This window comes from Lipophrys pholis, assembly GCF_963383615.2.
Source record: "Lipophrys pholis genome assembly, chromosome: 8".
In the NCBI taxonomy this organism is placed as follows: Eukaryota; Metazoa; Chordata; class Actinopteri; order Blenniiformes; family Blenniidae; genus Lipophrys; species Lipophrys pholis.
The window spans coordinates 32,510,178-32,571,125 of record NC_137630.1 but is presented as its reverse complement, the minus strand read 5'-3'; the positions used below and the strand labels follow the sequence as shown (position 1 = coordinate 32,571,125).

The 60,948-nt window shown below is 45.1% G+C and overlaps 2 protein-coding genes across 4 annotated transcripts; both read right to left on the bottom strand.

The window, feature by feature from the left end:
* Positions 1–351: 351 nt before the first annotated feature.
* Positions 352–31,588, bottom strand: LOC308113904 (cryptochrome-1-like). 3 transcript variants are annotated; one of them, XR_013935580.1, is made up of 17 exons: positions 31,435–31,588; positions 28,569–28,732; positions 20,478–20,586; positions 19,647–19,789; positions 18,720–18,904; positions 16,521–16,609; positions 15,409–15,549; positions 14,862–15,173; positions 13,577–13,728; positions 8,711–8,913; positions 8,299–8,403; positions 7,905–8,069; positions 6,102–6,242; positions 4,803–4,927; positions 2,923–3,692; positions 2,663–2,767; positions 352–2,608 (listed from the first exon to the last, which is right to left on the bottom strand). XR_013935580.1 is itself a non-coding variant. In XM_080470452.1 (15 exons), exons 2-15 carry the CDS (start codon positions 28,724–28,726, stop codon positions 3,684–3,686), a joined length of 2,037 nt encoding a protein of 678 aa, XP_080326578.1. In that variant the 5' UTR covers positions 28,727–28,732; positions 31,435–31,588; the 3' UTR covers positions 352–3,683. The 3 variants fall into 3 exon arrangements, 1 of the variants encoding a protein (XP_080326578.1); XR_013935579.1 differs by lacking the exon at positions 2,663–2,767 and having other exon boundaries at positions 352–2,472; positions 2,842–3,692; XM_080470452.1 differs by having other exon boundaries at positions 352–3,692.
* Positions 31,589–39,317: 7,729 nt separating this feature from the next.
* On the bottom strand, positions 39,318–44,360 carry LOC308113959 (ras-related protein Rab-7L1-like). Its single transcript, XM_080470547.1, has 5 exons — positions 43,978–44,360; positions 42,689–42,760; positions 42,429–42,610; positions 42,069–42,190; positions 39,318–40,733 (listed from the first exon to the last, which is right to left on the bottom strand). The coding sequence occupies exons 1-5, from the start codon at positions 44,093–44,095 to the stop codon at positions 40,619–40,621; spliced, it is 609 nt and encodes a 202-aa protein (XP_080326673.1). The 5' UTR covers positions 44,096–44,360; the 3' UTR covers positions 39,318–40,618.
* Between the last annotated feature and the right edge of the window lie 16,588 nt (positions 44,361–60,948).

Sequence of the window (60,948 nt, the reverse complement as noted above, 5' to 3'; positions counted from 1 at the left end):
AGATTTTAAAAATTCTAAAATAGTCTGAATTCTGAAAGTTAACTTTCCGGGGTACAAACACCTAACCTGAGGAAAAACATGACATATCCTGACCAGAAGATTATTTATAAAAAATAGTTTCAAGATATATATATATATATATATATATATATATATATATATATATATAAAAGCACTGGCAGTGCACTAGGATCCCATTGAAACTATTTTCATATAAATATACTATAAATATACTATTTATATATATATATCTTATTCACCATATTTCCCTCTTCATGATGGATTATTTGGACTGATAATCTGGATTAGAAGTTGCATTTTTAACAGAGAACCATTCAAACAGTCAAAGGCATCGGTCTGTGACAATTTTAATTTCCTGTCATGAACTTGATCATCAAGAACAAGAAAAGCTTTTCACAACGCAGGGAGAGACGCAGAAAAAGCGGAAAATTACAGAAGGCCTTCCAACAAAAACCCAAAAATAAACCAGAATACAAACTTCAACTGGATTTTTCCATTTTGAGAAAAGAAGGAAAAGAAAGCTGTCAAGGTTGAGAACATACAGAATCTTTATACAGATACACTACAACACGTTATACCTCCCTCCCCTTCACGGCCCTCGTCCTTCCCTGCCGCTGCCTTGCTCCTGGGGTCGAGGGCGGCGGGGGGGGGAATGATCACAGATCAACAAATATCAAGTACTGTACAGAGACACGAGTCGCCGCGGCTCCACTCCAACCAGAACGCTGTGAGGCCGGCGTGCAGCCCCGATCAACACCCCAATGTCGCAATGCTTTTAAAATGTATTTTTAACCATTGGAAAACTCAAAATGTACCCAAGCTCTCTGTGTCTGTATCCTACGTTTCATAATCTTTTTTCTTGTATATCTTAATGGCCTGAAAAGGGTCACCTGAGGATTTTCCTCATGTGGAGTTTCTCCTCTCGCCATTCTGTGTTTTGTCGGAGGTTTAAAATTCTGCTTTTTTGTGGATTTGTGCCGTTTTCAAAACTAATGAGCAAAGACGGAAGGTGGGACACACCAGTTCATCATTGCTGCCTTCTTTCTTTTCTACATTACAATTTTACCCTCTGAATAAAGAGTCGGACGGAGATGAAGTGTGTCTTGGGAAGAACGAAAATAATATCAATGAACTATTAGTGGATTTCCTCTGAAAAGGTAAAAATCAACCAACTGTTTTTTTTTTTAAAACTTTGTTTTCACGTGAGTGTAGTTACATGACTTCAACAACAGGGGGCGCTGCAGATCGGGGCTGGAAGCGAGCTCAGTAAACATAAGCGTTCTCTCCTGTCTGATGTTACAAAGGCTGTGTGTGTGTGTGTGATTGTTTAATGTAGAGCTTTAATGTCAGATTTTTTCTATGATTGGATAATTAAATATTCAGCCTCTGTCATGTGATTGAATCCCGTCTCTTCTCATTCGCTACTGACCGATTGTTCATCGACAGCAGCTTGGAAAAAAGAATCCATGAAAATGGAACGAATTGGAATGATCTTTTCTGTTATGTTTGATATCTTGGTTTGCTCCACGTCTCTCTCTCTTTATATCTATATCTATATCTATATCTATATATCTATATATCCATCAGAGTGTATTTTACAGGGGATCATACATTCTCTGCTTTGATTGGCTGCTTTCCTCTCAACAGGAGTCCAGGTGAAAGTGGAGGGAACCTCAGAGAGACGCCGGCTTCAGCGCCGCGACACAAACTCGTCATGTTTGGGAGTTTCATCGGATCGCCGCTGCAACAAAGTCTTTGTACAGTCGCTTCCTCCTCCACGGGGACCGGAGACTCGTTTCTGAGGAATGTTTGAAACAGTTCAGCTCGTTTCCATCAGACGCCGTCGCCCGCCCACTCAGTCTTCTTTTTTCTTTTCTGGTAATATCCTTTTTCTTTTTTTTCTTTTTTGGTAACAAATCTTAGAAAAACATGAAAGCTCCAACACACTGCCGTCGGCTCCAGGTTCCTCCGGCCACCTCCTCCCGTGGTTCTCTTTTGGTTTGTTGAATGTCTTTTATGCACAGCAAAATACATTTCCAACACCACAGGATGCCCCACAGAGTTCTGCCACTTGGACAGGCGGCGAAACAGAGAGGTGAAAAAGTGAGCGACTTCTGAAGTCTTCAGCCGGAAGCGGATTGCAAACAGAACTTCTACAACCGGTGGATGTGTCTGGCGGCCAAAACCGCCAGGAATCACAACGGCGGGGGAAAAAAAATAAAATAAAAAATCGGTGACACAAAAACCGCCGTACAAAACCTCTTTTACCCACAATGCCACACTCTGGAAAGGCAGTTGTTGACTAAAGGTCAGCGAGCTATGAAAAAATAAATAAATCTGTAAACACGTTTCATAGACCGAGACTGGAAACTGGTCTGAGAATTGGGAGATGACAAATATTTGAATGCGTCTTTTAGCTGCCGATGCGAATCGAGTGACGAGCGGGCAGCGCTGCCGGGTGTTACGGTCGATATCACATGTTTGATTACTTGGTGGACCGGACAACATTTCGCCTCGTTTTTGCCGTACTTGTATTTATTCGTAGACAGCGCTGCAGACGGGGCTGCAGACGGGGCTGCAGACGGGGCTGCAGACGGGGCAGCAGACGGGGCAGCGCTGCGGACGGGGCAGCAGACGGGGCAGCAGACGGGGCAGCGCTGCAGACGGGGCTGCAGACGGGGCAGCAGACGGGGCAGCAGACGGGGCAGCGCTGCAGACGGGGCTGCAGACGGGGCTGCAGACGGGGCTGCAGACGGGGCAGCAGACGGGGCAGCGCTGCGGACGGGGCAGCAGACGGGGCAGCAGACGGGGCAGCGCTGCAGACGGGGCTGCAGACGGGGCTGCAGACGGGGCTGCAGACGGGGCTGCAGACGGGGCTGCAGACGGGGCAGCAGACGGGGCAGCAGACGGGGCTGCAGACGGGGCAGCGCTGCATGTTCCCATGAAATCAACAGCAAAACATGTAAAGCAGGACGGACGCTTTTGGACCATTTCATCTCCATAAAATTCAGTATGAAATGCAAGTATTTCAAAAAAGTACGAGGATGAACTATTTTCCCTGAAACGATGAAAATCTGTTTTTGGGTTTTTTTCCAGAATTTTTTTTTAATAAAAATAAAAACCTGTGCTGAGCGTATCTACATGGGAGGGTTTGGAACAGAGGGAGCGTTTCCACAACAGGCAGCGCCGTCAAGACAAGATCCGTAAAAAGATATTTAAATAATTTTTTGTTTGATTTGAACGCGGCGACAAACAGTGTGACTCCGAGTGCAGCTTTAAAAATACACAAAACCTCCTGTTATTTACAGTCGTAGCTGCTTCGGTCGTCAGATTCTGGCGGCGGCGGCAGTTTTAAGACATTGTAGTTTGATGATTGTTTTTTTTTAATAAATAGGCATTCGTTGTGCTGTAAAAATTGAGGCGTTTTGTTTCGCGGACTGATTCGAGGCAAAAAACAAACAAAAAACAAAAGTTTTTTTAAAATCCCAGTTTCACCTCTGTGTTTGCCGCCCCGGGAGGATTTCTGGCTAAAATCCGACAGAGAGTTTGTGGTGTGGAGGTGTGGAGGTGTGGAGGTGTGTCTAGACAACAGGTGGAGTCCCACTCTCTGCTGGCCGGACGGCGACTCCAACATGGATTCCGACGGTCTCATATCCGCAGGTCTAGGTCGTCTGGAAGAGCAAAAGAAAAAGACGGTGTTGTTGTTAAAACCAGAAGATGACACGCTGAGCGCAGAAGACTTGCTGCATCAGCATCCACACCTCTAAAGGTGCAGTGAAGCGACTGTTTTCAAAATGACGTGTGTTTCTCCGGGAGACGGCACAAACACAGAAAACAAAGTAGTTTTCATGTTGGTCAAGAAGGTTTGGTTTTCGTCTGCGTGTTTTTGTTTATTTATTGGTTTGTTCATGTACTTTGCCAACTTTTCACAAAAACTACTCAGCTGAACAGCACGAGATCTTTAGGACCAACAGATTTGATTTTGGGACGTTAACGGGAAACCCTTTCAGAATAAATCCCCCAAAACTGTCAAAATAAAACCAAGTTGGATTGTTATTACCGTGACTGTCACAATAAAACTACCAAGTTGCATTGTTATTACAGTGACTGTCAAAACAAAAGCACCAAGCCCAGGAGAATATGGACTGGGCTTGGCTACATGACACCATGGAGTAAACTTTGTTCTGATTGTCTCTACTGAGCATGTGCAGAACTACTAGTTACTACGGCCATTGTGCACATGTGCAGTAGCAGCCATCGTGCACATGTGCAGTAGCAGCCATTGTGCACATGTGCAGTCGCAGCCATCGTGCACATGTGCAGTAGCAGCCATCGTGCACATGTGCAGTCGCAGCCATTGTGCACATGTGCAGTAGCAGCCATTGTGCACATGTGCAGTCGCAGCCATTGTGCACATGTGCAGTAGCAGCCATTGTGCACATGTGCAGTAGCAGCCATTGTGCACATGTGCAGTCGCAGCCATTGTGCACATGTGCAGTAGCAGCCATTGTGCACATGTGCAGTCGCAGCCATTGTGCACATGTGCAGTAGCAGCCATTGTGCACATGTGCAGTAGCAGCCATTGTGCACATGTGCAGTCGCAGCCATTGTGCACATGTGCAGTCGCAGCCTTTTCCCCAAAATTGTTTTCCCCGTTTCCGTGAAGACAGAGTCGGCGCGTTGTCAAAAAAGAAATGTCCATTTCTGCAGAAGCATTTAAATATGTTGACGGAATGTCTGCGTTGTCCCTGGCGTGGACGCCTCTCTGTGGGGAGACTGACCTCTGCACTCTGCCGCTGCATCTTGTGCATCGTGCACGACGCCGGGTCCTCCTCGCCCGGACCATCACGTTCCGACTCGCGCTCCCTCTTCCCTGTGATGCCGCCTCTGCTGTGCAGGAACAGTCCTGCAGGAGGAGAACCACGTGAGCCTCGGCGGAATGTTGCTTCATCGCATTTTTTAAGGTGCCTCGAGCCATGCACTAAATATTGCTATTGTCGCCGTGGCAACAGAAGACTAATCATTAGTAATAGCACGGGATTCATTCAGGATTGTTGGGGTAGCTCAGAAACTAAATTATGATCCAAATTAGAAAGAACAGATTCCACCCTGCCTGGACGTTTCTGGCTCTTTAAAAATGTCTTTATTTCATATGTGAAGAAATACATTTTTTTTAAATTTTGATTTGAACTGCAAACTCCTGTATCCCGGCAACAAAGAGCTAAATGAATTAAAAGGTAAAATAGCTAAAAGCACATTTTTAAACTAGGGATGCACCGATACCGATACCAGTATTGGGTCTGATACTGCATGGAGTACTTGTTAACAACCTGGTGAGTAACACACCGGCAATCCGTCATGACTTCGTGTGTCAGCAGCAGGAGAGGACGAGCGACGGCCACCGTCTGGAGATTCTTTAATATTAGTGAGCCGGTGCAGCGCACCACCAAGCCTGTTGGAGGCGACGTTGTGTCGCCGCGGTTCGCAGCAACACATGGCCTTTGCATATTGTTTGCATTTGAAGTATGAATTAGTCTTAATATAATTTAATAAATACTCATATTGGTACTCAGTATCAGCATGTAGCTAAAGGTTGGTACTCTTTTTTTTTTTTTTAAATGGTCTCGGTGCATCGTTATTAAAAACTGTAACAATCCAAACTGTATAAAAAATTTAAAATTGTAAAATATTTTAACCAACAGAAAAGTAAATTTGTCCATATCGCTGAAACATCTTGACAACTACAGTAGTGAAAATGACAAAAATTGCAAAAAAAAAAAAAAGAAGCTTAAACTGGTGAAAAAGGTAAAATAACGAAGCAAATAATTAAAAAAAAGGTAAATGTTTAAAACATTTTAAAATATATTTTTTGGGGGGAAAATTTGGAAAAGCCTGAGATGCAGTTTTCAGGAGTTTTATTTGGTTGAAAAAAAGCTTAAAAAACTAAAAACGTCTCTTTTGGTCCCGAGTGGTGCATCAGTGTCGCCCTCTAGTGGTTCCAATCAGATGTCATTTTAAAATAATTGTAAAATTCCGAAGTCAGCAGCACGTGGCAGGTGTGTGTGGGGGCGTGTTCCTACCCGGGTGCTGAGGCACAGCGAACTGGTGGAAGAGCGGGCTGCTGGTGAGGGTCTGGCTGGTGAGGGTCTGGCTGGTGAGGGTCTGGCTGGTGAGGGTCTGGCTGGTGAGGGTCTGGCTGGTGTCTGGCACTGGCTGGTATCCTGCAGCACACAAGGCGGACGCTCATCAGCGTCACACACACAAACCACCAAGGGCCCCGTTTCCACCGCAGCGTTTCAAGAGAAAAACGAGTGCTGGCCAAATTAACATCTTCATTTTGGAGAGGAATTTTTAGAAGTTTGACCCATTAAAAAACGTTTTAATACCAATTACCGCAGTTTTGTTTTATTCCGTTTATTACATTTATTTCTTTTATCCAAACCTGTGCAGCCGAGCAGTGTTCACAACCACAGCTGGAAGGCAGGTAGAAAAACAGGCTTGGAATTCAAATATAGTTTCTGTGGCGACATTAATTCCATAATTCGCAGTAACTATATATCATTACGAGCCGTGGAAAAAAAAAAATTACAGAAATTTGTTGGATTAATCAAAATGTTTTTTTTTAATCGAATGACAACGGATCGTTTTAGTTTCAGAAATGTTTTGCATTTACACAGAAACACTGAAAACAATGTCGTGTTGGGCCACTAGTGGGCGCTGTTGGTTGTTTTTGTAATGAAAACACACACACACACACACACACACACACACACACACACACACACACACACACACACACACACACACACACACAGCAGAGAACAATGAGCTCTAAACACCAAGTTGGATTGTTATTACGGTGACTGTCAAAATAAAACTACCGAGTTGGATTGTTATTACGGTGACTGTCAAAATAAAACCACCAAGTTGGATTGTTATTACGGTGACTGTCAAAATAAAACTACCGAGTTGGATTGTTATTACGGTGACTGTCAAAATAAAACCACCAAGTTGGATTGTTATTACGGTGACTGTCAAAATAAAAGTACCGAGTTGGATTGCTATTACAGTGACTGTCAAAATAAAAGTACCAAGTTGGATTGTTATTACGGTGACTGTCAAAATAAAAGTACCGAGTTGGATTGTTATTACGGTGACTGTCAAAATAAAAGTACCAAGTTGGATTGTTATTACGGTGACTGTCAAAATAAAACTACCGAGTTGGATCGTTATTATGGTGACTGTCAAAATAAAAGTACGAAGTTGGATTGTTATTACGGTGACTGTCAAAATAAAAGTACGAAGTTGGATTGTTATTACGGTGACTGTCAAAATAAAAGTACCACGTTGGATTGTTATTACGGTGACTGTCAAAATAAAAGTACCGAGTTGGATTGTTATTACGGTGACTGTCAAAATAAAAGTACCGAGTTGGATTGTTATTATGGTGACTGTCAAAATAAAAGTACCAAGTTGGATTGTTATTACGGTGACTGTCAAAATAAAAGTACCGAGTTGGATTGTTATTACGGTGACTGTCAAAATAAAAGTATTACGGGGACTGTTTTCGTCAGTGTGGATAACGGCTCTCACTTTTCCAGACTCATAGATTTCAATTACTTTTTTTCTCACTTGTTCCTGAATTTCTGGGCATGATGTCTGTAGCTCTTGAGGATCTTGTGGTGGACTTTACTTTGACAGGTAGGTCCTTTCTAAGTGATTTCTAGACTGAGAACAGGTGTGCAGTAATCAGGCCTGCTGTGGCTACAGAAATGGAACTCAGTGATCAACCACAGTTCTGTTTCAACAGGAGCTGGGGGGCAAACGCTTGTTCACACCACTGTAAGTGGGCTCTGAGCAACATGAAGATGGTGATCACGTACCATTTCTCTGCTGCTGCTGCTGCTGCTGCTGCTGCTGCTGCTGCGGCGGCAGTCGTTGCTGTTGACTGACGCGACTTGGCCGGGTCTGTTCTTCACTGTCAATGTTGAGGAGGATGCTGCCGCTGCCGTTACTGGTCGCGACAGAATTCCCGGACACTGCAGGTACTGGAAAAAATAAAAAGAGAAAATGATCACGGCTCTAAAGCTGATGGAGGTTCATACAATCTGCTACTTCTACAAAACAAGCATCTGTCGTCGTTCTACTCTATTTATTCTTCTCGTGAAGTTATGATCTTAATAATATTCTTTACGTAGATCTGATATTAAGTAAGTCTCGCTCAGCTGATGGGTTCACGTCATGAACTCTTGTCCCGATCACATTCTTGGAACTTACAATGTGAATTGTTGTTGTTGGTCCCTGGCTGCTGCTCTCCAGGAGAGTACGCCATCATTCCTCCGGTCCCGTTGCCATTGGTGGACGGCACCGAGGCCAGAAGGCCTGAAAGGAACAAACGGGAATTCATGAGAAGACTGAAAGTTCAGACTGGAAAAAGACTGCAGGTAGAAGCAGTAAGACCATGTTATTACGGTGACTGTCAAAATAAAACCACCAAGTTGGATTGCTATTAACGTGACTGTCAAAATAAAAGTACCAAGTTGGATTGTTATTACGGTGACTGTCAAAATAAAAGTACCAAAGTGGATTTAGATATATTTCTCTGTGTGTGTGTGTGTGTGTGTGTGTGTGTGTGTGTGTGTGTGTGTGTGTGTGTGTGTGTGTGTGTGTGTGTGTGTGTGTGTCTCACCCAGCCCCCTGTAGCGGCTCAGCTGCTGGTAGATCTGCTTCATCCTCTCGATGTTGAGCCGGCTGGCCTCGGCGTGGTGCACCATGGGCTTCGGGTAGTGCACGCCGATGATGCACTTGGCGGCCGCCTGCACCGACTCGGGCGCGTTCCACGGGTCGTAGATATACTTTGCAGGAAAACCTCGGAGGACAGGTAAGTATCGTCTGGAAGCACAAGGAAACATTAGACATGCTGGCTTGTGTCAACAGGACGCAGTCGGTGGGGGGGGGGGGGGGGGGGTGTACAGGGATTCAAAAAACTGTTTAGGGTAAGAAAAAACTTTGACATTAGCAGAAACAGATGTGGAAAAATATATTTGCACAATTCCAAATATATATATATATACTGTACATTCCTTTGCCTGAAATTCATCTTTTAGTTAATCTATGCAAACGTCAAACAGGCAATCAACCCAAGGGGATATGGCATATCATCATATACATTTTAACCAAACATTTCAGTGATATTTGTGAAGCCCATGTGTGTTTTGAACTGATAATAAAAAATAAAATAAAAAAGCATGCTGATCTTCAGCACTTCATGCTTACAGGATATTAGGAGAAAATAGCAGCTACAAAATGAAAACTACAAACAACCACAACATTGCACAGTATGGCTACGGTACAGGAGAGTTTGAGTGCAAGATCTCTCTTCAGGTTCTCTTTAAAAAAATATAAACAATTGCCAAGAAAACCCAGGAAATAAAAAACGTGTGATGTGAAGTTGATTCAGGCACTGAGGTGAGTTACCATCATGACAGTGCGCTCTGAGGACTATACGTCCAGACATGGTGGAGAGAGAGAGGGAAAGGAAAAGAAAAACGCAGGGCTGTGGTCCCGAACAACATCTTGTGACGCTCTGATCCTCCAAGAGGCGAATCAATGAAACTGCAGGCAGGTCCAACCTCCCACAGAACCATCGTTCCAAAAAGTGCTGAGCTTTGCTCTTTTTGTTTCTATCTTGTGTTCTTCCTCCCCCGGGCTGTCGTGGGTTTGCTCCGTGTGACAAAGAGAGGTCACCTACCTACTGCGCTTGGTCCGACCTTACCGAGTCCGAGGAGGGGGGAGACAGAGGGGGGGATGTGGGAAGCGGCTCAGTGAGAGAGAGAGAGAGAGAGAGAGAGAGAGAGAGAGAGAGAGAGAGAGAGAGAGAGAGAGAGAGAGAGAGAGAGAGAGAGAGAGAGAGGGAGAGAGAGAGAGCGCTGCCGACCGGGTGGATGATGCTCGGAGACGTCTACTGTAACACGCGGTTAGAGAACAAGAGTGTGTTGAGCCCCACCCACCCCGTCAACCCCACCCCACCCCTCCCCTCCCCTCCCAGAGCAGGGGTACGATGGAGGAGTTCCGCCATCGGAAAAAAAAGAGAAAAAGAAGTAACTTTGAACTTTGTCTTTACTTTCATCAGATTTTGATTGAAAGCAACAAAAAGCTGAACAAAGTCGTTAAATCTTCACTTTCAAGTATTTGCAATCAATCTGAAGGAGAAAAAAATAAAGTACAAATTGAAAGGTGCAACGATAGAAGCCCTCCCTCATACCTCACAGCTCTGGGACCCCCCCCCCCCCCCCCCCAGCCCCAATGATCAGACAATGGTGGACTGAGAAAAGAGCTCAAGCCTGCTCCCCCTGCCCCTCAGGCTGTGCTGCTTGTCTTTTACGTGGTCAGACCCCCCAACCCCACCCCCAGCCCCACCCTCCACCCCCCGCTGCCGCCGACTGTCCCCTCCCACAGCCACAACGTCACACTCTGGGCCAGCCCACTAGGGGGCACCCTCATTTCACCAAAAGGGACCACAACCATTTTGCCAGGAAGATCCGCGACCTGCCGGTTGGCAGGAGGCTCGACAGAGGACAGCGGGTGGTGTGTGTGTGTGTGTGTGTGTGTGTGTGTGTGTGTGTGTGTGTGTGTGTGTGTGTGTGTGTGTGTGTGAGTGTGTGATGTGGTGTGGGGTGGTGTGCTGGTGTGTGAGGTGGTGTGGTGTGGTGTGGGGTGGTGTGGTGTGGTGTGGTGTGGGGTGGTGTGGGGTGGGGTGGGGTGGTGTGGTGTGGTGTGGTGTGGGGTGGTGTGGTGTGGTGTGGGGTGGTGGTGTGTGGTGTGGTGTGGTGTGGGGTGGTGTGGTGTGGTGTGGTGTGGTGTGGTGTGGGGTGGTGTGGGGTGGTGTGGTGTGGTGTGGTGTGGTGTGGGGTGGTGTGGTGTGGTGTGGTGTGGTGGTGTGTGGTGTGGTGTGGTGGTGTGTGGTGTGGGGTGGTGGTGTGTGGTGTGGTGGTGTGTGGTGTGGTGTGGTGGTGTGTGGTGTGGGGTGGTGGTGTGTGGTGTGGGGTGGTGTGGTGTGGTGTGGTGTGGGGTGGTGTGGTGGTGTGGTGGTGTGTGGTGTGGTGTGGTGTGGGGTGGTGTGGGGTGGTGTGGTGGTGTGGTGGTGTGTGGTGTGGTGTGGTGTGGTGTGGTGTGGTGTGGGGTGGTGTGGGGTGGTGTGGTGGTGTGGTGTGGGGTGGTGTGGGGTGGGGTGGTGTGGTGGTGTGTGGTGTGGTGTGGTGTGGTGTGGTGTGGTGTGGGGTGGTGTGGGGTGGGGTGGTGTGGTGGTGTGTGGTGTGGTGTGGTGTGGTGTGAGGTCAGTCCAGCCACTGCTGCAGGTCCACCTGAACCAACAGGGCTGCATTCACCAAAGCAGAGCACCACTGAACATTTCACAAAGGGCGGGATGAAGGGGGCTTCGCCCAGCGTCTGGTCAATGGACCGGCTCGTGTTGCACGGCGCTGGTAACGAGAACCGGCGCCAGCCGTGCAACGGCGCGATGGAAGAGCTGCGGCCGGTCCGAAGGCCTCTCCTCACCACCCTCCGGGGGATGCTTCAGAGTCCTCTACCAAACGAAGGCAGGCCAGGCGGTCAGAATCCCTTTTGACGAAATGAGACGCCACCAAGACACAAACTTGCCCAGAGAGTGCTGCTGGGGGGGGGGGGGGGGCAAAGTGCTGTCCATCCTTGGTTGCACAGGTGAATCCAAAAGAAGAAGAAGAAGAAAGAAAAAAAAAAAAAGAAAGAAAAGTTCCATTCAAGGAAGCCGGGCGGCGGCGAGAACGGCCGATCGGCTTAAAAGCAATCAGCTCCAATCTACCGAGGGGGGAGGGGCAGCTGAAGCTTTACCCCCAATAACCACAGGAGCCAGAACACAGAGAGAAGAGCAGGAATAAAACTATGCCTCTGCAGTAAACACACACACACACACACACACACACACACACACACACACACACACACACACACACACACACACACACACACACACACACACACACACACACACACACACACACACACACACACACACACACACACACACACAGATATATCTAAATATGTACACTTGTACACAGTCACCAAACATTCACAGACAATTAACAGAAGTACACCGTGGACACTGATAGTATTACAAAAGTCATGCCCCATTTAGAGAAAAGTGCTGAAGTTTTAACAGAAGAGAAAAAAAAGTACTGATGGGCAAAAGAATAAAAATAAAAAAGAGGAGGGATGATGTTTAATGTCTTTCAGTCACTTACCCAGACATCTGGACGTCCCCCTTTATCCCTCCAGCTCTCTCTCTCTCTCTCTCTCTCTCTCTCTGTCTTTAGGTTTGTTAAATGAACATCTTCTGAGATGTTGTACTCCATGTAACTGTGTATGAGGTTTTATCTGACACAGGCCTCGTTTACACGACAACGTTTCTACTAAAAACGATTCAGTTTCTGTTTCAGAAAAGTTTTACGTTCTGAAAACAATGTACGTTCATACTGAACACGACGCGTGTTAGGCCACGAGATGGCGCTGTTGGTTGTTTGAGCAATGAAACCACAGGCACACAGAGTATATATATATATATATATATATACACACACACACCTACAAACACAAACAAAAGGTCCTGAGTTGTTTAACACATCCAGATGAAATAAAAGCTGGAATTCTGAACTTTTGTCTCATATTCATGTTTTAATCTGAAATCAAAATGTTCAAATACTTTTGGAGGGGACAGTATGCATGTGTGTGTGTGTGTGTGTGTGTGTGTTGATAAGTATGTGTGGGTCTACTGAAACATCGATTATATATTTTGTATAACTATATTTTCATAATTTATTTATCTATTTATTGCAATCAAATGGTGTATATATTGTTGAACATGTATGCGATTGCACAACATGTATCACATGCCTGAAATGAATCAATAAAAAAGAAAAGTACAGACATTCGTATGGATAGACGCTGAATCGGATGCTAGTGGGGGGGACCCAACAAGTCACAATATGGACAATAAAACGAGACTATGGACGAGGAGTCATGCCGCTGTGTGCCGCCATGTTTGTCATTGTACATCTACTCAGCCATGCGAGTAGCCACAGCAGTGGTGAGCATGTGCAGTGGCGGCACTTCTGCTGGGACGGAGCCCGAGTGCTTCCAGATATTCTCGCTATCGCCTGTTTCCACGACGACGGAGCAAAAGCGTTTTCAAAAAGTTCCACCTTGAGGAAAAAGTTGCGTTTTCAGTGGTTCCAAGCACGTTGTCGTGAAAACGAACTTCCAAAATGCGACGAAAGTTATTAAACGATTTGTGTGAACGAGGTCTAACTGACGCAAGGCTTTTTTTTATTTTTTAATAACATCTGATGACAAATACCTAAAATAAATGTCTGTAAAATGAGCTCAAAACAAAACAGGTGGACTGGTGGTGTTTCCCTGCATGTGTGGTCTGGAGAGGCAGAGGGAAGAAGGGTGCCGTCCAGGGAGAGGCAGTTTCAGCTGTGGACAACCAATGGGCAATGCCAGGAAAGGTACCCACCTGATGAAGTCTCCGTTGGGGTCGGTGCGCCGGCCGAAGCCCACGGGGCAGTAGCAGTGGAAAAACTGCTGGAAGAATGAACTGCAGGACAGCCACATCCAGCTGCCTGCGTTCACGCTCCAGTCTGCGTCCAGCAGCAGCTCCTCGAAGACCTGCAGCGACACACACACGTCACGGAATGGAAGGTTTTCTGGAGATATCAGGAGCATTGGTGGTAATCGTAGTAGAGAGCAGGGGTGTCAGACATCAGGCCCAAATATTGCTGATGCAGCCATTAAAGATTCTGGAAAATTGGCCTCAAAGATTTTCTCCAACAGAATTTTACTCTTATTTTTTTACCAAGCAGAAGTTCAAACAGGAGCCTTGTGGTTTCCGTGGGACAGGACAGTGTGACTTAGTTTATGTTCCACATCAGAGGTAAAGCAACAGGAAATGAGAAAAGTGTTTTAAATATCAAAAACATTGCATCTGGATTTAGTGAATTTTACTGAATTGTTTATCTCAATACGTTATATTTGCATTATTGTAAAAGAAAACAACAACTTAGGAATCAGGAATGTTCTTTGCAGATTTAACTCCACCTGCTCCTAATATGCTTATAAAACTATGTAAAAAAGAAAATACAATGAAATAAAACATTAAAAAAATTCTAAATTGGCTGTTTTTGAGGTGAGGAGGCAGTAATGGTGGAGTTCCAGATGGGAAATGGGTCAAAAAAGCCTCCTAACATCTGGCTTTGTGCACTTCCTGTCACCGTAAAGTTGGAGTCTGCAACCTGCAGCTCTTTTGCCCTTTAACCCCCCCCCCCCCCCCCCCTTCAGCTCACTGAACCTTTCACAGATTATACCCAAATGAACATTTTCTGTTCTCATCCATGCACACAAAGTCACTAAAACCAAGGCCACATTGAAATGGCTAAAACGGTAAAACCATGCGAGACGGAGAAAAAGCTGCTAAAACAGCAGAAAAAAGAAGAAAAAGAAAAAGAAGCTCAAAAATGTGAAATTGTTAAAAAAGAAATGCTGAAATAGAAGGTTGAAACTAAAACAGGCACAAAAATCAGCTGGAAATGTAATGAAATGTTTAACATCCTAGATTGTCACTGGAACAACAAAAGACAGTTTATATATCAAAACTATTTATGAAACTTGAAGAGCCGCTCGTTTTAAAAGGTTGAACGTGTTTTGTGGCTCCAGTTCCAGCTGATCTTCTGGAACGTGACATAAGGGTGAGGCGGGTTGGTTTCACCCTGCAGGCGATGTGTTGCGGCTGCGTGGAGGCTCACCTTCATGCCTTCCTCCCAGCTGATCCACAGGTCGCCCCTGGTGAGGAAACAGGCCACGGCGTGCCTGGCGAGGTGGTGGATCCAGCCCTCCTGCCTCAGCTGAGTCATGATGGCGTCGATCCAGGGGAAACCCGTCTTCGCCTCCGCCCACTTGGCGAACGCCTCCGGGTTTTTGTCCCACGGGATGCGGACGCAGATGGGATTGCCCTCCATCTTGTCGAAGCGTGGGTTGTTGGTGGCGGCCGTGTAGAAGAACTCTCGCCACAGCAGCTGGCCGTACAGGGAGAGCGGAGGAGAGCTGTTCTTCTTCACCTGCGGAGGGAAACCAGATACACCACCGTCAAAAACACTTTCATTTCAAAACACTTTTAGCACGTTTAACGTTTTCTTTGTCGTGGCGCAGAGTTTCTGGGATTGAAAATGTCGATATTTTCACAAAAGCCAAACAACTACGACCAAAAATGACCACAATCTCAACATGAAGCCAATTTCAAAGAAAACTCCTTCTTAAGAGAATTATCTGAAGAAATACGAGGCGAGGACGGACCTTGTGGTAGAGGTCAGTGAGCTTGAAGTAGAAGAGGCGGCAGGAGAGGCAGCCGAAGCGCAGGTAGGGGCTGAGGCCCGTCGGGCTCGCCAGCAGCGAGTTGGCGTTCATCCTGGGACGCTCGAAATTAGCCACCCACGCCTGGAAGGACGGAGGAGAGCGGAGGGATGAGTCACAGAAAGGTACCTTCAGTCAGCTGATGCTTCACATCTCAGCACATTGACCACCATCAAATCTGCAATTGGTTTCTGAAGGAACTTCATCGGCACTTAATATCTTCTTTTTTTTTTTTTTAACTATGTTGCACATAATCCAGGAACTGTGCTTTACTTTGTAAAACGTCTGTTATACGTTATTTATAACCTGAACTTTACTCCATTACACTCTCCCACCCAGGCTCCGTTCACACAACAACTTTCCCAGTGAAAACGCCTCTTGGTTTTTTTGTTTGTGGGTGTGTTTCCACGGAAACGGAGAAAATGCTGAAAAGGTTCGCAGTTCGCATGCCGAGCCACGAGTCGGCGCCGTCGTTTAAACGAGCCCCCAACATAATGGAATGACCGGACCTCAAACTACAAAACAACATGAAAACAGGCTGCAAAATCATTTTGATGCGTTTCAGGGTTGAATTTTGACGACTAGTAAAAGTTTAAAATCAAGAATCGTCAAAGCGACGGAGGAGAAACTCTTTGACCTGCACGTACTTTGAGTAGTTTATGTTCTTCTTCTGTTAAACGTTAAAGAGTTCCTGATGCTTTTTCACGTCGTGATTCATTATAATATTCAATATAAAGCAGAAGTCTCCTCCTGCAGGTTGGACGCTGTTAATATGTGGAAATTCTTACGTGTTGCACTAAAGCTTATTTCATCGTTTTAATTAACCTCCATTTCACTCAAAATAAATCCAGTTCTAATATGTGTTTTAAGAAACAAAAAAAACATTCCTTTTCAATCTAATTTCTTAGGAGAAAGGTAAAAGCTTTCAGATGCCACAACACGAGTATACATGCTGGAACTCCAGCAGGTTCTAAATATGATCAATTATTGCTGTTAATACAACTAATGGTTGTGAGGTTGTGAAGCGCCGACACCTTCGGCCCTGCAGTACTGACCTTTCTCTCCAGATGGCGCTCTATCCTGGTCAGCGCCTCGGTTTCTCCTCCGGGCCACACGGCCGTGGGCAGGCCCTCCGTGTCGAAGCCTGGGGGAAGAAAGAAAAAGGTTTTGGTTCCACTGGGCTTCTTTCCCGTTCGGTTTCTTCGGTCAACGTTTCCAATCTTATAAAACCTTCGCCGCCAGCAGACGGGACGCCACACCGGCCCCTGAAGCAAACAAAGCTCGACCAGCGGGTGACTTTTCTTCTCCGGAGGTTTACGCACACAAACACGCCAAACAACTACTGAGGCTTTTTTCTTTTTTTTTTGGGTCGTGGTTGCATAACAGCGTTGGTTTGTCAGAAAAGTGAGTAATCATCACAGCGCCAGTCCCGACAGTCTCTGTCGAGGGAGCCACGAGGAAACACAAAAGGCTTCCAGCCGTCCTGCGAGACTCCAGAGCTGAGCCACATGAGCTTTATCATGTTCAGACGATTCACCTGAGGCGCCTCGCTCCTCTTAAACACGCACCTTTTAAAATCTCTGAAGAGCGATTAAAATATGATAATTCATGGCCTGTTTACATGGCAGCGACTTCAAGGGAAAATGTGGAATTTCCATTGTGTTTTGTGTGTCAATTTACACGACAATGGCGCCTCGGAGCCACTGAGAACGGCTTCCAAAGTGGAACTTTTCAAAACAAGACAGAGTTTAAGTATTTTTGAAGACGGCAGAAACGCTGCTCCTGCTCCTGCTCACCACGGCCACAGTAACTAGTAGTTCTGCACATGCTCAGTAGAGCCAATCAGAACAATGTTTCCTCCAGAGTGTCACGACTCCCAGTCCATATGCTCCTGGACTTGGTACCTTTATTTTGACAGTCATAACAATCCAACTTGGTGGTCTGTCCACTAGAATGTTCGTGTTCTCCTGTTGGTAATGTTTAGAGCTCATTGTTCTCTGCTTTGTGTGTGTGTGTGTGTGTGTGTGTGTGTGTGTGTGTGTGTGTGTGTGTGTGTGTGTGTGTGTGTGTGTGTGTGTGTGTGTGTGCTTTCACTACTATAACAAACAACAGCACCAACAAGTGGCCCAACATGAAAACTTCAACCTGCTGTGTAAACCTGTTTATGAAGGGGGCGTGACACATGCAGGAGCAGGATTGAACCCGGCTGATCTTCTGGTGCAGAAACACTGCGTGTGCATTAATCTGCATTTCAGCAAACTTGATTATTTCCCTGTTTTTACACAGAGAAGGAGACCGATGCTTTTCAAAATGCTCCCCTTTATCTCGTGGGATAATCCCATTTTATATGCAGTTCAAAGGTAAAATGAACTTTCCACCCGCGTCGCCTGAAAGCCATTCTTAATTGGTGAACAGACTGCAGAGGGTGTGGCCGGCCGCACGCCACCGCCAAGGTCTGACCTGTAAAGACCATAAGGAGCTGCAGATGGAGGCAGTGACTGAACCGGAGGACTTCTGTGAATGGAAAGAAGACATCTGGACTGTGTGAGGATTAGAAGGCTTTCTGGTTAATTTAGGGGATGGATCACGGCCTGAAGGAGCTTGGACATCTGCACCGGCACGTTAAGACGAGCGACGCCTAACATTCCTCCAGCGCGGGTGCGAGTGGCAGACGGCGGCAGATAAATGAGCCTTTCTGTGAATGGAAACCGGGAACGTGGACATCGGACACCGGCATATTATGACGCCTTAACTATCTCCCGCACAGTCGGCTCCAGGCGAACGGGAGCGTGATCGTCCATCGCTGATTTGCTTTGTATTGCTTTTGTCTTTTCCAGACGGTTTGACTCATAAAGGAAATACAATGACAAAAAGCAAATGGAAAGACAAAGACAAAACAGGAGACAAGATAGAAAAAGAATATGACTACCTTCGTATATTTTTGTATTATTGATTCTCTTTATAATTTCACATTTATTTCCTTTTAATTTTGGCACTCCTGTGATTCCATACTATAGGACAGCTGCCTCCCTGCATTCGTATTTCTCGTGGAAGACTTTGAATATGAATCAAGCCTTGCAGTACCACCAGTAGCCATGAGGAGCAGTGTTGGGATAGGATCAAAACAAGAGAAGTGGCTGTGTGAGAAACAATAACATGCAACACTGTCGAAGTGACTGGCCAGGATGTCCAACACCCAGCTTCTCTACTGAAAAGCTTAATAGACTGAATAGAGGTGCGCTTGTTTTGCTCACCTAGCTCTTCCAGGGACGGCACTCCATACTTGTCTCCGTGGTCTTCAGAGACGGGAGTGACACAGCGACCCATCAGCGTGTCCGACAGCGTCTCGACGGGCATCTCCGGAGGATCCAGCCGACTGATGAGCGTCTGGAAACGCTTGTAGGTGAGAGGAGGCTGTCCACCGTTCAGCTCGATGATCCTGCAGGGAGACGGCCGTTAAAACTCCGTGACGCGTCTTCCCCTTTAAGACCACGTCTACCACAAGTGAAAACGCATCGATTTCGCGGTTCAGGAAATGTGTGGCATTTAGCCGGTAGTGGTCTGAAAACGATGTCGTCAGCACGCCAGGCCACGAGTTGGCGCTGTTGGTTGTTACCTTCGCCAAAGAAAGTTGGTTATGTTTTTATCTGCGTGTATTGATTTATTTATAGGTTTGTATGTATGTACGTTACCAACAATTCACAAAACCTCCTCACCTGAATTGCATGAAGTCTTCAGAGAAGATTTCTCATCATCCAGGAACCAAACTGGGAGGTTCTGGAACGTTAACAACTGTTTTGGAATAAATCTAAAAAATCTCATAAAAAGTGGATGAGAGGCTCCTCATGGAGTAGATCAGTGGAGATCAGCGTCTGTTGCCATGGAGACGCTGTCATGCGAGTGATGCTAACTCTGTTCCTCAAGCAAATGTGGCGTTGGCGAAGGTCTGCGCTCTACTGAGTGTAGCTCTAGTTATGTAACCAAACCACTTGATGAGTTTTCAGAAAGTTTAGTTTCCGGCCGTTTACCGAACGACTGCGTTTTCAAAAAGGTTCCACTCCGGGAGCCATTTTCAAAAATCTGCGTTTTCAGTGACTCGGAGCGCCCGCCGCTGTCGTGTTAAATGGCGCCCGGGACTCTATGATCGCGTCTGAATCTGGGGAAGAGCGCTCGGGCCTCACTTGTCCAGGTCGTAGAGAGTGTGCGATGTCTTAACGATGACCTCGACCCCGGCCTCCGTCGCCAGCTTCTTGATGGCAGCGTCTCGCTCCTTCCCGAAAGGCTCCGAATCGTATTCGAAGGTCAGCCGAGAGATCTTCCACTCCTGAAACCAGGCAGAGAAAAAAAGCTGAGGCGTCGTCTTACATTGAAGCTCAAACGGAGCATTTTTAAACCAACTTGAGAAATGTGTTTGATGCGTCTCCACTGTGGTGGTTTCTCATGCGTCGCCTGACTGGACAGCTTACAGGAGCTCATGCTGACCACCAGAGGGCGCTGTGTCACTCTTTTGAACCTTTCAGGTTGCTAATACACCCCCTTGCTATCAGGGGGGGTGGAACATCAGGCCGGGAGGCCAAGAAAATGGTGAAGATTTCATTCAGAAAACATTGATTCTTTTCTAAACAAATTGTCGTGGACACGACACCGAGTCCCCGGCTGAGATATCAGGTGAGTTTGTAAAAACACCCAGAATGCAACCTTTTGTTTTTGACAGTACACAGTATTTTGCACCAGAAGTTTTCATTAAAATTGTCTTTATGTTGAGATTGTTGTCATTTTTCCTTGTCAGGGTTTGGTTTTTGTGAAATGATATAAACTTCCATCTCCTATAGTCTCCTTCAGAACAAAGGAAAACTTTAACATTTGGAGGTTGTTATGGTTCTATATACTAGTGTTTAGTCTTCTCATGGACATTTGCAGTGTTGTTCCTCCTCCCACACTTTTGTCATTTAAACAAACCACGATAATAACTCAGTGCTCTGATCAGCTGAGCCGTTCCGTTCGGTGCTGACCTTAAAAAGGCGAGGGAACACGTTGGCTGGTTGGCCTCTGATGACAAAAAGGCGGGAGTTGAGTTTCCGAAGGCTGGCGTCCAGATCCTCCAAACACTGGAGGAGGAACCTGAAGAGGAGCGGGAGGTGGAGAGGAAGAGAGGCGTTAGAAGGTCTGACTCAAAGGGCATTTATTTCTCTTTTCTTACATCCAGGAACATGCAACTGATCTCCGGGTTAAAGTTCACACTCAGACCTTTCACTTGTCATCCTCGCTTTAACTTTGGCTCTTTTTAAGTTCGCATGTTTTCCCTGAGTTTGGTTTCCTCCCAGAGCTCAGTGACCTTTTGCTGTTGTGTTGTTGTGTTGTGACCTTTTGTTGTTGTGTTGTGACATTTTGCTGTTGTGTTGTTGTGACCTTTTGTTGTTGTGTTGTTGTGACATTTTGCTGTTGTGTTGTTGTGTTGTGACCTTTTGTTGTTGTGTTGTGACATTTTGCTGTTGTGTTGTTGTGACATTTTGCTGTTGTGTTGTTGTGTTGTGACCTTTTGTTGTTGTGTTGTGACATTTTGCTGTTGTGTTGTTGTGTTGTGACATTTTGCTGTTGTGTTGTGACATTTTGCTGTTGTGTTGTTGTGACATTTTGCTGTTGTGTTGTTGTGTTGTGACATTTTGCTGTTGTGTTGTTGTGTTGTGACATTTTGCTGTTGTGTTGTGACATTTTGCTGTTGTGTTGTTGTGACATTTTGCTGTTGTGTTGTTGTGTTGTGACATTTTGCTGTTGTGACATTTTGCTGTTGTGTTGTTGTGTTGTGACCTTTTGTTGTTGTGTTGTGACATTTTGCTGTTGTGTTGTTGTGACATTTTGCTGTTGTGTTGTTGTGTTGTGACATTTTGCTGTTGTGTTGTTGTGTTGTGACATTTTGCTGTTGTGACATTTTGCTGTTGTGTTGTTGTGACATTTTGTTGTTGTGTTGTGACATTTTGCTGTTGTGTTGTTGTGTTGTGACATTTTGCTGTTGTGACATTTTGCTGTTGTGTTGTTGTGTTGTGACATTTTGTTGTTGTGTTGTTGTGTTGTGACGATCCAACAAAAGCAGAAGCAAACTGAATGCTTTTGAGCGTCGGAGGAGCGGCAGAAGAAGAAGAAGAAGAAGAAGAAGAAGAAGAAGAAGAAGAAGAAGAAGAAGCCCAGCTGGTCTTGTTCGTTCACTATTCCGGAGGAGTTTAGGCTAAAAATAGGCTTTGACTCCGTGACGCATTGAGGCACCCAGAGGGAGACAAGTTCTCCCAAACACACCAAACCTTCAACGAGTCGTCAGAAGAACAAAGAAAACAAACCCTAAGACCTTCTGGATGAGTTTCCACTCCATGACTCTGATGTGAATGCATCGTATACCGACCGGGAGGACGACGTGTTCCGAATACAGAAAACTAATTACCATCGTAAATATGGAAGAAGCCGAGTCACCGGAGCTCGACCCAAACGACCCCACTACAAATGAAAACGTCAGGGAGAGTTTAGTTTTTCCCGTCTCTGGAGCCTCGCTGACTGAAGGTCGTTGGTGACACACGACACACGCCTCCGTCTGCTCGGCGCCGCGACCAATCAGGGCTTCCGCTCAGGACCTGGAGCTCCTGCCGCTGTAACGATGCTGACTTGTATTTTTTTTTAGAAAGAATTGAAGTCACGTCATTTATTGATCGCTGAATTTAGAGAGATTATTTTTATTACATTTGAATCCTGTAGTTTACACAAGATTTAAACTTTAGCGCCGCGTGAAGACGTTCCTCGTTCTGATGAAGCGATTCACAGCTTCACATGATCCCAATGTAGAGATTTGAAGTTGTTCAAATCAGCATTTGAACACTGAACATATTTTAGATTTAAAATATCAATCTAAATATTACAATATGACATTTTCCTTTTTAACCGAAGGAAATAATTATTATCGCATTTATAATTGAAAGAGTTCCTGAAACATTTTTGTAAATATTTCATGAGGCCCCGTTTCCATGACAACGTTCCAAGTGAAAAGACGTGTTTTATTTGTTTCAGAAAAGTTTCGCGTTTGCACGGCAACATTTTGAAAAACGATTTTCGTTTCCACGGAAACGGCAGAAAATTATGGAGTTTTCATGTTGAGCAACTAGTGGGTGAGAGAACAACGAGTTCTAAACATTCACACTGGCAGAACACAGACGTTCTAGTGGGATTGTTATTATGGTGACTGTCAAAATAAAAGTACCCAGTTGGATTGTTATTATGGTGACTGTCAAAATAAAAGTACCCAGTTGGATTGTTATTACGATGACTGTCAAAATAAAACGACCAAGTTGGATTGTTATTATGGTGACTGTAAAAATAAAAGCACCGAGTCCCAGGAGAATTTGGACTGGGAGTCATGATTGTCTCTACTGAGCATGTGCAGAAGCAGTAGTTGCTACCGACATGCCCGTGCTTTGGGAGTTTAAGGAGGCATAACTTCATTAGCAGAGGTCAGACTGCTGAGCAGCAGAGCAGCAGCAGAGCAGCAGCAGAGCAGCAGCAGAGCAGCAGCAGAGCAGCAGCAGAGCAGCAGAGTAGCAGCAACAGTCTAAACTGTCCTGCAGCCCCGGCGGCTCACGGGATCAGAGGCGGAGCAGACGGCCGGAGAGGCGGTGACAGGACGTCCTGTTCCCTGCTGTCTGAGCTGCTGGCCTGATCATTAAACCGGGGGGGGGGGGGGGGGGGGGTTGCTTACAGGGCAAAGCTGCGGTTGCTCCCAATCCCCCGACACAGACGTGCCGAGCGGCACACGGCCGTCGCGTGCACGCTGCACGCTAAATGCACGCTGCACGCTAAATGCACGCTGCACGCTACATGCACGACCTACACACAGCTGAGAAGGTTGATAAGTGCAGATAATGGTCTTACCCCACAGTCAGCTGGGAAACCCAAGCAGGATTAGAACATAGAGCAACAGGAGCTTTTGACTTTATTTAAAGCAAAAGAAATAAATAAATTTGTGTTTAAATCTCAAGACCGTCTCACATTTAAAGAAAGACCCGAGAGAAGAGATTCAAGAGTTCAGGGTTCACCTGCGGCCCAATTTCATCTTGAGAGGTAAATTAGTGCCGTGATAACCTTCAAAATTAAACTTTATAGTTTTTCTTTAATATACGGGATGACAATGTCGATATTTTCACACAAAAAAACAAACAATTACCACGGAGGAACAGAATCACCTCAACATGAAGCCAATTTTAGCCCTCTGGTCAACGGAGGCCCTCCTTCTGTCTGACTGGACACGATGCATTCAGAGTCACTGCTGAGAGGCTCCAGTCATTCGTGTGTGTGTGTGTGTGTGTGTGTGTGTGTGTGTGTGTGTGTGTGTGTGTGTGTGTGTGTGTGTGTGTGTGTGTGTGTGTGTGTGTGTGTGTGTGTGTGTGTGTGTGTGTGCATGTGTGTGTGTGTGTGTGTGTGTGTGTGTGTGTGTGTGTGTGTTTGTGTGTACTCACTTAGTTTTAGTCCTTATATAACTGCACTGGCCTACATCACACACACACACACACACCAGTAACCTCATTTCCGTCTGTGCCCCCAAACCCACACAAAAAGAGAGAGGGAGACATTTGTCCCTCTCTCTTATTTTCTCTCTCGCTCTCTCTCTCCCTCTCTCCCTCCCTCTCTCCCTCCCTCTCCCTCCCTCTCTCTCTCTCTCTCTCTCTCTCTCCCTCCCTCCCTCCCTCCCTCTCTCCCTCCCTCTCTCCCTCCCTCCCTCTCGCTCTCTCTCTCTCTCTCTCTCTCTCCCTCCCTCCCTCTCCCTCCCTCTCTCCCTCTCCCTCTCCCTCTCTCTCCCTCCCTCCCTCCCTCTAGAAATGACTGAGTTGATTGTGGTGGCTCCTTTGTTTTTACTTCTTAATGAAAAGGTTTCTGTTGTTCAACTCTTTTGAGCTGCGCAAATGTTCAAATCCAGCTTTTTGTCACCTGCTCGCCTGTCAGCTTTGTTTGACTTCCCGTCTCCCCACCACACTGCCACCTAGTGGCAAAAGAGACAGTTTGCGTCTGAGCCGCCATGTTGGTCTGGTTTTAACTGCAGGAGCTCAGCGATGCGTTCAGGTGCATCATGTAACTCCGCCCTTCGACGTGCTAACGAGCTGCGGGGCTCGTGCAGTAGTGAGGCTACAAGCTAAACATGATTAAAATATGACAGATTGTCATCAGCGAGCTGGAACACCACGCCGCATCGACGTACTTTGGCCCGGACGGTCGGCACAGCCAAACCAAATTTCTTCGGCCAGAAAATGATGTAATTTTGTTCGGCGGGACCCCGGAGTCCTGCAGCTGTTGCATTGTGGGAGAAGTTTTCTGGACATTTCACTGTATTTTACACTGGAAGTTTCTTTATGTTAAGATTTGTTTTCTCTTTGAAGTAGTACTTGTTTGGTTTTGTGAACATATCAACCCTTTCATCAGGTGCACTGTGCACCATGGTTTAAGTTTCAATCTAAAGGCTTCGGCACTATTTCACCGGTCCGGCCGGCTCAAGATGAAGCTGGGCTCTAAATCCAAACCCTAAATGTGTTCTGATGCCTCTGGTCCGGTTTGTTTAAATTCAAACGCTGGCGTCCCTCTGGACACTCGAGAGATGTCGACTCGTCGCCCGAACAGAGCTCCCGCCGCAGGTCCCTCAGAATCTGCCGTACTTTCCCAGGTAATGACCGGCGGCGTCTGTTTCCACGAGCCGGCGTCTCCCTGCGGCGAGCGTCCCGACGTGCGGGGAAAAGCCACAAGTAGGCCACCATCACGTAACCGCTTGCATGTTTTATGAAAGTGGCACACTAACCTACATCTCTCACAGCAACCATTTCTTACATTCTTCTCTCCAAATGGGGAAAACAAGTGATGGTTTTAGTGATGGCGGTTGCCACGACAACGGGTCTCTGGCGCCTGGCTCTCCTGTGTGATGCTTTTCCTCTCATGTATCTGCACTTTGTTTTTCTAAAGCCGCCACCCTTGATCAGTTATTGAACTATTTATTGCAGGAAATGTTTTTACACACGACGTTCAGTCTTCCTCCGGTCAACTGAAAGGATTCAGACGTTTCAAATTGAGCTTGAAAACCTTCATTTTGGCATTTAATTCTCCCCTTTTTGTTTTCACTTCGATTCTGATCGAACGAAATCACTGTCAGGCTCTGTTTACACTGCGTGTGTGTGCTTCCATTACTAAAACTAACAACAGCGCCATCCCGTGGCCTGACTTGCTCACTACATTGGTTTCAGTGCTTTAACATGGAAACACAAAAACGATGCGTTTTCACTCGAACACGTTGTGAAACGGGGTCACATACCACACAGTGTCATCCTGAGTGGGTCGTATCGGTAAAATAGTGATATAATAACCTTTAAATTGTTGTGGCGCAAAGTATACATGAAGAAAATGTCTATATTTTCACAATTAGCCGTCCCTGAGGAGGGTGGTCCGCTCGGCTGCTGAACCAAGAAAAATAGACCCGGCAAATTGCCTTGTATATACTGTTTATTTACACTATTTGACACGGGTCTACCTTTATTTATCTAATTATCTTTTATGTTCCTTAAGTTTCTATATGATGAATATTATTATTATTGATGTTGTCATATAGCATGTTTTTCCCAGATCATTCTGTGTTCTAGATTGAAATCTTTATCCTTCCATCCTATTAAACACTGTTGCTTCGGTGCAGAACAGGCACTCAAAGCGTTTCACTGCACATCGTACTATGTATAGTTGTAGTTTGTGATGAATAAAGCACTTGAAAAACACAACAATCTCAATCTGTATATGCTTCACACCCCTGGCCTTCATATAAAAAAGGTTTGGCTCTAATGAATGTTGCCGTGCATCTCTTTTGTACAAGAACGCTTGTTTTTTTTCTGAAAGGAAGGAACAGTGTGTTTTCTACGTGGAGCGAAAACCCGAGCAGAGACCAGACGTACTGCCTTACGAGTGTGCAGCCATTCACTGTGTTCACCATTCGTGAGAAGGGAACAGGTCATTGAGGATTTTAATCCCGCTGCAGCAGACCTACAGGACATCTCGAGTCCTGGTTTCAGGTAAAAATACCGCCGCTAATTGGATGAGGTTCCCGTGGCAGCCCGCCCCGCAGGCGTCCTGGCAGCTGTGCAGGTTTTACAGCTTGTTAATGGAAACGAGCTGGAAGGAGAGAAGAGGTGTGGAGGCCGGTGGCCTCGGCCCCCGTTTCTCCTCCTGCAGATCAAACGAGGGGCCGGCTGACCCGGGGTCACCGTGAAGTGTGTCGGCATGCGCGTCAAACGAGCCGAACATCAGCTGAACCATCTCTCTTTTTTTTAAATAAAAACATCAGTAAATTAAAGGATTGGAGCCAAAACAGCTTCAACGTAAGACTCTCCACCCCCACTGAGCGGAACCATAAGAACAACCTAGACCAGGAGGGTCAAACAGTCCGGAGCCACGATAACCTTTACATTTCTAAACTTGTGTATTTGTGATAAAAATGTCTAGATTTACGACGACACTGCATTTCCTGAACGAATCATCCAGGAAGGGATTATGAAGCCAAGTAACGCTTCATTCTTGTGTTTTTGTTTGGGAAAAGTTTGGTGTTTACACAGCGACAGTGGACACACACACACACACACACACACACACACACACACACACACACACACACACACACACACACACACACACACACACACACACACACACACACACACACACACACACACACACACACACACGACCTCGCAGGTTTGACAGACCGATACGATCTCAACAAAAGCGATGACCTAAATTTCTTTTTTTTCTCTTTAAATTCAAGTTTTGTAATCTGAGAGAGAGAGAGAGCGCAGCGTGTGCGACACCGATGTGCGACACCGATGTGCGACACCGATGTGCACTTCCTGCCCCAGCGTGGCGCCCGCCGCCATTTCTAGCATCACTATCTGCAGATCGCCACCGGGTCACTGACTCCTGTATCGATTGTTCTCTGGTCTGTGGCTACAAATAGAACGTAAGAGCAGAAACGGGCCAGCAGGCAATAAACAAATGGCGAGACCCCCCCCACGGACCCCCCCCCCCACAGACCCATCACACACACACACACACACACACACACTTGCGAGGCTCTTAAGAAAGCGCCGCTGATTTAAAGATAGAAGCGACCTGCTGATTGAACTCGACACGCCATCAAAAATCCACACAAGTAATCTGATTACTTTTTACCAACACATTTTATTCATTAATTTGTGATTTATGTTTGCTTATCAACTTGGCCGTACCTTCTTATTAATTTCACCAGCTGCAATATTTATTCCTTTTTTTCTTACAATTTGAGCGACTGAAATAGGAATTTACTTGAATACTGATTAAACTATTGACACGCTTAAATATTTATGTCTCTATTCAGTTGCGTATTTACTGAAGCATGTCCTTCTTGTCATGTGTATTGACTTTTTACGTATTCACTTGACTCAAGACTGCTCAAAAAAACCAAACCAAACAAAGCTTATTATAACGTCCAAATTCAAAACCTTCTGGACTAAAGTGCATCTTGAAAAGTAGAGAAATGCTGACATCATGTTGTGTGTTGAAGCACTGCAGCTCTGTAGCTCTGCCCCCCCCCCCCCCCCCCCCCCCCCCACCTCCTCTCGGCTCTTTATTATTTCATTTTGCGTGACTCACCACTTCCTGCCGCTCTGCAGCGTACAAATCCTACAGTGCAAATGAAATCTGCTGTGTGGAAGCTTCAGCGCAGGTTAGTGACATTCGATATGATGAACTGGGATCATGTTTCATGTTTGGGTCTCGTTTGCAGACACGTTCACTCGTCGGGTCTCTGCACTTAATGCATATATTTGCAGTGAAATGACACAAAACTCTCATTCATGCAAACAGGATGAAGAATCTGAAAATACTTCATTTAAAATGTTTCACTTGTGATTTAATGTGCAACATTATTTTCTTTCTTTTTTATGTTAGTAAATAATAAAAAACAAACAAAAAACAAATAAATAATATTAAATTAAATATGTTTTTTGTTTTTTTTTAAAGAATTGATCTTAAAGGTTTGCTGAGAGTAAAACATCCAGAAATCCTCCTACCTCCACCTGTTGACCCCCACATTGGAGGAGCCGGCGAACCAGGGGTCCAGGAAGTAAACGCAGCGCACCGTGCCTGCTCCCCGGATGGCTTCGCGTAATGCTGGGTTGTCATGGAGACGGAGGCCTTTCCGGAACCAGTGAATGGAATTTGGGGCCATTTTATTCTGGGGGGGGGGGGGGGGGGGGGGGGGGGAGAGACAAAGGTCCTTATAAAAACATGATAAAAAACGAAACATACAAAAACAGTGAAAACAGCAAACAGACAACAACCAACCAGAATATTAAGACCCAGAGAAACACCGTCTCCAGTGCCTCTAAAGTGCAGATGAGTACCTGACAGTACTCTAAAACTTTTATAATTTCATTGTTGGACAATTACTGAATATTTAGAAAGTATAAAGGACAGCAAGGCTGGAAGGATTTCTGAATCTGATGGCAAATATCACAGAACTGACAAACCCCAATCAGCTCCTTGGCTTGTTGATTCATTTGCAGTACAACTACAGTACGACTACAGTACGACTACAGTACGACTGCAGTACGACTACAGTACGACTGCAGTACGACTGCAGTACGACTACAGTACGACTGCAGTACGACTACAGTACGACTACAGTACGACTACAGTACGACTGCAGTACGACTACAGTACGACTACAGTACGACTACAGTACGACTGCAGTACGACTACAGTACGACTACAGTACGACTACAGTACGACTGCAGTACGACTACAGTACGACTACAGTACGACTACAGTACGACTACAGTACGACTGCAGTACGACTACAGTACGACTACAGTACGACTACAGTACGACTACAGTACGACTGCAGTACGACTGCAGTACCAAAGCGTACGCCGCCCAGCAGGAGGCATCGCTGATGCAAACTGAAGCGGCTGCCAGCAGCGTGGGACTCGGAGCGAATAGAACCAGAGTTCTTGTGCTTTCTATTGCTGGCAGGAACCTTTTTAGACGCTTGGCAGTGGAGAGACTTCCAACAGCGTAACGCATCTGAACCCTCACTGCCAAATGTTCTGTCGGTACGGAAAACCTCCTCAGAGCACCTTGTTTGGTCCTTTCCCTCTGGCTTCCTGTTGCCTCCATGATCAGATAGCTGTGATGAGCATTGATTGACAGTATTTATACCAAGACCACATCCTGGGGGCTTCAACTTATTCTGGATCTCCACTGGTTTTCTATAGTTCTATAGTTCTGTAGTTCTATAGTTCTATAGTTCTATAGTTCTATAGTTCTATAGTTTTCTTCTGCTCATTTCTCTGCCGTGATCATGTTCAGAACGACGACAGAGCTCCGGCGCCGCGGCTCGGAGGCGTCTCTGACGAAACCCGCTGCCTTTTTGAAAACGTTTACGTTTTCCGCCACACCTCTGGTGTTGAGAATCTAAATAATAAATAAATAATAAAACAACAATGCCTGAAGTGGAAGGACAAACAATCCACTGCAGAGCAACAGGATTCAACATCCAATCACATTTTGGTCTTACTCTGTAGTTACTTAGGGATTTAAAGTAGCTGGACCGTCTCACGGTCTGGACTTTACCTCAGTCGGAGTCATTTTACCAGATTAAAAAGTAAAAATAGCCACGAGACCCACGAGGAACCAACTCATTCAAAATGGTAATAAACAGGAACGGTAACGATTTTCAAGATAATTTGAGTGAACGAACACTGACGTCAAGTAGTTCCCAACAAAACTACCTGATTACAGTCATGTGAGTATTTGTAATCTGTTACTTTGGTCCCTGAATATTAAATAAAAATAATGAATGTATTTAGAACCTGAAGTGTATTAGGAAGGACAACAGGTGATCAATTATGAAGTTTGAATTGCTTAAAGCTTTTCTTTAACATTATTGAATGACAATATTGTGAGTACTTGTAATCTATTACTTTGATTCCTGATAGAAGATTTAAAAAAATAAAAATAAAAAAAACATTTGGGGGAAATTTACTTAAAAAAATGTCAATTCACTTCAGACATGATGAAAACATACAGAATACAGATAAAATAAATCTATTTATACACACACACACACACATATATATATATATATATATATATATATATATATATATATATATATATATATATATATATATATATATGTATACCTGTGTGTGTATACCTATTTACTACACGTGCATCACACATGTATAGTTGTGACATGCAAATAATCTATATATGAATAATTAAATCTGTATTTTTTTAGGAAAATAATCTATATCCAAGTATACACACACCTAAACATAAACACAAAGAACATATCTAATTCAACATGTCTGAACAAAAATAAAAACAGCAGCACTTTGTTGACCTTTTCACGGATTACCGGAGTGAGATCAATTAACTGTTTACTAATTATTTACCATCACGGGTGAATAAAATCTGAGATTTGACAAGAATTGACAATTCTTTGATCTATTTATAAATATTGTTGAGATAAATGTGAATGTGGTTCGGAATGCCACTCAGCAGCGTGTGTCCCGGTGTCCCGGTGTCCCGGTGTCCCGGGGTTCCTGATAACGTTCCTCGCACTTCTCCGAATGGAAATTAGGTCACAATGTCTCTTCTGACTGCGGCGCCGCGTCGCACGTTCCTCACTGGAACTTCTCTCAGATGAGCCACGGACTACCGGAGACGGTAAAACGTGTCTCGGGAGGCACAACGTGAATAAAACAACCATCGATTTGTGAGTTTAGACGCGAGAATAAGGCGCAGAAACCCCCTGTGAGCGGAGCGAAACCGGGTCACCGGAGCGCAACTTATGCAACCGGCGGCGCGGTTTATTAAAGTTCGGAGCTTCCCTGAGAATGAACCGCGTCCGGACGGGCTCGTGCTCACCTCGCGCTGGCGCCCCGGAGGTGATGTCTATGTCAGGCCCAGAGAAAGGAGCATTTCTTCCCGGGGTCCGGCGCGGTGGGTCTCGGTGCGGTGAGTCTCGCTTCCCTCTGATCTGACCGACTCTGCGCTACTTTGTTTCATAAGAGTTTGGCTCACTGCGCATGCGCGAGTCCCCCAGCCTTGATGCGTTCACGTCACAGCGGTGAAAACAATCTCCGCCCAACCCCGGATCCTCATGGTTCCGAATTAGGGCTCTACAGGTTCTCCTCTTACGATTAAAGATGCGGTCAAATCGTGTGGAAAAGGGAGTTGTTTTTTTCTGTTTTTGGTTGTGTGTCTCTACTGTGTGTCTCTATTGTGTGTCTCTATTGTGTGTCTCTATTGTGTGTCTCTATTGTGTGTCTGTATTGTGTGTCTCTACTGTGTGTCTCTATTGTGTGTCTCTATTGTGTGTCTGTATTGTGTGTCTCTACTGTGTGTCTCTATTGTGTGTCTCTATTGTGTGTCTCTATTGTGTGTCTCTATTGTGTGTCTGTATTGTGTGTCTCTACTGTGTGTCTCTATTGTGTGTCTCTATTGTGTGTCTGTATTGTGTGTCTCTACTGTGTGTCTCTATTGTGTGTCTCTATTGTGTGTCTCTATTGTGTGTCTGTATTGTGTGTCTGTATTGTGTGTCTCTATTGTGTGTCTGTATTGTGTGTCTCTACTGTGTGTCTCTACTGTGTGTCTCTACTGTGTGTCTCTATTGCTTTTATTTCTGTTAATCTGTTCAACAGCAGAAACCGAATATGGGTAAATCACTGCTGAATGATGTAAATATTGTAAATACTACTGCTACTACATGTATTTCCCCCCATCTGGGTCTCCTGTACTCCCACGTATATATTCACATATATTTATCTGTTAATCTACTTTCATAGTCTGTTCTTTTGATCTAATCTAATTCAATCTAATATTTCTGAATCTTATGACTGATCAATCAGTGTCATGTAATGTTGTGATTCCTAACCTTTCCCAACACATTGATGTCCTCACAATACTTACAGTAATTTCTTGAGATTTTTTTTTAAAGATAAATAATAGAATTTTGATGTACATGCTTACATTGAGTACTTTAGTGACAAATGCGGACTCATGTATTTTTAAGACATTGAAAGAAAATGTTACACTGCGTTATGGTGCTTTCAGCTCCTCCACGTTCTCCTACATTTTTGGCATTGATGATTGGTGCATTCATTAGAAAAAAAGTCATGTGACCCTGAGCCTGATTCAAATCCATCTGTGGCTGCTGTTATTGCAGCGCACAAGGCTGCAACCAGTCCATTCCCAGTGCCTCCTGTCAGCTGCACAGAGAGGCAGAAATCCATTAATTCATCCCAACAAAACAAAAGCTGCTCTGGTTCTGGTTGCGAATGTCTCTGTATTGGTAAATTTAATGTGTATTTGGACGTGTTTCTGGATCTTATGCGTATCACATAATGGATGTTTTGACTTTCTGGACCCCAGGAAGAATAAATAATAATAATGATGAGGATCCTGAAACAATAAACAATAACCAATAAACATGAAAGTCCTGAAATCCCCCACCTCCTTACTTCTCAAATCAATATCCAACCCAAAAAAAGGAACCTACAGACACACTTCCACCCAACCCTCTTAAGCTCTTACCCATTGTATGAATAACTGTTATGCTATTCATTATTTTCCAAATATATTAGGCCTATAAAGGCAAAGAAAGACCACCAATCACAGTGATTCACAAGGAAATACAGGACACGCATTAAAACAAGGCGATTAAGGAAGGATATAAGGTCAAATGTTTATTAAGACAAACGTAAAATCTATTGTTTAGCCTGACCAGTAATAATCAGAATTATAGACGAACTTAATCTTTTTCCATTTCAAGGATAGTATTAAAAACCAGCTGTTTCCACCTCTGTCTCCCGGGACGGAGCAAAACCAGGGTAAAGTCAGATTGTCTAGTTTCCTACGACACGTAAATGCAACGCGAGGCTTGTTGAACGTGAGCAGTGACGTGGTCCGCCTGTGAGCGCTCCTATTGGTGCAGCGGGTCACGTTTAACGAGGCATGGAAACAGCATGGAGATCCACGGAGATCGATAATAACAACTCTAAAAATATCACCGCGCTGTCTAAATAAATACTCACAGGTACAGGAAGATAAAGAGGAGATTATCAACAACTTAGCATTTCATCACAATTTCATTCCTAAAAATTAATAAAAAACGACACCAAACTACCAACAAATATGAACAGGTACAGAGAGAGGGAGGCACGGATTTGCTTAGTTACAATAGAATTATATAATCAAACTGTCTAAATGCGCAGGAAGAGGGGGGAGGGAATAGTTTTAGTATTCATCAAAATTGAGTTATTAAAAAGCAATAAAAAATAAATAAAAACAAGCTAGATGCAGTTCTGAAAACAAAAGGAAATGACAGCATAAATACGACACAGCAGATGCACCACGTGTGTTTCTCTCGCAGCATTCAGACACAATTCACAGTATCACAGGACGTAAAGTTAAGACTTTACGTCCAAAAAGAAAAATTCCAAAATAAAGAATCTATAAAACCAAACCAAACAATTCCCGGACATGGAACCCAGAGGACGGATCAGACGGTCTGGGATTCCCCACAGAGACGGCAGGTCTCCCACGCTCTCACGCTGTACAGCGTATGAATCATTGTTATGCAGCAAGTGTGAAGCAGAATGACCCAACTTCTCACTTTTTGGCTTCAAATGAACACCGAACAGATGTAATGATACATCTAAGATTAGATAAGACTTGATTTGTCATTATTTAGGTAATATAATGACATTCCAGGGTCACTGTCAGATGAATAGTCATTATATGGATGAATCTAATCAGCAATGAAACCTCTCAGATCTGAACTCATCCAAACACAACAACAACAGCAACACTTGTTATTCTGGTTGCTTCCAGCATGCTGGCGTACAGAATGAGAATATCTTACTATTTATTTATTTATATTTATTCACAACACATTTGAGACATATTGTCGGTGACATAAGTGTAATATCCATACGCCAAAGTAACGTGTGATAATAACAAAACCTTCCTTCATTCTTGGCATTAAGTTGTTTTATTTCATTTGTTTTTCCCATTACACAGGCACTCCTTTCTTTTGTCTCTGTCCTGGTCATTTCATCCACTTTGTCTCCACGGCCTCGTCATTGCCACTAAACATCGTCGTCTGTGGTTTGACGCCTTCTTCTTCTTCTTCTTCTTCTTCTTCTTCTTCTTCTTCTTCTTCTTCTTCTTCTTCTTCTTCTTCTTCTTCTTCTTCTTCTTCTTCTTCTTCTTCTTCTTCTTCTTCTTCTTCTTCTTCTTCTTCACAGGCAGGACAGATTTACCTTGACCACCTTTCAGATGTGGGTCAGCCTGACCGGCCTGTGCAGCTCGGTCATCGGTTATTCCCGTCTAGTTTGTCTCCCTGCAGAGGGCTGGATCCCCCAGAGTGTCCCTCCTCCTGCTGTGTGTGTCATCAGTCGTGTTGCCGTTCAGCCTGCTCGTCCACGTCAACCCTGGTGAATCACAATCACACTTCCTCTCGGGACAATCAGGACCATTTTAGACGATGAGGCTCAAACATCCAACCGACACAGAAAGGTAATCTGACACACACCAACTCAGCTCAAACTCAGAAACCAGCAAACCTGTGCTGTTCAAGGCTACAATTACTACATTGGAAATTCAACTGAAGTACTTTTTCCGTTACTGAAAACAAAGTAAAGTACTTTAGACTCACTATGTGGAACCATCTGCTATGTCACAAAAAAACCAAAACTAGAGCTACGCTCGGTAGAGCGCAGACCTCCGCTAACGCCACATTTGTTTACAGAACCAACTTAGCATTGTTAGCATGTTAGCTCATATCGATGCTAACTAGCCTGTCAGGTAGCTCTGAGCAGGGAGCGTCTCCACGGCAACAGATGCTGATCTTTGATCGCCTCCATGAGATGCCTCTCTCATCCACTTTGTATGGGATATTTTTTCACAGTTTTTGGGGATTTATTCAGAAACGTTTAGTCGTTAACGTCCCAGAATCTAATGGATTAGTCCTCGGATGATGACAAATCATCCCTGAAGATTTCATGTAATTCGGATGAGTAGTTTTCGCGAGAAGTTTGTAAACTACATACATATAGACCGATAAATAAATGAATACACACAGATGAAAACATAAGCTTCCCTGCCACGGTAACAACTAGTGCTATAATGTTTTATTGAAGCATTTACATTTAAAAAAATTTATTTTTCTGCTACAGTGTCGCCTGGAGTTATGTGGAAGTTCAAACCTCCAAGCACTGGAAGCAAAAGGAAAGCAGCATGAAATCTATTCAATTTATTCTTTTTATATCGCCAAATACAACTCAGTCATTTCAGGACACTTTAACAAAGGAAAACCAACAATTCCACCTGAGTAAGCAGAGGAGACGCTGGAAAAGCAAAAAGTCCCTTTGAACTTACTGCTAAAGCGACGCTACCGTCCAGGGTTACAATACTGGATTACATTAGGCGGAGCTGGTGTGACTCAGCAAAGGAGAATAAATGGAAGGTCAAACTGTAAGTAGACACAGCAGCATACGTAGAGCACCGCGGGATTTCACCTCCACCAGGAGTCTGACGCGGCTATCGGCGTGGCCTGTGTTGCCTCATGACGGCGGTCAGAGGGCAGCACGCCGGCGTGCTGACGTCCCGTCTCAAGGCCTCGCTGACTTCTGACGTTACCACAGTGAAATCAGCAGCTTCGGTCGCGCAGCGCTGCGCTGCGCTTCACGTCGGTGGTTTGACGTCTTCCTGCACTTGCAGCGGCTGCTCTGTAGGTCACAGCCTGGCGACGTCCCGGGAAACTATTTATCAGGCTGTCCTTGAATCCAGCGCCAGACGTGCTCTCTGGGGACGTTTCTGCCCGTCAGCTGTAGTGAAGCGTTGGTTTGGGAGCTTTTGTTCAAGTGTCACTCCAGTCTCAGCAGCGTGGCTCTTCACTGTAGTGGCTCTGCGGCCCTCTTTACACAATGACGCCTGTGCTCGGAGACACTGGAAGAGCAGCCTGGAGAAAACGCTCCGTCTCTCTGTAGACGGTGGAAAATGCTGCGGCTGTAGTAACTAGTAGTTCTGCACATGCTCAGTAGAGACAATCAGAACAATGTTTCCTCTCTGGTGTCATGACTCCCAGTCCATGTTCTCCTGGTACTTTGGGCTTTTATTTTGACAGTCACCGTAAAAACAATCCAACTTCTGTCTGTCAACTAGAATGTCGTTGTTCTCCCAGTGTTCAAGTTTAGAACTCATTGTTCTGTGCTGCATGTGTGTGTGTGTGGTTTCAATACAAAAACAAACAACAGCACCAACTAGTGGCCCAACATGAGAACTACATTGTTTTCAGCGTTTTCAAAACGCCTAAACCTGAAACACAAAGCGATGCATTCTCACCTGAAGCGTTGTCACCCAGTTGGTTCTAACCTGGAACTGTCCACGCCAGGTCTCGGCTTTGCTTTCAGGATGTTTGGAGTTTTGCACTTCTCAAATGGATTTTCACTAAAACTTTTGTCTTGATGAATTATTTTTCACCTGTGTCGTCATCGCCCCTCTGCCTCCATCCCATTCCGCACCCTGACCATATCCCTCCATTCCTGTATGATCACTTCTCTATCTGAGTGGGTCATTGTGAGATGGTCTTGTCACTGAAAACACAGAGGATTTTCTCAAATTCTCTCAGTGTGTATTGTGATGACGTACCATCGGCACGATGGTTGACTTAACGATGGGTGATCAGTGCAGACGGACACACCGAGGACCCGCCGGTCAAACCTCCCAGGTTGTTATTCAGGGTTTTATTGAGAGCAGAAGACCGAGTCACCGATCACAAGATCGGCTCGGCCTCCAACTCACTGATAAGAACAGAAGTACGAAGAAGAACAGAACCAATCTCTGAAAACTCAGCGAGCCCACACTGTTCCTCTGCTGGAAACCCTCGAGGATCTGACCATGAGCTCAGCGGGGATTTAAGGCAATCTGCATTATTTTATTTAAAAACAAACAACCCAAGCTCTCTCCTCAGTTCTCTCTCCCTCTTCCTTCCTGCAGGATTTCTTATCAGATTGTGATGGATACTCTCTGCCCACCTCAAGTCTGCGGAGTGTGAATTCACGTTCCTGTTGCTCTCCGGCGCTGTTTACACCACGATATGTCGTTTCTGTGTTTTCCTTTGACTTTTAAGTCGGCCTGACAGCCACCTCCCTGAGCACATTAGGACCCGTTCACACAGTCAAAACGCATCGTTTTCTTTTTTCCAAAAAAAGTTGTTTTCAGTGTCTCGGAGTGCCGTCGTCGTGGAAACTGACCCTGAACGGAGCCTCCGTCCTTTTCTCTCCTGTCACCCCAACCAGTGGAGCAGAACGCCTCCGTCTCTGAGCGCAATGCATGCTGGGATTGGCTGCGGTTCTACCTGTTGGTGAAAACAATGGATCTCTGCTATCTCCTGTCGGCGGGGGGAAAGTGAACATTTGGAATGAAGAAACGAGCTCTGGTGGTCGTTGTGGACCACAAAAGTTCCAAGGACTGGAAAAAAAGCCAAACAGGAATTGGTGAGGAGAAAAGAAGCTTCTTTAATCTCTATAAATATGAATCCCTGACAGCATGAGTATGAGGCGTTGGCATTTCTAACAGAAACACGGCAGCCTGCTGGAACGGCTGGGCCGGATTCAGACCGGCTGGAAGACGAGCTCAGTGCACATGCAGATCCTCGTGGAGAAACACAAGCCCAGCAGCACCTACTCACCATTTGCCTCCACTGGCATGAGGACACCATGTGCCTGCCTGACTCAGAGTACCGAGCACGCTGCACACCTCGTTCTCCCGCCGAGAGGCCTCCCCTCCGTCAGCCTTCTGTTTCTGCCTCCACCTCCACCTCCACCTCGTTCTCCCGCCGAGAGGCCTCCCCTCCGTCAGCCTTCTGTTTCTGCCTCCACCTCCACCTCCACCTCGTTCTCCCGCCGAGAGGCCTCCCCTCCGTCAGCCTTCTGTTTCTGCCTCCACCTCCACCTCCACCTCGTTCTCCCGCCGAGAGGCCTCCCCTCCGTCAGCCTTCTGTTTCTGCCTCCACCTCCACCTCCACCTCGTTCTCCCGCCGAGAGGCCTCCCCTCCGTCAGCCTTCTGTTTCTGCCTCCACCTCCACCTCCACCTCGTTCTCCCGCCGAGAGGCCTCCCCTCCGTCAGCCTTCTGTTTCTGCCTCCACCTCCACCTCCACCTCGTTCTCCCGCCGAGAGGCCTCCCCTCCGTCAGCCTTCTGTTTCTGCCTCCACCTCCACCTCCACCTCGGATTGCAGTTGTTTACAGATTTCAGGCCTCTGAAAAAGTGTTTTCCTCTCATCTGAGAGCTATTTTAAACTGATGCATTCAGAGTTTCAGACGGTTTTCAGTGGCTCCCAGCAGCGTTGTTTTGTAATCGGACCAGCACCGGCCCCGTTTAAACGACAACGGATGTGAGTGTATTTGCAAAACTTTCTCCACTGTTAGGGGCGTCTGTTTTACCCGACGCCGGTGATCTGATCCACCGCATCCGTAAAGTTTTTATCTCGGCCCAGAAGGTGGAACTTTTCTTTCACGGTTGCTTTTCCCTCCTGTAGGGACTGATGGAGTGTATGGAGCCTGTTACTGCACCCCCCACACACACACACACACATTTATGTGTTCAGGTTACAATGAAGAGTTTTCAGTGTGGAATGTGAATCGCTGATCCGCTGAGAGTGATACGGGGCAGGGTGTGTTCTGAACGTTCAAAAAGCCAATAAATAACCCCAAAACACCAAAGACAGCAAAAGAGACATTTTTGAAATTCAACAGTTTATTTAGACCTCTGCTCGTTACCAAATGTTTAATGATTAGGAACAGTGGTGTTATGTTTAGATTCTTTCCAGACATTTTCAGGATTGAATAAATACGTTTTGTTTGACATTTTTCCTTCATTAAAAAAAAACAAATTAAGCTCACAATAATGAAAATAATAATAAAATGCCCTGCTGGAGTTTTGGACAGCCTTCGTGGTGGTGTCCAGACTGGTTCTCAATGTTGAGCTCTTATCCATAGTCAGGTTTACTTGCAGTATTTGTTACCATGGCAACATACCTCAATAGAGTAAACTCTGGACGGTTACAAAAACATGCCGAGGGAGGAAAATAGTTAAAAATGAGTTCTACACACCATAAAACTGCTACTTTCTGGTTTATATCGAAGTGACTCGGGCCCCGTTTCCATGACAACGTTTCAAGTGAAAACACATCGTTATTGCTTTTTTCATTTCGGGAAAGTTTCACGTTTACGCTGCAACGTTTTGAAAAGGATGTTCGTTTATATGGCAACGGCACACAAAGCCTGGAAATGATGTAGTTACCGTGATAGGCCACCAGCAGGCGCTGTTTGTTTCTGTAATGAAAGCGCACACACACACACACACACACACACACACACACACACACACACACACACACACACACCAGAGAACAATGAGCTCTGACGCTGGGTTGTTATTACGTTAAGATAAAAGTACCAAGTCCAGGAGAACGTGAACTGGGAGTCGCGACACCACAGAGGAAACACGCTTCTGATTGTCTCTACTGAGCATGTGCAGAACTACCAGTTACTACGACCAATAGCGGCTCTTCCTCTATTTGAGTGTTTCCAGGAAGTTGCGTTTTCGCCCGTTTACACGACGATGGAGTCGAATCATTTTCGAAAAGTCCCACCTTGGGAGCCATTTTATAAAAAGTTATGGTTCCAGCGGCTCCGACCACCGTTTGTCGTAGAAGCAGAGAAACACAAAGAAAGTTTTCCGTTTTCACTTGAAGTCGTGTGAGCAGGCCTTCGGCTTCCTCATCGCCGTGATTCTCAGGTGATAAAACTCTTGATTGAAGATTCATCAACTTTTAGATTTCCTAACAACAGATTCTCATGTGTGACACAAGTGTTTTGCAGAATAGTGTTAATTTATGCGCTTCAGATTCCTGCTCTCACGAGCTCCACCAGTTTTAGATGTTGGGTGAAGACCCGGGGAGCAGATGGCGGCGGCCGGCTGGCAGACATGACGGGTGGGAGAGATGATGCAATAGTTGAACTGGAGTCATCGGAGGAAGTCGTCAGCAGCAGCTCCGTCCGGCGCCGTCGAGAGGCTGAAGACCGACGCCGTCTTCCTGGCGGGGCGGCAGCGGGTCCACGCTGGGCTGAACCGACAGAATCTCCTGCACCAACCTCCTGAAACAGAAGATCCAGGTCCACCGCGTCACCATGAATCACCTCCACTGACCTCATGACGCTGGTAGATTTGCCTTCGCGCCACCGGCCTTTGTCTCGGTCGTTCAAAGTGTCAGGACCAGTTTAAGGTTGAAATGGGTCGGGCAAAACCTAAACTCTTTTAGAAACCATGTCGAGCTTCATTTGTATTAAGCTTCTTCCTTTAACAAGGACAATAAATTATTATTATTATCATTATTAACCTTTATTTCACCAGGAAATAAAACCCATTGAGATAAAGATCTCTTTTTAAAGGGCCTGCCTGCAGCACAGCATTAGATTTAAAACACATATAACTGATTTAACACAATTAACAGAATATTCTAGTTAAAGTCAGATGGTGCAGACTTCCATAGACTGAATTTAAAAGATAAAATGCAGATTTGAAGGGAAATGAGAATAAAGTGAATAAAGTGGTAAACTTCTTGTCTCATTGAAAAGTTTTAACATGAAACACTTATACAATCTGTTCTCGTACAAAGTGAAATAAAACGGACCCAAATCACACAAATGAACAATTTCTAGGTAAAAACGGGCGTTTCCCACTATATTTCACACACATTATTGATTTGAACACAAAGACAAACAGACGGCCCGTTTACACCACAATGTTTCAAGGGAAAATGTTTTTTTGTGTTTTCGTTTGAGAACATTTCATCATACATGGCAACGTTCTGAAAACCATGTTTGTTTCCATGGAAACAGCAGAAACGCTGAAAAAGATGTAGTTAGCGCATGGGGCAACTAGGTGGTGCTGTTGTTAGTTTTAGTACTGAGAGCACACACACACACACACACACACACACACACACACACACACACACACACACACACACACACACACACACACACACACACACACACACACACAGAAGACATTGTGGACAGACCACAAGTTGGAATGATTTTATGGTGACTGTCAAAATAAAAGTACCAAGTCCAGGGGAACATGGCCTGGGAGTCATGACACCACGGAGGAGACATGGTTCTGACTGGCTCTACTGAGCATGTGCAGAAGAACTGTTTACTACAGCCGTGCTGTGTACGCACAGTCGCAACGTTTCCACCGTCTACACTGAGTCCCAATGTTCCCTCGTCTCCGTGGAAACAAGGTTTCCACGGAGACGGAGTCAGAGCGTTTTCAAAAAGTTGCGTTCTCAGTGGCTCCAAGCACCGTTGCGTTTTCACTTGAAAATGAAGGGGGCGTTACTGTAGTGGCAGATGCAGCTGCTATGATTCCTCACTTCACATCAAGCGATTGGACAATGAGGCGTGTGCATGAAGGAGTGACTGAACCTCATGGCGTCGCCGATGTTCTTGTTGTCTTTGACGGACGTCTCCATCCAGGCGACGAAGCCGTTGCTCCTGCTGAACTTGGCGATGCTTTCCGCCGACACCACGCGCTCAGGCAGGTCACACTGCGGAGAGACATAAAACTGTGACGGGGCAGAAGGGCAAGTGAGTCATGCGGGGGCAACCGCTGAAATGTCATGGCGTTCTCTATCACGTTTCGCCGTCCCAGCCTCCCCTGCTCGCTAAAGACGTGGAAATGTTGAAAGACATCACTGAGAGTGTTTATGAAGCAGCCCAGTGGAACACTGCTCGTCCCTGAAGGCCTCCTGATGGATCATGCATGAGTGAGAGGCCCTGCCTCACCTTGTTGGCCAGCAGGATGCAGGGGATGGCGGCTCCGCCGGGCAGCGTGGCCTTGTTGTCCAGGTCCAGTTTCCACTGGAGACACCGGCGGAAGCTGGACGAGTTGGTGACGTCAAACATCAGCACACAGCCCAGCGCCCCCTTGTAGTAGATCCTGGTCATCGAGGTGAAACGCTCCTGGCCTGACCGGAGGGACGCCAAGTTCAGCATAGAGTCACCCCGTCCATCCGTCCATCACTTCACTGAACGATGTCTCTTACCTGCAATGTCCCAGATTTGCAGTCGGACTCGTTCTCTGTCTGACCACTGAAGCACCTTCACCGAAAAATCCACTGGGACGGGAAGTCGAGTGATTACATAGAACGTTTATATTCACATGTTTGAAAAAATTTAAATGAAGAAATGAAGAGGGAACCAACTTCAGCTCAACATAATGGGAGGAAGATGCTCTATAATCTGGATGTTAGAGGAGGAAGATGCTCTATAATCTGGACGTTAGAGGAGGGAGAGGCTCTATAATCTGGACGTTAGAGGAGGAAGGTGCTCTATAATCTGGATGTTAGAGGAGGAAGATGCTCTATAATCTGGATGTTAGAGGAAGAAGAGGCTCTATAATCTGACCCGTTAGAGGAAGAGGTTCTATAATCTGGATGTTAGAGGAGGAAGATACACTATAATCTGGACGTTAGAGGAAGAAGAGGCTCTATAATCTGGATGTTAGAGGAAGAAGAGGCTCTATAATCTGGACGTTAGAGGAAGAAGAGGCTCTATAATCTGGACGTTAGAGGAGGAAGAGGCTCTATAATCTGGACGTTAGAGGAAGAAGAGGCTCTATAATCTGGACATTAGAGGAAGAAGAGGCTCTATAATCTGGACGTTAGAGGAAGAAGAGGCTCTATAATCTGGACGTTAGAGGAAGAAGAGGCTCTATAATCTGGACGTTAGAGGAAGAAGAGGCTCTATAATCTGGACATTAGAGGAAGAAGAGGCTCTATAATCTGGACGTTAGAGGAAGAAGAGGCTCTATAATCTGGACGTTAGAGGAAGAAGAGGCTCTATAATCTGGATGTTAGAGGAAGAAGAGGCTCTATAATCTGACCCGTTAGAGGAAGAGGTTCTATAATCTGGACGTTAGAGGAGGAAGATACATTATAATCTGGACGTTAGAGGAAGAAGAGGCTCTATAATCTGGACATTAGAGGAAGAAGAGGCTCTATAATCTGGATGTCAGAGGAAGAAGAGGCTCTATAATCTGGACGTTAGAGGAAGAAGAGGCTCTATAATCTGGATGTTAGAGGAAGAGGCTCTATAATCTGGACGTTAGAGGAAGAAGAGCTCTATAATCTGGACGTTAGAGGAAGATCACTTACAGTCCTGCTGTTGTCATGACGACTGTTCATTCAGTCACTATCAGGTGTTTTTTAAAGAGAACAGGAGCAGAAGGACTTCCTGTCCTCGTGGAGGAGCAGAGTAACTGTTTAACCAGAAGTCATAAGAGCAAAGTCTTCAGATTTCTTAAAGAGGAAGACGATGATTTCGCCGGCCTTACCCCCCACCGTCGCCTTGTACGTCTTGCTGAACTGCCCGCTGACGTATCGATGCACGAAGGACGTCTTCCCAACGGCCGCGTCGCCGACAATCAGTATTTTCATCAGGTGCTCGTTCATCGTTCTGCTCTGTCCGTCCACAACCCGCTGATTTCCAGAAGATCAGAGTTCAAACTTCATGTCGGGAAAACGTCCTCCGTCAGTCGTCCAATTCCGAGAACTTTGATTCCGACATTGAGAGACGAAGACAGAGGTGGTTGCACCGTGACGCCCTGCCTGGCAGCCGACCGCAGCCCGAGTGCCGCCGGGCGCCGAGCTGCTGCTTTCACTTTCTGAGAAGGAGGAAGTTTCCTGAGTCATAAATACCTCGGTCACATAAACCCCCGCCTGCACGCGGAGTGAAAACATTGTGCAACGTCTGTCAACTCAGAACACAAAGGACACAAAGGACAGAAGGACAGGGGACTCCTGGTGCACCAGGTTCACCGTTAGGACACGGATGAGTGTGAAAACCTGCTTTCACAAAGCGGCACGTCTCAGCAGCGTTAGATCCTCCATGGTGCTCAGTTAGAAAAGTACAAACATCTGTTCTCAATGTGGGGGAGTTCTTCATGGTGCCCTGGAGTCACTAGTGTCCTCGTGTTCAGACACAGTCAACAGAATAACGGAACGTTAAGGTTCCTCTGCCAGAGTCCACCAGGGACTAATGCAGGAGACACTTTCAGTTGTTGACAAACATTTTCTTTGCAGCAGGACAAACTCTGGATTCCCTCTGGAGAAGCACCAGACCACAGTCACCAGACCACGGTTCACCACAGTCCGACCTTTCTGGTGACCTGAAGACACTTTCTCTTTCAACCTGAATGCCTCAAATGTTGATATTTTCCTTTCACGTCCCAGAATCCCTGCAGCGGGTCAGCGAGGCCAAAAGAAACAGTTTGATGAGGACAAATCCATTTGGTTTGTAAACATGTGGACTTTACTTTGAAGGATTTGGGAACCTGGAAATGAGAGGAAGTGAATGTTGGTGGTTGGTTTTGTTTCTCAGTGCAGAAGTGAGACTTTCTATGGGAAGTAGATGTTAAAGATTTTGCGACATGTCATGACTGAAAAACAAACAATATTTATAAATACATACAAAGTGTGTCTGGAACTCGGTGATGAGCTTCACACACACTTCCTCCTGGAGCCAATCAACACCTGAGACTTTGTTTATTTTATTGAAGTGAAAGTTTGTGGTTTCACGTTTCCATGACGACGTTTTGAAAACTATGTCCTTTTACACTGAAACAATGCAGATAGCGTGTTGGGCCACTAGTGGGTGCTGTTGTTTGTTTTTGTAATGAAACCACACACACACACACACACACACACACACACACACACACACACACACACACACACACACACACACACACACACACACACACACACACACACACACACACACACACACACACACACACACATTTGGTTTTGGATTATTACGGTTACTGTCAAAATAAAATGATCAAGTCCAGGAGAACATGGACTGGGGGTCATTGACACCAGGATCTTTGTTCTGACTGGCTCTACTGAGCATGTGCAGAACTACTAGTTACTACCAATGTGGTGAGCAGGACCAGGACCAGGACCAGGACCAGGACCAGGACCAGGACCAGGACCAGGACCAAAACCGAGCTCCATTTCACAGTTTGACTCCATTTCTCCACCTTACCCTCCCTTTCTCTCTCCGTCACATGAATCCGTCTTCCTCCACCTTCGTCCGGCTCCTCCTCCTCCTCAGCAGCTCTCGCTCCGCTGTGAGGCAGGTGGTGTTGACGACCCAGAGTTTTACTCCTCTGCCAACTGGGCCACTGTGTTTGGCTGCTGGAGACGCTCCGTCCCCCCGCTCCGTCCCCCCGCCCTGAACACGAGTCATCGTCGTGACTCTCTCGCCGAGTGTTTCTCTTGTTTGTGGGATTTTTGTGTCTTTGGGAGTTTTCCCAGTTATCAGTTCCCGTTGTACTGCCAGTTTTTAAAAATAGCTCCGGTGAGACATGCCAGCCCACTTTGAATGGACAAGCTGTTCTGGAGTATTTGTTTGGGCCTGAAAACGACGTGAAACCGGAACAGGACGTTCAGGTTCTGCTGTCGTCACCAGGAAGATGTCTCCAGGAAGACGTCTCCAGGAAGACGTCACCAGGAAGGCGTCACCAGGAAGACGTCACCAGGAAGACGTCACCAGGAAGGCGTCACCAGGTCGTCACCAGGAAGACGTCACCAGGTCGTCACCAGGAAGGCGTCACCAGGAAGACGTCTCCAGGAAGACGTCACCAGGAAGGCGTCACCAGGAAGACGTCACCAGGAAGACGTCACCAGGTCGTCACCAGGAAGACGTCACCAGGTCGTCACCAGGAAGGCGTCACCAGGAAGACGTCTCCAGGAAGACGTCACCAGGAAGGCGTCACCAGGAAGACGTCTCCAGGAAGACGTCACCAGGAAGGCGTCACCAGGAAGGCGTCACCAGGTCGTCACCAGGAAGACGTCACCAGGTCGTCACCAGGAAGACGTCACCAGGTCGTCACCAGGAAGGCGTCACCAGGAAGACGTCACCAGGAAGACGTCACCAGGAAGGCGTCACCAGGTCGTCACAGTTGGACGAACTGTTCTTCTGTCTCTTCTGTCTCTTCTGTCTCTTTATGAAGGACGATGGCGGCTGTGGATCTGCAGCGCCCGTCCATCTTCCCACTCCACGCCAAAAACACCAGAGGTTTGGGACGAAGCCTGCTGTCCGTCGAGGACGTTTTCATGGAGCTCATGAAGTAATACTAATGATAACCTGTTGGGGGCAGTGTTGTACAGTTAACGTCAACAAACAAGACAACAGAAATAACGGTCCCTTCGAGGAAAGGCTGTGAACGCGTGTGCAGTTAAAAGAGACACGAGGGATACTCTGGTAACACTTTTTCAGAGTACAAGTACTAACCTTTAGCTACTCGCTGTTACTGAGAGGATCAGTCAGGTTTGGAGACATTTTAGCGCCACTATAGTTTTCTGGTTGTTCAGCCTGGTGCATTATTATTCTGACCACTGGGGGGAGTTCAACCTGCAGCCTCACTGCTGCGGCTCCATGACGCTTCCAGAATAAACATTCGTTTTCATTTTTAGTTGCAGTCCACACCGATTTCCAAAAATGGCCACAACAGGAACAACAGCAAGAGCAGCTTGGAGGAAAAAAAGAAAAAGGGGAAAAAAGGGGAAAACAGTCACGTCATCACACGTCATCACACGTCATCACACGTCATCACACGTCATCACACGTCATCACACGTCATCAAATGTCATCACACGTCATCACACGTCATCACACGTCATCACATGTCATCACACGTCATCACACGTCATCACACGTCATTAAATGTCATCACATGTCATCACTTCAAATCAAAAACAAAGAACACAAACCGTCTCCAGCGGGAGAAGCTTTCTGTGGTTTGTCTGCCACCTGGTGGTTTTCTTATGAACTGCAAGTTGTCCAACATGTTGAAAAATAGATTTGTGACTCTGAAGGCGTCATGATCTTATTTTTACTGCATTTAAACGAAGGTTTTAATCACCTGGGTCATATAGTTCATCATTCTACTATTTCTACTGCATTCAAGGACCATTAACTCTTCAGTCTGACAATAAAAGATTATAAATGTATTTATTATGTGTCTCCTTTATCTTTTTTTTGTATTTCATTAGTTTTTTCCCGATATTCCCACAGTTTAATTATATTTCAGATACATATGTGCCATTTCATCGTGTCTTATTTCACGTTTTACTTTTATGTTCCTTGTCATTTTACCATTTTTCTTGTTTATTGCTGTATTTACTGTTTTCTGGTCTCATTGGCTCATTCTCAGTTTTCTGTAAAGCACTTATGAAACGTGTTACACAAAGGTTATTATATACTCTCAATGAAAATTATTATTAGTTGATGTGTTTTCCATAAATTACGCACAAAAAAGGAAATTAGTGTTTGGTGGATGATTCCCATTAAAACACTAAACTGTACATGGTAATGTCGGGTGGAGGTGCAGAGGAAATGTCTTGTTTATTTGAATAAAGAGCAGAAAGCAGCAGAGGCTGAGGTTAGGGTTAGGGTTAGGGTTAGGGTTAGGGTTAGGGTTAGGGTTAGGGTTAGGGTTAGGGTTAGGGTTACAGTAGGCCAGATAACATTCAGCTTTATGTAATAAATATGGACCCAGATAAATTACTTTAAAAAGCAAGTATAGATCTATATGAATGTTACAGAGACTCCTGCATACTAAACTGTATTGAAATCACAGTATGGTGTCAATTCAAACCAGAGACATTATAAAGGACAGACGCCTCACTTTGTGCGGGAGTGCGATGCAGCGTCACCGCCATATTGTGTGTGTGTGTGTGTGTGTGTGTGTGTGTGTGTGTGTGTGAAATAGTCACAACGTTTTTTAGATAATCAGCCCATCACAGCAAAAACATGAAGACTTGTGTTACTGGTGTTTACACCTGTATGCTACAGAACTAGAGCGAACTCCAACTGACCTGTGACTGAACAAGCTATCTGTTTCTTAATTTATACATTTATTAGTATGCCATATCACATGTCAGTCTTTGTGAAGAAGCATAATACAAATTATCTCAGCATCAACGCATGTACTTTTTGTGTGTGAGAATTCGGTGAGTGATGATTATTATAGTTGGACTGCGCCTTCCTCAGTAGAAACAAATGGACTTGAGGCGCAGGGTGACCCATCCAAGATGGCGTCCCGCTGCGACGTCAGCTCCGATAGGCAGCGCCAGCCAATGAGGCGTCTCTGTATAATATGTGTGTTAATCCTCACTGCAGTGGTTCACTCTGCTCTCAATCTTAGACATGTTTATACATTTGTTCACATTTGTAGACGTGAGTCTTTTCTTTAATTTCCTGTTTTTATTGTTGTATTTTACTGCAATTTAAATCACGTCAATAGATTTTACGATCCTCGGCAGAAACCCGGAAATGTGACGTCATGCGAAAAGGGTCGCCTTTTCAAGCCAATCAGAAAAGACGAGGACGCAACCAAATACCACCCGCGATACAAGAGGGGCGTGGCGTAAATAGCATTTCACCGCACAAAAACTTAAGTTTTTACTGTTTCTAAAAGTTTTAAGCACAAAAAGATCTCAAACTGCAGATATTTCACGCCACGAGAGTGAAGCGCCGACAGACGCGGTCAGGTTCGTAGTTTAGTAGTTTAACCCTGAAACAGTAACGCCTGTCCACTCAGGCCGTTTCTCACATTTCACTGCGTGAATGTTGATTCTGAGAATTATTTGCGTTTCCTGACTCAATCTGAAGCGTTCAAGCATCAAAATATGCAGCTTTTTTTTTCACTTTAAGAAAGTTTTGCTACGTTTGAATAACAAAATGAATTTCGCCATGTAAATGGATGGGAATTTGTTTTTCATTCTTCAGGCTATACCTCCTTCAAACCAATTTAAACAATTAAACTTGTAAAACACACAACTTTATCTTTTTAAACGTTTTTATTTCGACCTTTAAACATTATTTTTAACATTGAAGTGAATTGGAAAACCTTTCAACTTACCGTTACTCTCCTTCAACTTTGAACCACTACAGGTTTACTGTACTTTCTCTACACAGAGTAACTGGAACTTTTATACATTTTCCCTCTTATTGGTACTTAGATTAGATCAGATTGTACTTTATTCGTCCACAACCGGGAAACCCACCTGTAACAGCAGCAGAGAATCAAAAAGCAAAAATGTAGAAAATAAAGAAGAAGCAAAAGAAAACAATATACCCCACATAGAAATACAACTTATACAGAAATAAACCAGATGTAGAACAAAATAAGACACTATTTTACCCTTCTTAAACCAATCCTACAAATCCTGAACGTTTTTCCAAACTCCCAGTCCCTGTACTTTATTACATTTTCAAAACCTGGGCAGGCACCACCTTCCTCGTGGCCAGAAGGGAGTAATCCATTACAGCTACTGAGTTCATGTTATAGTAAAATATCCTCTCATGAGTCTTTAATTATCTTTCTATCAGTTTTTTGGAATCAAACCAACATTTAAACTCTTTAATTCATTCATTGTTTTGTCTTTTCTTTCATGTTCATCTCCCAAAGTGAGGATGCTTCGTGCCGCTGCCAGGCCTCACCTCCTCCTCCTCCTCCTCTTCCTCCACCTCCTGGCCTCAGGGCTCCTGCAGGAGGTGGAGGAGGAGCCAATAGAGGTGATCACCGAAAGCTCCCCCTGTAGCGCCACCTGTGGGCTGGGCATCAGGACTCAGACGCTGTGTGTGCTGGAGGACAGCGAGGCCGCCAGAGAAGAGCAGAAGCGAAGCAGAGAAGAAGCCAAGGTGAAAAGTTATTCAGTTATTCTGTGATGAAACTACACGCGCATGCAGCTGAGAATACGCTATAATCAGTACGGATGGGGTACACTGTAAAAACAAACAAACAAAAACACTCAGTCGGCATCTAAAGGGGGAAGGCGGAGATTTAAGTCACAATTCGCGACGTTCTATTTTTTCCAGGATTCTGATTGGCTTCATGCTTCTCGTTACACTGCCCCCTACAGGTGTGGCTGCTCATAGCAGCTCTGAACCAGGTAGATATGCAGGTCAGTGTAAGTGAAGATTTTTCTTTTTAAACATAGAAGGGAAATATGTTTTTCTAAAAACCAGGGTACGAGTAAACATGGCCTCAGTTGTGATAAACCAGTTCTGTTTTGTTTTTAACTGGAGGGGCGGGGTCACTTTTTTCACATAGGCCATGGAGGATTGGATTTTTTTCTCCCTTAGTAAAAAAAAAAAAAAATCTTCCTTTAAAAACTGCATTTTGGTTTGTGTCGTCTTTCACATCAATTCAAATTCGTTTGATGACAAACTGGAGGAAAAAAAAAAAAAAAAAAAAAATCAGGAAGGTGTAAACACCTTTTCACACCACTGAATGGAAGAAATCATGAACATTTTTTTAATTCTAACAGTTTTAAAAATAATTGTTTTATAAATTCCACTTAAACAAAACTAATGTTGGAAAAAAAGAAACATGAATGAATCATAAAAGATGTGAAAATCATTTGGGAATGGCACATCCGATAAAATCAAGTCACGATATTCACTTTTGTACAAAATCAAACAGGATCTGGTTCATAATTCATTCTATATCCTTTACTGTTCGATCATGTGACCACATTTCTGTAATAACTACGTCGCAGCCTCTGCACCTCTGAAAACACAGAAACAAAAAAAAAAAAAGGAAAATAAAAGCACAAGACATGTTGGAGGATCTGGAGGAGACCTGAAAGTGGGCGTGGCCTCCAGAGTTCAGCTGCTCTGTCACGTTGGCAGATTTTTAAATATATATTTAAAAAAATGATCTTTCAGTGACGTGTGTATTTGTGTGTAAACGGAAGGTGTCGGAGGCGTGTCGCGTCCGGAAGGTGAACTGTGTGGAGTCGTGGCAGTGCGGACTCCGCACGATGACCGTCACCTCCGGACAGAGGGTGGAGGTCGACTGTGTGGGAGAGGTGATGGAGGCGCTGGGGAGGTTCTCCTGGAGGTGAACAGAACACACACACACACACACACACACACACACACACACACACACACACACACACACACACACACACACACACACACACACACACACACACACACACACACACACACACACACACACACACACACACACACACACACACACACACACACACACACACACACACACACACACACACACACGATGCGGAGGCTGAAAGCAGCTGCTGTGCTCCCAGGGTGTCATGGCGTTACGCCCGAGGAGTCGTCAGCTCCGATGATTCCCTGTTTGCTCGTTTCGAGGCCCCTCAGCTGGACCGAGTCGTCCTGGACCCCGTCCAGGAGGAGGACGCAGGTAAACACACACAGTCTTCTGTTGTAAAAGGCCTAACTGGAGTTCCAAGGAAAACCTGTGACGCACAACACCAGTATTATTATTATTATTATTATTTCACTGTGCAATAACAAGGAAAATGCCTTAAATCAACTTTCGTTACTCGTCACAGCCGTTACTCCGTCTGCACCTTCCTGAGCCGGAGAGGCGTCTGGACTGGTGCCTGTCTTTAATGATGACCTCCCCAATCTCTTCTGCATGAACTCAAACTGGTCAGAGAACTAGTGTCAACGTCCTCCTGCAGCCGTGTCAAACTCAAAGACACAGTGGGCCAAAGTTTTAAACAACATGGATATTTATAGACTAAATCTTCCTCCAGATATAAATAATGAACCTTTTCATTCTTAGTTTTGCTTAAACATTGAATACGGAACAAGCAAAGCTTAACACTATACAATATATAACTTTAATTTAATAAAAAATATTAATGGGATTCATTTTTCTAAAATTTTAATAAAAATCGTATTCCTCTTTTTTTTTTTAATCTGCAGTTTTCTGGATTAAATTCAACCTTAACCTGACCTGAACTGACACGTTGGAATTAATCACATTGAGAAATTTTACACGTGGGAAAATATGACTTTACTCACATTTACACTTTCCAACGAATTCAATTTCTTTTATTATTTTTTATTCATATTCCGACTTCTCTCCACCTGGAGCAGCTCAGACCTTCTAAAATAGAACAGAAACACTTTATTAATCTCTGGGGGATTCTTGCACCAGAGCAGTGAAAGCTTAACACGGATTGTTTCCGGTACTTGACTTCTTTGATGATCTTCTTTTGCCATCTTTAGTTATTTAAAACCTTTTGGATGCGTGTCTTTGTCACTTTCCCCCTCCAGACGTTGCATAGCTCGTTTTAGTGAAGAAATAAAAAAGGAGTTCTTTTGGAAACGAGTCGATGTTTGTTACTCACTTCTTTTAAACCAACTAGTGTGTTCACAGGCTTTCTATCAAACAACGTAGCCTATTATCTGTATCTTAAAGGTTTTACTTTACTTATTGCCATTTCTATGTTTTCAATTCATCCCCTTGTTTTAATGCATTTGCTTTCTTTCCTGTGGCGCAATAGAAACATTTAACATTAAAAGGAAGCTTGATGGAGGCTTTAGGAGCCACGTGCTGCTCCACGATATTAAACCACACATGGCGCTTTGACATTTCACTGTTTTGTGACATAAATCGGCTCCATGTCTTTTGCGCACGTGCGCAGCGTCCATCCGTCGCGCACACGTTTTGCGCGCAACAGATGGAGCCACCGCGCCCCCCCTTCCTCCTCCTCTTACCGGTACCGGCTGTCCGGTGCGCTCTCACAAAGTGGGACCCGTCCACCGTCACCCGAGATCCCGTCGTGGTTCCGTTCAGCCACGGGTGAATCGGGAGCCACCAGCCCGGGAACGGCAGCAGCTTGTCCGGGGTCGGGAGAAGCGCGCTCCCGTGCCCGGTGCCGGCAGGCGGTACGGACGGTTCGTCCTCTGCCGCCGGATCCCTCTTCTTCTTGTGCTTCAGTCCCGCTCGGCAGCCCCGCGTCCTCTTCCGGATCTCCGCCGGAACAGAGGGCCTCTCCTCCGGGAGGACCCAGCGGTGGCGCAGCGCCAACAGCTGGTTCCGGGTGTAAACGATCCGGTCGGGGTTCGACGGGCATGGCCCGACGGGTCCCGGACATGGCTCGACCAGGTGTGGGTCAACGGCCCGGGCGTGGCTTAGTGGCTCCAAAGTAAAAACGATGCGGCCGTAGTTCAACGGGTCCCGGCTGTAAACGATGCGCCCGCGGCTCTGTTGCGCGAGACAAGTCATCCTAAAAAGTCCACCAATCAACAAGGCAAAGAAACGCACGCGGCCCAGTTTCACCTTCTGGGTTCCAGGTGACGCGTGACGCCCCGCTCACGCACAAACTTCTGTCGCGGTTTGGGAAACGCAGAAAACTTATTGGAGCAAAAAACAAACAAACAAAAAAAAAAAACCGCGCTGCGCATGCGCTACGCTCACAGCAAACGGTTCTGCGCATGTGCGGGACAGATTCATTCATAACAACGAATCCCTTTGCGCAGAACTATTTCCTCCCAGGATGTCTTCAATTCCACAGTGCTTCTCTAATTCAGTCTGAATTTACTTCCAGAAGTAAGAAGAAAAATCCCATGCACTCTTCTTACAACCGTTTGTTGTTATTATTGTTTTTAAATTTTATTTTTTTTGGCCAAAACAAATAAGAAAGTCAGTTTAAAGAAGTTTAGTTGTTCCTAAACCTGAATAAGACACAGATCCAGCTGGAACGTTCTGGTTTCTGTTTCAGGAACGTATCGCTGTGACGTTCAGGACGCCGCCTTCCGCCGGGTGAAGAGGGTCTACTGGGGGATCCGGGTCCTGCCCGTCGAGGTCCTGGACCTGGACTACGAGAGCTCCCTGTCCCGGTGGGATCAGAATCCAGAGCCGCCGACCCAGACGGCGCCACGCCTGCATTTCCTTCACATGGTACAGTTTAGATTTCATTTCAGCAGCGGTTTGAGCATGTGCAGAACAATGGTGGTCACCAGGAACAGCCTTTCAGAACAGTTTCACTTTTCCCGTTTCCATGGAGATAGAGTCGGAGCGTTTTCCAAAAGTTCCACCTTAGGAGCCGTTTACAGAAAGTTTCTGTTTCATGGGGGAGGGGGGGGGGGAGTTATTTATGATATAATAAAAATGAACTGTGAAAAAGTAAAATTAACTCATTAAAAACCTTTAGTGCAAAACAAGACGTGTTGAAACAGTTGCAGATGATTTAGAATAAAAAAAAATGCCTCGTCATCATTATGAATGAATGAATGAATGAATGGATGAATGAATGGATGAATGGTGTACTTCGGTTACAGTGCACAAATGGAATGTTGTGCATTCAGTTTAGAGTACTTTTTACACACGCAATGGTTTTTGTTGTTTTTTTTTTTTACAATCTCTGCAGCTGAAACGGGTCGAGGCTGAAGCCAGGGCTGATTCCTGCCTTTTCCTTGAAAATTCATGAAGTTACTCAGGACAGCAGTGATACAAGACCGATAAACAGAGAAAACTAAACAGAACAGAAGTAATACAATAGAGGAGAAAAACTAACTCTTACTCTAAATTCTTCTGACTTATTTCTGATTTTAATAATTTTTCATTGTATTCATTATGTACTTTACATTTTAATGGTTTTTTTGAGGCACAACAAAGTCGACTTTAGTTTTTTTTTAAAGGCCAATAACATTATATATATATATATATATATATATATATATATATATATATATATATAATAGTGAATATTTGACTTGCTGTAGCTGGACTATAATCTCATTCTGCGTTTGACTGACAGGTGATGATCAGTTTGAGCGCCGCCGCCGTCCTGACTGGACTCGTCTTCGTATGTGTTTTGGTGAAGAGGAGAAGAGGACACATATTTTGTCCATCAGGACTTTGTCCACCGACCCGCTGCAGGAATTCTTCTGCTCCACTGTAGAAACACACCTGGGACGTCTCCACCTGCTCCACGGTTTCCGTGTCCCACAGAAGAATTCATTAAAAAAGGCCGAATGCAGAAGCACTTTGTAGTTTTGTGAAAGACCTTGAGCCCTGGGACACGTTATCGGTACCAACTCAGCCCGTTTGCACGACGCCTGGAGTGAAAACTCATCACTTCTGGGTTTTTGTGTCAGAAAAAATTTGCGTTTCCACGGCAACGTGTCGACGACGATGTCCGCTTCCACAGAAACGGGGAAAATTATGTCATTTGTGGGGGGGGGGGCTTTCTCTTAACATTCGCCAACAAACGTTTGGGCAAAGGTTAGTTATTTGGCTGCGTGTATATATATATATATATATATATATATATATTTATAGGTTTGTATGTGTTTTACCAACCTTTTGGAAAAACTCCTCCCCTGATTTGCATGAAATCTTCAGGGATGATTTGTCATCATCCAAGGACCAATCCGTTAGATTTTGGGACGTTAACGACTAATGGTTTCCCAATAAATCCCCCAAAAACTGTGAAAAGTGAGAGAGGCACCTCATGGAGAACAGCGACCGTTGCTATGGAGACGTGCCTTTCACAAAAACTATTCACCTGAATTGCATTAAGTTGTCAGGGACGATTCGTCTTCATCCAAGTCCCATTAAAGATTGACAGCGATTTGGTCAAAGGTGGAGGTCTCGGTCACGGAAAGGTAAAACATGTATTTTCGTCATAATGCTCTCAGTTGTAATCCAACTGATGTCAAACCAACGGCAAAATCTTGAGTTTTTAATTCCCTCTCCTCTGACATGTCACATGATGCAGTGACATCATTATCCTGGTTAGTGTTTGGGGGTCAAAGGTCGGGGGGGGGGTCACAGAAATGGTAAAATGTGTGTTCATCAGCATCAAACAGTGACAACATGAAGCAATTCATGTTCCATCATGACAAAGTATGGAAGCAGTGGTGTGGTGGATGAAATAACCTTGTAATCCACTGGTTTCCATGGTGACAAATGTGGCGCTGCCGAAGGTCTGAGACACGTTCTAATTTGTTATTTTTGTTATCGTCCATCTACGTTTTGCTGCGACTGTGGTGCAGAGCAGGAGCAGAGGGAGACGGAGTTGTGTTTTCAGGGCCTCTGAGCGGCGTCGGCGCGTTTACGCGTTGACGTGTCGGCGTGTTGGCACGTTGGCGCGTTGGGACGTTGACGTGTTGACATGTTGGCGCGTTGGCGCATTGACGCGTTGGCACGTTGGCGCGTTGGGACGTTGACGTGTTGACGTGTTGACGTGTTAACGTGTTGATGCATTGACGCATTGACGCGTTGGCACGTTGACGCGTTGACGAGTTGACGTGTTGACGTGTTGACGCGTTGACGTGTTGACGCGTTGACGTGTTGACGAACGCCCGAAACGCAACCAAAGTTTCGTGTTTAAACCTGAACAAACAAGCCCAAGAACGTTTCTGGTAATCTACTACAACAACAACAACAACAACAACAACAATGATAACTTTGGCGTTTCAGGAGCCGCTTGAAGGCTTTTTAATCACCATCTCTAACAACCACATCAGATTATAATCCAACATGCAGTACGTTGCCCAGCGCTCTGGAGGCTATTAGCATTTAGCATCCCTGCACTGTGTTCTCAGACTTAAAAAAAGGTTGGATGGAAACAAAATGTTCAGATTTTAAAGATTAACAGCATTAGTGAGCATAAACTCCTTCCAGTAATTCTCAACATCTGGAACAAACACCCGGGATTATGGATGAGCAAAGCTTTAGAGGGTGAGACCCTGAGGCCGCCGTTTACACATTTTCAAGAGAAAAAACAAAACTTTGGTTTGGTCTCGCGGTCTGGTTACGGGACGACGGAGCTCCCAGCCACTGACAACGCAACGTTTGGAAAACCGCAGGAATCATTGACTTATTTGTATTGTTGGTATGCAGCGCGTCAAGAATACCCGACAGAAGAGCCTCCGTGTCACGGCTATACACGTTTCTGAATACAATACTTTTTAGGGTGCATCAGATTTCAGGGTGAAATATTTACATTTATGGTATTTTTACTACTTTCAAGTGTCAAAATGGGTCAAAGGAGCTCAAGCAGTAAGAAAAACACTTTATTAGAGTTAAACTCCAGTAGCCACCAGGAACACAGACTCAGTACGGAACTTTAAAACTCCTCGAAACCCACCGGGACAAACTGGCTTTTCCAAATCCCTTATTTTATTTTCATTGTTATATTTCATTATTTTTCTTTTTGCTATGTAAAGCGTCTTTGAGTGTACAAAAAGTGCTTTATAAGTTAGATCATCATCATCATCATCATCATCATTATTATTATGATTAAACCTTCTTTAACTCTGTCAGAGTGTCGTTCCTGCACTGATCTTTATGTTGACAGAGTCTCACTAATATTCAAACTATTCACTCTTTTCCACAAAAGGAAAATCATATAAGATTATTACATCAGGTCACTTTTGTTTCTAATGAAGTTTCATGACGAATTACTTTGAATTATTGTTTTTGCATTTATTTTTTATTCCATTGTAGTTAATTTCCCTTCGACCCTACCCCCACTTTATTTATTTATTTATTTATTTATTTATTTATTTATGTTTAAGTCTAGTTGATTACTTGAATCAGTACACATTGGTTCCACTCTGCAACCCTGAATTGAATGAAGGATTTGGAGGATGGATAGATGACTTGTCCATTGATTAACAGGACAACCTGTAATCTGCAGAGGACGATTAAATATCACCTAATAAATACAATTTTATATTTTTCTATTTAAAATATGTCAGCCATGTCAGATTCATATTTTATGCGAACCAGTGGACAACAAACCACCTGCATTCTAGTCAGATGACAGTAGGTGGCAGTGTTGCTCCATGTAAAGGTGCTGAGGGACAGTGCCGGTTCCAGATTGATCAATGATCAGTTCTACAGTGGGACATCAGCCTGGTTAGCACGAGGACTGCCCCCCCCCCCCCCCCAAACAACCAAAACCCCGCAATAAACAAGCTGCTGCATCTGGGAGGGTTCAAACTCACGAGAGTCCACCAAACTAAAACCGTGGATTCACTGTGATCACAGTTCTACCAGTGACTCAGCAGAGATCTGGACTGAGGCCTTCCATCAACTGGTCACAAACACTTTGATCTCTCAGGACCAGAGCACCAGGCAGGTTCTCCCGATTCTAATCAGTGTCTCATGCATGTTTTTCTCTGTCTGCAAATTGAATTTTGACTCCAGATGAGTGAGTTTTATGGTTTTGTGGTTCATGTGCAGAGAAACTACCTGCTCAGGTTCCTGCAGGATCCTGAACAGGGAGGAAATAGTGACTCAGCTTGTTTCTGCCTTCATCATGGAAAGGTTGAATCAATAAGACTGCGGGAGCAACCGTGAACCGCTGGCCAATCCCACGGCTGCAGGGAAGCAGAGCGAACTCGCTGAAAGAGGCGTCTTCTGGAAGGTGGAAGCAGCTTGAAGCACATCAGCAATTAGCCGAGTCATTCTAATGAAAACAGGTCGTTAACATGCAAACTCCCCGCAGGACTAGAGGAAGCCCGGATAATGACCTGCCTGCTCACACACACACACACACACACACACACACACACACACACACACACACACACACACACACACACACACACACACACACACACACACACACACACACACACACACACACACACAACCTTTCCTGTGGAACTTATTATTATTATTATTATTATTGTTAATAGCTTCAGTGCTCCTGCCATCTACCTGGGATGGAGCCCGAGCGTTTACACAGAGAGAGTCGAAGCATTTTCAAAAAGTTCCACCTTGGGAGCAGTTTTCATTACCTTGAAAAAAAAAAAAAAAAAAAAAAACAACAAAAAACCTTTTTTTCATTATCTTAAAATATTTTATAAGGAAGAGAAGAGGTTGTTTTTTTTTTTTTGCCTATTAGACATAAACGACCCCGATCCGGCACCATTGAAGCTGTGTGCACGTAAATAAGTGTAAATGTGATGCTGCACGTTCACACATGAAGCACCGAGGTCAGGAAGTAACACAGAACAACGCCGACGTCTGCGGCCAGGAAACACAAAGTTTCTGCTTCATGTCCATCGTGGTTTCCTGCGTCTGGAAGGTTGTTTACGACTAATTCTGTTTATTTGGTGTTTGAGGAGGAGGAACTAGACCCCCCCCCCCCCCCCCCCCCCCCCCCCCCACACACACACACACTCCCCCCTCCCCTCCCTTCCCCGGTGTCCTAGAACTTCTTCAGTCGTCATTTCATTTTGCAGAAGATTTCAGATTAACTGGGTCATCTCCAGCACGGCCAGGAGTCTCGGACTCAGAAGACGGTGACGGAGGGAATGTGGCTGGTGTGGGGGTCTTCTGGGAGGAGTCACGCTAAACAAGGGGCTCTGGGGAAATAAGAGGAATGCCATTATGATGATATGCTCACTGTAATCCACTTATTTCCCCGTGAAGCTCGCCCCGGCGAAGCCCCCGAACAACGTCATCTCCCGCCGTGGCGCTTATTAACAGCATCAGCTTGACGGATGTAACTGCTCTCACAATTTCATTACGGCGCCATAACGGCATCATAGAAAACATGATGCTCTGCACCGTAATGCCGCCAGTGAATCAATACGCCGCTGATACAGTCACAACAAACAGGAACGGCTCCTGTTATTCTCTGTTTTCCAAACTGAGAATAAGATCATAGTTTAACTAATTGTCACGCTTTCAGAATCTCCAGATGATTTATGGAGCAATTAGGTTGTTTACTCTGATAAACTCCAGAATTCATTCGGTGACAAACAACCAGGTGGGAAAAAAAACCTTCCAGGAACTGAATGCGAAGCCTGACCGAGACGTGACCGAGGATTCTACCAACGACTCTACCAACGAGGCTACCAACGATTCTACCAACGACTCTACCAACGAGGCTACCAACGATTCTACCAACGACTCTACCAACGATTCTACCAACGAGGCTACCAACGAGGCTACCAACGATTCTACCAACGATTCTACCAATGATTCTACCAACGATTCTACCAATGATTCTACCAACGATTCTACCAATGATTCTACCAACAATTCTACCAACGATTCTACCAACGATTCTACCAACGATTCTACCAATGATTCTACCAACAATTCTACCAACGATTCTACCAACGATTCTACCAACGATTCTACCAATGATTCTACCAACGATTCTACCAATGATTCTACCAACGATTCTACCAACGATTCTACCAACGAGGCTACCAACGATTCTACCAACGACTCTACCAACGATTCTACCAATGATTCTACCAACGATTCTACCAACGATTCTACCAACGAGGCTACCAACGAGGCTACCAACGAGGCTACCAACGACTCTACCAACGAGGCTACCAACGATTCTACCAACGATTCTACCAACGACTCTACCAACGATTCTACCAACGACTCTACCAACGACTCTACCAACAACTCTACCAATGATTCTACCAACGATTCTACCAATGATTCTACCAA

Excerpts from the sequence above, each read along its gene's own strand:
- LOC308113904 (XM_080470452.1), bottom strand. The coding sequence starts at position 28,726 with ATGGCCCCAAATTCCATTCACTGGTTCCGGAAAGGCCTCCGTCTCCAT. Across the intron at positions 8,404-8,710 it reads GAGCCGCTACAGGGGGCTGG|GCCTTCTGGCCTCGGTGCCG; the intron begins GTGAGACACACA and ends TGTTCCTTTCAG. Across the intron at positions 4,928-6,101 it reads CGCTGTGCCTCAGCACCCGG|GACTGTTCCTGCACAGCAGA; the intron begins GTAGGAACACGC and ends CTCCTCCTGCAG.
- LOC308113959 (XM_080470547.1), bottom strand. The coding sequence starts at position 44,095 with ATGAACGAGCACCTGATGAAAATACTGATTGTCGGCGACGCGGCCGTT. Across the intron at positions 42,761-43,977 it reads GTACAAGGCGACGGTGGGGG|TGGATTTTTCGGTGAAGGTG; the intron begins GTAAGGCCGGCG and ends TTCCCGTCCCAG. Across the intron at positions 40,734-42,068 it reads AACATCGGCGACGCCATGAG|GAGGTTGGTGCAGGAGATTC; the intron begins GTTCAGTCACTC and ends CTTCTGTTTCAG.